Source organism: Candoia aspera, chromosome 6, assembly GCF_035149785.1.
Source record: "Candoia aspera isolate rCanAsp1 chromosome 6, rCanAsp1.hap2, whole genome shotgun sequence".
In the NCBI taxonomy this organism is placed as follows: Eukaryota; Metazoa; Chordata; class Lepidosauria; order Squamata; family Boidae; genus Candoia; species Candoia aspera.
Window position 1 is genome coordinate 58777997 of NC_086158.1, and position 72089 is coordinate 58850085.

At 36.6% G+C, this 72089-nt stretch overlaps 1 protein-coding gene across 3 annotated transcripts; it reads right to left on the reverse strand.

Moving 5' to 3' along the window:
- Positions 1 to 12555: 12555 nt before the first annotated feature.
- RAB11FIP2 (RAB11 family interacting protein 2) lies at positions 12556 to 49086 on the reverse strand. Of its 3 annotated transcripts, XM_063307221.1 has the most exons (7): positions 47959 to 49085; positions 38715 to 39157; positions 36210 to 36675; positions 30947 to 30955; positions 24220 to 24262; positions 21217 to 21219; positions 12556 to 16576 (listed from the first exon to the last, which is right to left on the reverse strand). In XM_063307221.1, the coding sequence occupies exons 1-7, from the start codon at positions 48306 to 48308 to the stop codon at positions 16349 to 16351; spliced, it is 1542 nt and encodes a 513-aa protein (XP_063163291.1). In that variant the 5' UTR covers positions 48309 to 49085; the 3' UTR covers positions 12556 to 16348. The 3 variants fall into 3 exon arrangements, with proteins under 3 accessions (XP_063163291.1, XP_063163289.1, XP_063163290.1); XM_063307219.1 differs by lacking the exons at positions 21217 to 21219; positions 24220 to 24262; positions 30947 to 30955 and having other exon boundaries at positions 16375 to 16576; XM_063307220.1 differs by lacking the exons at positions 12556 to 16576; positions 21217 to 21219; positions 24220 to 24262; positions 30947 to 30955 and adding an exon at positions 27576 to 27749 and having other exon boundaries at positions 47959 to 49086.
- Positions 49087 to 72089: the final 23003 nt, after the last annotated feature.

Consider the following 72089-nt stretch of genomic DNA (forward strand, 5'->3'; position numbering starts at 1 on the left):
TCTGATTATCCAAATGGCAATGAGGTAGACTTAGGTGATGAACATCCAGTAGGGCTGAAAACATGAGTCCCAAGTCCTATATGAAAAAGACATGTCCCAGAGGCTGACGAACTGAACACTTTCAGTCAGAAGTTCACACTGTTTACTACTCAGGACACAAAAACAAAAGGAACAGTGTTGCTTTCATAGTAATATAGTAATGACAGTACTTGTTTACAATGGAGTCAGTGACTGAATAATATCAATTAGACTTCATGGGCAACCCTTTAATAGGATGGATACACAAGTTTATGCTTCAACCATTGGTGCAGAAGAAGAGCAGTTTGATTAATGTTATGGTCATACTCTGAAATCAACAAAGGATTCGAGCAAGATGCATTGCTTATAGATGGAGACTGGAATGGCAAAGCTGGAAATAGTAATAGTCATTTGGGGCCAAGTCAATGATTTCTTCATTGCTAATACTGTTTTCAAGCAACCAAAATGATGCCTATATGCATAGACATAACCAGATAGGACTACACAGAAATAGAATTGACTATACTATTAGTACAAGAAGATAGAAGTGCTCAGTAATAAAAGGAAAGATATAGCCAGGGGCTGACCGTGGAACAGAACATGTGTGAGTTCCAAGTCAAGCTAAAGGGGAAGAACAAGGACGAACAGCTTTCACTATATAATCTTGAGCATATACCCACCATTTTCAAGGAGAACATCAGGAATTTCTTGGAAGTCCTGAACCTCATTTATAGAGAACCAGAGGAATGAAATAATAAAAAAAATGGTTTAAGATGAATATGAAAAGAGACTGTCAAAAACCAAAAAACAGAAGAAAGCAAACTGGATGTCAGAAGAAACAGTAGAAATTGCCAAGAAGGGAAGAGAAGCCATAGCCAAGAAAGACAAAGACTTTAGCAAGGAACCTAACAAAGAAATTCAAAGAGCTGTTAGAAGACACAAAAAGCAGTATTATGATGACATCAGTAAATATATTGAAAATGGAAGAAACATGCAAAAACCAATGAAAGTCTTCCAAAAGAACTCTGAACTCAGAAAGATGTTCCAACCTCAATTTGGTGTTCTAACATATACCAATAGACAGAGAGTAACTGATTCAAAGAAGTTCAAACAATGATGGAGGAGTGTACTGAACTTCTATACATCAGGGATGTCAACATGAAATTTGAGAAGCTATTCCCTATTTACAAGAAGCTGTACTACTAGAAGATGAAATTAGATCAGTATCCTGGTCATTACCAGGTCAGAAGGCCAAGTAATTGATGAAAAAACTACAGTAAACATTCTAAGAAAACTATGCTACCACATCTGGAAAACAACACAGTGGACAATAGATTGGAAGAAGTCAGTCTACATACCAATATCAAAGAAAGGAGACTTAACAGAGTGTGCGAACTAGTGTATAATATCCTTAATTTCACATGCTAGGAAAATAATGCTTAGCATAATCCAACACAGATTAGAACTCTAAATGGAAAGGGAGATGCCAGATGTTCAAGCTGTATTTAGAAAAGATTGAGGAACAAGAGACATAATTAAAACACTATTGATATTAATTGATAAGTATTTTCTACACTGTTTTCATTTCAAACATTTCCAGCTTTCTTCAAGTAATTACTATTTTTTAAACAAAACAAAAAACAGTTGAGCCAGATGATGAATGTATCATTTGAGAAGATACTTTTCTTTGCTGCATTCTGAGTTTTTTCCAGTCACTAATCTTGACTTTGGCTTTGGTAGACGCATGTTTGGATTTGAGCCATATAACTATTTAATTGATCTCTATATATTTAAAATGAATTTTAAATGAGCTGAATATTTTTCTTCAAATGTCTCAAAATGCAATTAGGACCTTTTCTATTTTAGTTTCCTTTTAGCCCATTAGGTTGATCATTTTACATCTGGGCAAGTTCTCTGACCCCAGGATAGCTTGGTCTCTATCATCTTGCCAAGGTATGTAAAGAATGCTATTAAACATCAGAGAAAATGCATGGACAAACTAATGGAAAAATGTCATCTGTGTTGACTCATCCCATTTTTTAAAAAATAGTCTGGAAAGCAGTGAGTTGGAACATGAGTTGGCTTCACCACCTCCAATCAGTGCACGGGACACACGGTCTGAAAGGAGGGCCAAACAAAGAGAGAACCGATTGGCTCTTACTCACCAATGGTACAAAAACCAAACCTATAAAAGTTGAAGAAAGACAGAGTCCCCTTTTCGGGGGAGATGGGTGGTGATGGAAATTTGAAATATAAATAAATAAATAAATATAAATAATAGAGAGACTTGAACACAGTTTTTGAGGTGGAGTCTGATCAACACTGAATAAAATGGAAATATTACTTCCATTGATTTGAGAACTATATGCCTACAGATACAACAATTTTTTATTTGCCCTTTTTTTACAGCCATATGACACTGCTGACTCATATTCATTTTGTAATCAACTATTATTCCAAGATTTTTTCCACAAGTGCTTACCCTGTTCCTAAGTGAAGAACTTTGCATTTGTCTCCACTAAGCTTCATTTTGTTATTTTTAGTTCATTCCTATCAGCTACCAAGACTTATTTCACCTGCACATTTGAGAAGCATTCCCTCCACCTCTTTAATCAAATTGTTAATAAAAAAGAATTGAAGAATATAGTGTGGCCCTCCACTTGATGCATCTACCCAGTTTAATGAGGAACCATTGATGAACATCATCTGAGTACAAATGTTAATTTTAATCATCATTCAGTGCAGCCTATTAAATTTGCTAATCATATGGCATGGGATACTTTGCCAAATTCTTTGCTAAAATCAGGACATTACATTTACATTCCCATACTCTTCTAAGGAAGCTGCCTGATTAGCAAATGAGATAAGGATAATTTGGGATTTGATTTTGACAAATCCATGCAAGCTTCTGGTAATTGTTACTTGTTTTCAAGGTACATACAAATTGAGCTCACCATTATCTGCCCTACAATCTCCCCAAATATCAGTCAGTCTACATAGGTATTCTCTATGTTTTTATCAATCTCAAACTCAATCCTGCCATTCTTCTTCATATGCAGAATGCATACGTTCATGTTAGAGAATCTGAAGATAAAATAGGATTTGAGTCACTCTGCCTTTTCTTTAATACCTGTAATACCACTTTGCTTTCTTCACTGAGCAACAGTTAGTATGCAAATATAGTGTTATAGATTAACTGTTTTCATGTACAGATGGTTCATTTTTATATATTATAACTGAAACAAGCTTCTAGAATAATTGATACTTTGGGTGTAAAATAATATATTATAATAAAATCCAAATGCCAAAAATAAATGGATCCAAGAATCTTGACTGGTGTAAGAACACTCTTGGATTACTGTACTTCCCTCTTCCTAATGTAATACAATTTGTGATACGAATATGTACGTATGTATGTATGATTTAATTTAGGAATATAAAAAAGCATAGTTTTCATTAAGTCCAGCTTGACTTCTGGTGACTTCATGAATATATTCCAACTTCACATAGCCTTTTGGAGCAGCTTTTGTGGTGGGAAGTTTCTGATAACTTTGTAAAATGTTTTTATTGGGAAGAGCATCCTGGACTTCTATGTCTGATGCCTTTTCTGTCTCCCAAGTGGCAGGCTGTCCAGATTGAGACAGAGGTAACATTTGAACTCAAAGTCCAAACCGTAAGAAACTGATCAGTGCTCTTAGGTTTGGTTGTAGGATTGATGATAAAAGACACCTTGAAAATCAAGTAGTAGAATAATTTCTCCATATTATATTGATATGGTTTACTACGTTATATTTATATAAGTTATATTCATTTCCAGACATGAAAAACAAAAGATAAAATGTTGTCTATGCACTGATTATTGGTTAGAAATCTTGGAATATGTATGCATGCTGTTACTTAAATGCCCAACATTTAGATATTAAGGAAACTCAAAGTATAAATCACAATGTTAGATTTCTGTTCTTTCCACTTCTAAACTCTTTTTATATACAGTATATTTCAAAGGAATGAAGTAGGGTTGGGTTTTGAACAGTAGGGTTGGGTTTTGTTTGGATCAGAATGCACTGCTGAAGACAAAACTGGTGACAGTTTTCATCTTTGAGGAATGAAAATGTTTGACACTCACCCTTTCTTTATATCAGCCACAATTATGTCAAATGCACAAGATTAATATCAGCATGTTTGCATTCACACAGAGTGATATCTTTATATGTATAAAACAGGAAGACAGAGCATTGCCTTTAAACAGTTTGAGAGGTTCACCATAGGTGTGGCTTTCTAACCAAAGATACCTTGCATTTTGATTTCTTCCACAAATATCCCAAATAAAAAAGCTGATTGTATAACTGAGCCAAATTACATTTGTATATGTATGGACAGGACATAGCTTTGGATATATTCACTCTTCCCAGACACACTTCTTAAAATATGAATGAGAAAAGACTGATATTTTGTGGAGCATGTTCCACCAGATGACATTGGTATAAAAGACTGCCACAAAGACTTTTATATCAATGTGTCTGAGTTAATGACATTATTCCATTTCAGCAATATCATAGTAACCGTGGAATCTCATTTTTAGAAAATCTCACCCAAAACATTTTACTACAGAACATAGATATGAATTCTCATACAGGCTTTCTAATGCCAAATTCATTAATGCAGATATGGGAGTAAAGTGTATTTACAGTTGGTAAAAGAAGACACTGAATAAAAATGAAATGAACAGTTTTGCCTATGGCAGCCAAAGTGAGCGAAAGACTGGAGCAAAACAATGATTTTATCTGAACTGTTGAAGTCTTGAATCCTGGTCTGTGGAGACTGTTCTTGCAGATATAAGCTGGTGCTTTTTGAACAATGGAGTTCTGACATTAGTTGTAATGTAGACTCTTTTAAGAAGCTGTGTTTGTTTTCTAATGTAAGGGGGATATGATCCGTTGACCTAATCATGGCATTTCTATAGCTTCCTTGAAATGATTGGTCAGCATGTAGCTAAATACAGAATAAAACCAGGAGGAATTGTGTGATTCTTGTATGTAGTGATAGCCCTATTGGCATTTTTCTGGAAGTCAATATCCTTTTTGCTATGATCACTGTTTTCTACCTATATTACTGATCTTTTCATGTTGTTACTAGCAGAACAAAGAATATTAAATAGCTAAACTGCTGTAGACAGTATTTTCCACTATTCTGGAGGAATACATTTTAAAACCATGCTTTAGATTTTTCTTTGAATTTAAAATTGCAGGAATTGGTGTGCTGTAATCCAGTAGCAGTTGAAATGGCACAAATGCACTGAATATACAGTATTTTATGAAAAAGCTTCACTGATAATAATAGTTTTATAAGAAACAATTTTGCTCTTTAAGCCAGTTGTAACTCACCCTGTGCATTGTATCAATGGTTCCCTTTTTAACTGGTTGAAAGTAAGTTTGGTAGTAGTTTTTTTATCAATGGCGGAAGACATATTACGATACAGACAGAACTGCCTGTACTTCTCTCTTTGTGAAAAGCATCCTTCTGTTTACCATATTCAAAACATCATCCAAAAACATTGGAAACTGCCAAACTATAGTCTCAAATTCACACTTCCGAAATCTGAACAAAATTTTAGCACTACATTTTATATGGATATTTATATGTAAACATCAAGATACATGGCATTTAATTAGTTCTATATTTTGTGATAGCATAATGATTAGAGCATAACAAGCCAAGCTACTGAATTCTTCTAGTTTAGTTACATGCTTCTGGAATTAAAATAAACTTAAGATGGAAGTAAATATTGCAAGGCACTTTGCTGGAAAAAATATTAACTCAACAACTACCATTGTTGAGGGGACAGATAGATTGTGCTTGCCATTCATGGGTATCTTCAGATGCTTCCTGTTTTTATCAAAATGATGAAGGCAACATTGCACCATTTTGCCACAAGCTCCCCCATTTTTGGACATGTGTGCAACATCACAATGTACATAAAAATGGGTGGAGCTTGTGGAGAAACACTGTTTTCATCATTCTGTCCCCTTTGACCCCCTCCTGCAGCTGCAACTGTTACATGTTAAGTACATGTGTATTTCCTTGTATGTAGGGATCCCAGAGCAAAAATGTCACCAACATGAAAAGTATAGATATCTGCATGCATTCCCATCCATAATGTGGTTGGTCTAGCCCATGCTGACCTGTAATTTCTTTATTTTTTTTCTTTTAACATAGAGGTATGTTACTAAATGTATGAGGGTATCTCAGTGTTTCTACATCAGTTTTTGTGTATAGAAAAAGAGAGACATAGGCACATTGTGCTCTTCCTTACATACATGCCAACCACTATTAGAAGACAAATCTTGTGGCCCTGTTTGGGCATTTCATACATTTATGATGGGGAAAATGTTCTCTACTCCTGCCATTCACATAAGTTCTTTTGCGCAACCATGAACACCCTGGGGGTAGGCAATTGTTATAGAAGAAAACCTACTATACCTGCATTTATTTCTCCTGTTAATTGAAACTTTACAAATAGGATTCCACATTACAGGGATAGCTTCCATATCCTTCCCATGAATAGGAATTGTATGGCTTTTAAATGTTGCTGAATTACTACTCCTAGCATTCCTATTATGGCAAATAATAGGGAATGCTGGGAGTTGAACACTTGCCATCACTTGCCCTCACTCAATTAACAATTTCATAGTATGTCTATGCCACCCCACTACTCACAAGAAGTGGTCCGCCATGTTCATTGTGTGAAAATGGTATTTCTTTCTTGTGCATTTTGTTCTGTATTAGGTGTATGCAAACTGTTTTCCATTTGGAGTATCCATCAGGTATTTTCTACATACAGAAAATATCTGGAGGATCCATCAATTAATTTATTCTCAATCTTAAAATAGCATTAAAACAGATCATAGGATTTTGATCATAGGTATTCTTGAGGGTGTGGCATTAAAGTGTAGTAAATCTGTATCTATACCTTACAATGGAGGTGCCATTGTCACTCCTTTCTCAACCTTCCGAAGACTGAGAAACTCAGAAGTTGCAGAATAACATTATATTAAATAAAATTTACATTTAGAGATTATATACATCCATGTAAAACCAGATCATAGTTAATTGTCATTTCTCTCCAGTATTTTAGTACTTTTAAGAATCTTTGTGTGTCGGGATAATCAACTGATTACTTTTGCTGTACTTATTTGAATTATTCTTTGTGTTTATAATTTGCCCTGAGAACACTTCTTATAGGCCAGTTTAAAATATAAATAAATATTCCTAAGTAATTGCAACTAAATATTGCAGAAGCAATGCTTTGATTTAACATCCACGAAGAACAGCAGGAAAAATCTGTATTACTTTACTCTTCAGAAGAAAGTTCTGTGTGTTATTTTTCAGGTTCAGACTTACTTTTTCATCTATTTTTCATCATCTATTTATAAACTGAACTTTTCTTAACAGTTCTAAACATTACATAAACTGCAGTATCTTAAAGCTTTAAGAGTAAATGGAGCCCAGCCGGGTATTATATGTTGGAGACAAATTTGTAATATTTTCCCTGAAAGCAAAGCCATAGGTGGCCTGGGTTGCTTTTTATGATCGTTGTTATAGTTGCTTAAAACCCACCAGAGAGAGCATGGATTTCAATTTGGGCAGTGGCTTAATATAGTGATAAGCCTTTTTTTTTTTTTTTGGTAAGTTTCTCTTCTCTTTAAAGCACTGCCATAACCCGAACATGCTATTACCTGAAAAGTGTATAGTGTACGGACAGGAATGAAGGAACTCATACAGTACTGTGCAAATTCTGTATAGGAGACAAGATAGATTTTTTTTTAAAAAAGTTGTAATTCTTCCTCTGCCTAGAATTTAGAGAGCAGCACCAAAGTTTAATGCTCTGCTTGGGGGATTCTAAGAACATTCAATTGGTAGCAGCAAGAAGCAAAATACTCAACTAACTGGATTGTTCCTGTGATCCAGCAGGACTTCTTTTGTCTCTCCTCTATCGGCATGAACAAGCAGGTTTCCAAACAACACATATGTTTCTATAGACTTTTTATAGCTTTTTGCTATGCCATGTAAATATTTTGATAACTATTGTGATGTTCTTATCTAAATATTTAGATAACCATTGTTACATTCTTTTGTATGACTTTTTAAAAATTCTTATTGGCAGAAAAGTTACTAAGAAATAGAGCAGTATTTCAGAAAAATGAAATTATGCAAGATTTTTGCCTCAAGCCACTGGAAACTATTTTGATTGTCTCACAATATAGTGTAGATTAAAGCAAGTGAAATTTCCATATAAATTGTATTGATCATTAGCTTCTTAATTGTGCTGCTTTAGTTATAAAATGAACTAAAGCTACTGCCATTTTAACTAGAATGGCCAAAGTATTGATAGTTAGTCAAGTCCACATCTGGTTGAAGCAGGTTTCTATGTATTTAATGCTGCTCTGGCTAACACATCAATGCCACCATAGAGAAGAAGGGGAATATTGGTTTCTCTAATGCCATAGTTGGGAACATTTATATAATGGCATGATACTCATTAAAATGAGACTCTTTGAAGTTACTTCTAAAGGTGTCCTGGGGAGTTAATTTTCAAGGAATTTCTAATGGAAACCAAAGAGATCTGAAAATGAGGCCCACAACACCTTAACAAGGCCGGCAGGAATCATTTAGGAGGAGGTGACATGACACATTGCAGTGTTTTTCCTTGTTAAAGCTATTGGCACTATGTGGCAGGCACCTACATGGGGCAACAATAGAGGCAATCTGGCCTGCCACATTCAGCCTATGTCACTAGATTTCATAAGATGCTCCCTGCTGATACTGGTGAGTTTAATCCCTAAAGGTTTAGAAAAGTGTCCTAGAAACCTCAAAAATTGAGGTGACAGCAGGCTGAAGCAATGCATTTGCTCCAGGCATATGTCTCACAGGTAGCGCCTTAGTTACTAACCCATCTTCCTCCCATCTTGCATTGAAAATCAGAGAACACTTGTTCTTAATTAAGCAGAACCATAGTTATGGACACACAGGTAGGCATATAAGCTGAGAAAATGAATTCAAACCAATCTCTGCTAAATAAAAGCACCTGTCACAACTGGAAAGTGACTAAATGTTCTCCAAAGTGATATACTCTTCATTTTTTAAAGTGATTAAAGTGAAGACCTTGTGACTATAAGAGTCAGATAACCTGTGTTATGATTACATACACATAAACTTAATTTATTGAGTTCTGTACATTGTGTAAAATTGTGTACATCTTTATATAAAGATTGTGATATGAACAGAATTGTACTTATTTGTTATGAATATATTCTGTTTTCAACATGTTGCTGTTTATTCATTTAGTCGCTTCCGACTCTTCGTGACTTTATGGACCAGCCCACGCCAGAGCTTCCTGTCGGTGTTTTCAACATACATACTCTCAATATAAAGATATATTGGAACCAAGTTATTGTATGCTAGAGAGAAGATAATTATGGCTGGCTCAAAGAAGAGTGCTTTTGCTTGTTTTCCTTTTCCCTTCCCATGTCTTCTTTGCCTATTTTATGTCTCTTCTGACTACAATCCTGAAGATTGAGAATGTCCTGAATTGATTAATCTTAAACCATTCTGGCAGCTTTTCAGGTTGAAGAACAGGGCATAAATTATTCAGTCATGACTACCCTTTCTTCTACTTCCCAAATTAGTATCTATACCAGCTTTTTCAAAACTTTTGTTGTTGTTCAGGCATTAAGTCGTGTCCGACTGCCAAGTGTGTCAGAAGAGAACTTGCAGAATTCCCAGCCAAGAGAGTAAACAGGATTGAAAAGACTGGCTCATGACATTGCTCAGGTTTACTCAAGGAAGAATATGGAATGCAAGGTCCTGAGCAATATGTACTATGCACTTGAGCTTTGCAAATGACTGTGTGTTAGCCTTCCATAGCATCATCGCAGTACAGTATGATAAACCTTTATTTATTGAATTTATAGTCTGCTTCAGTCTCATGACTCCTGGCAGTTTCGAAGAAATACATAAACAAATAAATAAAACAAAGCACAACATACAAAGTATCATTAAAACAAAAATTAAGAAAATCATAAAATACCCACCCATAACAATAATAAATAAAAGATGACACACTAGATAAGCATCACTGGAACACTCTCCAGAAAAGCTCACTTTTGAACAACTTTCTGAGGGCCATCAAGGAAGGAGCTAGTGTGATCTTCACAAGGAGATTGTTCCATATCACTGGTGCTGCTAATGAGCAGAAGCACCTTCTCACTTTGGCTCCCTTTGTCTTCCTGAAGTATGAGATCACAAGGAGTTTCTCCCTCAATACTCTAATATGTTGATTCTTCTACAGGTTGGTGAAAGCAGTCCTGCAGGTGCCATGCCATGAAAGGCTTTATAGGTTAAAATCAGCAGTTTAAATACTGTACCCCAAACCACAGTATTGGTTTTGCATGCTTGCAACATTGGGAGTCTGTTAACATGTGGGCTGCTACTTTTTGGATGAGCTTAGTTTCTAAATAGTTTTAAAAGCAGCCCTATGTAAAGTACATCGCAGAAGTTATCCAGTTGGTTAGGACAGCACAAATTACCGTAGCAAAGTCCTTCTGAACCAGGTAGGGACATACAAGCTAAAGCTGTGCATAGGCCATTCTAGCCACAGCTTCCACTTGCTGTTCAAGCAGGAGCTGTGAGTTTAGAAGGGACCCCAAATTGTGACCCTTCTTTCTCATAGACAGTGCCTGCCCATGCAGAGACAACACTGGTTTGGGAGAACAAGTCCACCTTGCATGGATTCAGCTTCAGCCTGTTCTATCTGTTGGCATTTGATTGTTTTGCAAGGACCAAGCCACTGTATTACTATGGTAACAAATCATTCTGGCAGGGTGAACAGGTCAAACTTAAGTATCCTCAGTTTGGGTGTGAAAAGAATGACCATATAAGGAAATTGCCTGGAAGGAATTTGCCTGGGCTTGTTCCAGTTTGTTTCCTTTCTTTCTGTAGCCTCTCATTCCAGTCCTCTCTGAGCGCATATGAATGCACAAGCTTGTAAATGTTTTTTGTGCTTTCTGTAAATACATTTATTTTTATATAAATGCCTGGTGTGTGTTTTTCTGATCTCTCCAAACGCTTTCCAGCAATCTCTGACGCTATCTCATCCAGACTGTCACAGCCTCCAGGTACTCCAGGCACAGAGAACATCAACAGAATCTTCCCCACAGCCCAGGGAGGTGATGCATATTTGGGTATCATTAGCACACTGATAACACAGCTCAAACTGTTGGGCTTCCCCCCGTGGTTTGATATAAATATTCAAGACCATGGAAGGACCAACCTCTGAGGTAGTCTACAAGGTAAACCAGACCAAGAAACAGCTGCTAGGCATGCCTAAAACTTTATTATTAAGATTGGCTATTGTAACAGAATTTCAGAAGTCTGCATGTGCTTCTCCTCCTATCTTCATGTGAATTTAGGAGGTGTCTGATTGGAATGCTTTTGCCCCTCCCTCCTTGCAATCTGGGCTTCTGCAATGTTTATCTGCTTGTTGCCTCTATCTGTTCATCTCCCTGTCAAGATGGTCTTTACTCTTTACAAGTATTCCATAAATCAGGGGCCACTGGGCTGACCTTTCATTCCCCACCAAAGCAGACCATAACCATTCACTTAGGAAGTAGAACCACTGCAAGACAGTGCTGCCTCTTCCCAATCCCCATATATAGTCCAGTATATTACCACTGTCAATGCTATCAAGAGCCACAAGAGATCTAAACAGAACTGGAGAGGTGCATCATCTTTATCCAGGTCCCCAAAAGAGAAGGTTGGAGGCTGGCCAATAGTAATCTAGGATAAAAGGATCCAGAGATGGCCTCTTCAGAGAATGTATCACAATTTCCTGCTTGACTATTAGCAACTCCCCTCACACAGGGAGGCATTAACAATCTCATGGATTCAAGTAGTCATTTCTCCATTCACTCCTCACACAGCCAGGATGGGTAAGGGTCCAAACTATGTATATGTGGCAGAAGACAGCACCCTCTCCACTTCCTTGGAGTTCACCAAAGAGAATCCCAAGTAATATGGCAAGGCAGTGCCTTAGCCACCACAAAAATTATGACCAGTCAAGATTCTGGCACGTCTGAGCAACTTTGTCAGCAAAGTACTGTGCAAACTGATCTTAGCAGCCAACTAGGAGATGACTCCTCTAAAAGGAGTTATTTATCCTAAACAATGCTGCAGGATAAGGCTGCATCCTTACCACCATGGAGTAGGTTCTGTTGTGAGCACATAACCATGCTCAGATCTCTTTTTTGACTTTTTCTACTGGTACTCCAGGCATCATTTCTGGCACTTCATTTGCCAGAGGCCTTCAGTTAACCATGGTGCCAACTAGGATCCACCTCCAGAAAGGAGCTGCTCAAGAACAGTTGAGTCCAGTGCCCAGCTTGTCCCCTATTGACAGTGGTTTACCAGGCGCTGAACCAATTAATTGGAATTTTAAGATCTTATTGCAGTGAATAAAGTAAAATGACAACACAAGTGACTGAATACACAGTGGCATTTTATTAGTGTTTAACATGCAACAACCACTGGGATGAAATCTAAAATTTAAGATTACAGTTTTGATTTTTAAAAAGTGTTGAAGACTCCAAATGTAACAAAACTGATGGTTCATGCATTTTCACATTCTACATACATAGGTGCAACTTACAACATGACTTTCCATTTTATGGGGAAAAATGGTAGTGAACCAAAATAGTTAAACTTTTCTTTGTGCAAGATCTTTTCTGGGATTTAATATATGGCTATATATGTTTACGCATTTTATTATACTAACACATAAAAACTGGAACCATCCATGCTGAATGAACTGGATACATCATTCATAACAAATTGAACTCTATGTTTAGGAGATATAGTTGGTCTAACAATCCTTTAGCATGTAATAATATACTTAATTTAAATCAATCTGAAAATCATTTTTAAAAGTAAAAAAAAAGATAAAGTGCCATAGCAATTGCTTACTAAATAGTTTTAATAATAGTAACTAAATTTAGAAATATATTGGACATTCACAAAATAGGGAACGCAGGAAGGCAACTCATGGTTTGAATACCTGGGAGGAAAAATAGTTTAATGGAACTAGAACAGCCTTTTTTTTAATCTATCAAGGTCTTTCTTCAGTTGCTTTGCAAGCATGAGGAAATTAACATATTTAAAACTTACTTTCAAATACATGCATTTTCATTTCTAACACTCTACAAATACACAGCTTGTGCACAGACCTTTGGACAGATTACAATTTTTGAATGATACATTTGTTAATAATGTTCCAGTGCAGGAATAATTTTAAGACATACATTTAATTTCTTTTAAGAATCTGAGCAAAAGGTTTAGTGGAGGCAGAAGGGAATAAGTCATTAAAACACTTAACTGAGATTATTACTCCAATTGAAAAAGTCTTCAAAATACAGAGAGGGCAATGTTTTCATAGCTGGACCATTACAAATAGCCCTTGATTTACAGCCAACAACAATAGATTAGCCAACTATAGTCTATGGATAACTCTGTGTTCAATGAAAAGTGGTAATTAAGCTCAAATTAACGTTCATGCAAAGTATCACAAGAGTGTGTGAAATATGTGCTTTCCCAATATTATCCATCTGGTAATTGCAATAGATGTATTTTGATTTTGAACAATGCTTCAAAATCTATTTTGTATGAATATTCTTGGAAGCAGCATTCTATTTTAAATAAATTAATGAATTACATGCTTTGCAGAGAGTAATAGGCTCTGAAAACACATTATTACTGGCTGTGATTTCACCAACACCATATTTAAAGCAAAACTGCCTTATACACTGTTAAAGAGGCACAGACTCAACAATTATGCTTTCAAAGGCAGTCCCTGCTAATTTCTATTACATCTGGTACTCTGTGCTGGCTTCTGTAAAACATTTATAAAAGGACGCTCTGTACCTGATCTGGAGTTTCAGTTATTATGTACCTAAACTAAATGAAGTGACATTTAAGAAGTTGCTCACAAAGCAGCATATAAATTATATTAATAAATATATGAGCCATTTAATGCAGATTATAAACAGTTGCTATTGTTTATATACATTGCATTGTATATATTTTATGATGCCTTTCAATATACCTGCCTTTTTCTGATTTTTACAATTACCTACTGTAAATTTAAAATATCCTTTAATTCAGTTATGTACCAAATAGAAAATAAAAGGACTAGAGAATATATGCAAAAAAACAAACAAACCCTTCATAAAGCTTAACTTCATTTTAATTATGCTATGAATTAAACACTTTACACTCTAGCATGTTGATATTTCCCATTAAGATTAAAAGAGGTAATTTGAAAACTTAAAAAGTTTTTAAAAGTTAAATATTAAAAAGTTCATCATATTCTCTGGTTTACACTCAGCTGGTATATGAGGAAATTTGAGGAAAACTTGTAGAAAGGGCCTAATGAATTTAATATAATAGAATTTCAGATTAAACATCAATGGCCCAAGAATTTAAATAATGTAAGTGGAAATCATTAACTATGTTATGTACAACATCTGTAGGCTTTAAATCACCAATTGTTTTCTAAAATGTATTCTGTATAAACCATGAAAATAAACATCTATTTTAAATGCACAAGTTAATGTTAACAAATAAAGCACAGCTCAGAATTTCTCCTTTATTTAAATTACAAAGGAAAAATGTATGCAAACTACCTCCACCTAATAAGTTTTACTTGTGTATTCCACACCATATAGAAAAATAAACTGAAGCTCAATAATCCAAATGGGATCTCTGTTCATGGCACAATATGCTGCTTAATGTGCATGAGGATATTTAAGAATACAGGGATTCTTGCTCCTCCTTATAATACTGCTAACCTATTCAGTTTTAGTTACAAAAGGGTTTTGATTAATAATACATTATCAAAAACAAAATTTTCTGAATTAAGTTTATTGATCTGAAAAAGGGGAAATATTTTCCCATTCTTCTCCATAGAAATCCTTAATATGTTTGTGAATGAAAAATTTGTATTACACAATCAAGAAAAAATTGAACAAAAAACTCATTCCATTCTTCCCAACATTGCATCCATCTTATGTCTAAGCCTCTTCGCACTTCACACTAGCAACCATTCTGCCTGCAATTTTTATAAAATAAAGCAACAACTTTTTGATTACAGTATAGTAAACAGTATTTTTTTTATGGCAATATTTTCCATTAAAATTGCATTTCCCACTTAGAAATAGATGCACAACAATGTACATAAATATTATCTAGTCAGAGACATGCTCAATCAAATATATCCATCACTCTTTAATGAAGGACAATATTTGACTCCGACACAGAAAACAGTTGTGAAATCATTGCAATCTATTTTAAAAAATAATTTCCTATATTGGCGAATACAAGCAAGTAAATATCAATTTCCTGTCTCAAATATTGCAGAACCCAAATTATGCATGTGTTTATGTATATGTGTGTGTGTGTTTGTACATACACAACACACACACACACATCTCCCCCCCCCACACACACACACACATGTATAGGCTGGCTGACATACTAATTGTTTAGAATGTTACATCCCTGTCAGCTTTTCTCCCCATATTTCTTATAGTCTAAACAAATGAGGTAATATTCATTAGTTTCTTCTGCTTTATTTCTCTTTTTAAATTTACATGTGTGTGCTTAAACCAATGGTATGCTATACCTTTATGTATTAAGCTCTTTTCCATCCATACAGGTTATGGAATTTGCCATTTCAAAAACCTGTATTTCTACAACAGAAGAAATGTAATTGTTTCAAATAAGTTCTATGTTAAGGATCAATACTGCCCACTTCCTTATGCAAAGATGTATTATCCCTTCATGTATTAGTGATTCCTAAAATACAACATTATCACATTTTCCTTCATAGTTAAGAGCTGCAAAACACATTCTGATTATGTACATTCACTCTGACAGCATGCTGTAACTTCAAAGTGATTAATAGAAGTGCAAAATAAATATTCAAGTATGTATATTGGATGACTACTGTACAGTGATATCCAAGCTAGCTATAGTATTTTGAAAATAAAACAGACCTGGATGTACATGTTCAAGGTAAAGGAATGTTTTGCAGCAAAAGGAATTTACTTTTCACCTTATAAAACCTGGAGTTTATATACAGATTTCAAGAACTGACAATACCAACTGAAGTTTGGAGTCAAACACTCTCAGGATAAAGCATGAATATGAAATTTACAATATCAAAACAACTGCACTAAGCAATCCATCCTCTTAATTAATACCAAGGAGTGTTGGCATTGGCTTAGGTTTTTGAAAATTTGCCAGCTCGCCGAGAAGGTTCATATGGCACTCGTAGAATACTTGGAGTTTCTTCCATTACTCGTACTAAAAGATTGTCAATATAATCCTCAAGTTCACGAATGTGGGTATCTTTTTTCTTAAGTTGTTCTTTGTGTTTCATCAACTCCTGTAAGACCTCTTCATATGTAAGATTATGATACCCTGTTGCAGCATCAAAAGGATTTCCATCCTAGAATAAAGATTTTTTTTAAGATGACAGAACTAAAAGCATTGTCTTAACAGAAGTAATGTACCAAGAAGAGAAAGTGTGAATCAGAGCCCTGACATGGCAATTTCTCTCACTGTAGTACAGCATGCATTATATCAGCACATTTAAATAAAGAGGAGCCAAGAAATGCACTTATGGCAAACACCTTTGCATAAATACTGCAAATAGATTTTTATGCTGCCAAGACCTGTTTGTCTTAAAGCTCTAGCACATGAAATTTAAAAATATTATAGCAAACAGCTTATTTAACCCAGCTTTTCCTCCATACCTCTTCATGTAATTTCAACACTGTTCTAACTCAGTCATCATAGCATTTAATGGCAATGTACACAAACTTCATGAATTAATGTATAATCGCTATATCAGAACCCCCATTTCTAAAGAAATGCAGAGAGAGCATCAGATATAGTAACTGTGTCATATACATCATATGGATTGGCATGTAGTTCTTATTACTGATACCAGCATGAACAAATCAGGAAATCTATTTTAAGTGTTCCTCAGTAGAAGTGTAACGTGTATATGTAAAAGCAGGCAACAATTGCTTCACACGTTTTCTCAAATCAGCTACTGAACAATAAGATTTATAAGATTTTGTTATATTTCTACTTTTTCTATCAAAATTGCTATACAAAATGCTTCAGTTTAAGTTAAGTACTGATTTGTATTTACATAGCCATTGCAACTGGTCAATGGTATGGGAAAAAACTGTCCTGGTACAAGAAAAAAAAACAGAAAGAGCATCCTGTGGTTTCTGCTATCAGCTAAGGAGCCCAGAGCCACTCCCATGAATATTAAGGCACTGGAGTAATCAGGCTGACTACATGCACAAGCCAGAAAAAGAGCAGCTGTATCTTTCTATGTAGATAGAAAAACCCTTCGCTGCAAATACCTATAGACTTGGGCCTGCAGAAATAAGGGAAAAAGCCAAAGAAACAGGAATTAATTGTTGTTCAACAAAAAATAAGAGGAAGAAAAGATTAGGCTCTCCCAGCTGCTCACAAATCCTATGTGTAGCTTATCACTTTGTTCCGGCCTTGAAGAACTGATTTCCTCCATTCCCCTTGCCTGTATATCTTGCTTTAAGTTTGTAAACCTGATGACAGGGCCTCTCTCTTTCTTTCTCTCTTTTGTTCTGTTGATGTGAGCAGCTAGTTAATTGAAAATTAGGACACACAGACTAAAAGCAACTAATAAAAAAATAAGCCCAGGTTCTATGAGAATTTTGCAACCATCAGAATGATTCTGCTGATTAATTCTGGCAGAACTTCAATAAGAAAGTTGCAGTAAAATATAAATACTAAGGAATTTGCAGCACACCAATTTTCCCATCTCTCACTGTTGGTCTGCACCAAAAGCAGGAGCAGATTGTAATTGAGATCTAAGGGAAACAGGCCTCCATCTGGGACCCACAGTGCTGTGTTATTAAGTGAACATTTCTCTGGAATATTTCCCACTTTCCTGGCAGATGATGATGCAAGGGAACTAGTCTATATTTGAAAAGAACCCAAAATGATTAAAATGGATAATAGACGTGGTTCAAAAACATTTCTTGGTTGCTTCCCAACAGTGAGATAATTCTACATGCTTGCTTTTTAATGAATTCAGGCTCTATTTTAAGATTTGCTTGTATCTATCACTGTCTATATTTAAACAGCACATTAGGGCTAATTCACACATGCAGAAACCACACTATCATTCAATACCTGAAACTGAATGAATGAAACATGATTATATATTAAAATCTATGATAAAAATGCTCTTGCTTATTTATCTGGGTGACCACTTAATACAATCAAATCATCAACTAATGTTGCAGATCATAAAGTGATGAATATCAATGAATTATGCCTTTTGAAACTGTTCACACTAATACACAGATACAGATGTACAGGTATAGATATAGATATAAAATAGTATTTAAAAGTAAGTGAAATATTTAGATGTACACAATTACTTTCTAACATGCAAAACTGGATGAACATTTGCAAGATTCCAGACTTGTATCTGAAGCATTTAGACTGCTACATGGTGAATAAGAATATGACTGGAAAATCTCTGTGCAGTTTGTAAAACAGAAAACACCTCTGAGCCAAACCACCTCAATATCTGTTCTATATACCTTTATCATCTGACAACATGTTCTAATTCTGTGACCTGAAGGAAGAGCATGCAGATTCTCCCTTGCTCCATTTTGGATGCCTTATCTCTAGTATTTGATACACCAATCTTTGTCTATCATGGTAATGTAGGGAATGGAATTATCCAGTCATATCTAAAAATCAGTGTTTGAACTGCCTTTCTTTAGAACTGAATCTTTAAGAAAGAAGACAAAGACTTATGGTAATTCTAAAGTCTTGTTTGTCTAGTACATTTTCTAGTCCTACCAGAGTTAAGTATAATAGAATAATCAGAATACTTGGAAGATTAATTAGTCCATAGGACTAATTAATCTCTCAACATATATGTTCTTCTTCCAGATTGGCCAAAGTTCATTGCAATAACTAAATTTAAGGACAGTGTGAAATTATTAGAATTGCAATACAGCACTAAGTAGGAAATAGAATCTCTGAAATTTGTCTCATATAGCAGCTGGTATACATACATAATTTAAAGTTAATTTTAAAAAATAGAAGAGTAAAAGATGTGTAGTATAATAAGTTACTGAATATGCATGGATTACTTCATTTACTCTGTGTGTGTGTGTGTGTGTATATATACTGTGTATATGTGTGTGTATGTGTGTATATATATATACACACATATATCCATTCAAAATTAAGCTCCATTGTATCAATATAATTAAATCTGAATAAAGAATCAGTTTATTGGATTAACTAAACCATCACAATGAAAACAAATTAATATAATTTAAATAATAATTTATTTTTGCCATGAATGTGACATATTTAACTACTTATCATTCAGCCTTTAAATCAGATTTTCAACTCTCATAACAAATTGGAAGCTTTTTGTTTATATCTGAAGACTATCATAAAAAAACAAACAAAATCCCACATCAAATACACAATAATTCAGTTTCAATCCCTTTCATTTAAATTACTTCTACTCAAAGTTTGGCACCTATCATATCAGTAAAATGTGCAGGTGGAAAGTTGAAATAAAGCTAATTAAAATGGGTGAGTGAGCAAGGCAACATAAATGCTGCAAATTATGGAATCAGTCAACTGTTAATTTTTTTGAGCTCTTGATCATTAATTGAAAATAAAAGGAGTGCTTTATTTATGTTTGTATCTCTTCTGCTTTTATAATTTACCCCAACTAAAATAGTATCTATATCTTCTGCAACTTTATAAATACATGTGATTGGGAGATGTTTACACTATTATAGGCACAGGTTCTAATGTCTAAAAGTTCATCCATACTTCCCTCCCCCTCTGAATTACAAAAGTAATAATTCTGTGTTTGCATATTCATTCACAAGCACTTTAAAAAAAAATCTGTTCATATTTCAGATAACCAAAATTTGTCATATTTCTAACCTTATAGCAGTTGGCAGAAGATATACTATTTTAATTATATACTCCAGATGGTTGAATATATTAAATTTTGTTCATTTATGATCATTTAGATCAGAACATATGCATAGCTTAAAGTAAAACAACTATGTCTATGCAGCTGATGTAGTGTCTGAGATCAGTATGATTTTACTATCTTAAATGGAAACACATGTTTAATAAATGAGAACAAATTTACTAAAAATAAATATTCTGTTGCCATTCCCCAATAATACTGATATAAAATTCAATAAAGAAAAGGGGAAAAAACTTACGGTTTCAAACTAGCAAGCGTGTAGGGAAAGCCTTGATAATCTAGGATTATTTGGGTACAAACTGATTAACTACCACTGGAAAAAGATAAAATTTGAGCTTGGCATTCTTTGATCATTTGTTTATTCTAATGAGGAACTTTGCTTTGAGAATATAATCTAAACAACTTCCACATCTTTTGTTTTACTTCTTCATTCTCCTTTTGGTTTTTAATTAGGCTTTAAATTGCCCTTTCAACAGGCTAACTTTCATTCAGTCACAGGTGTTGGCACTAACAGAGCACAAAAAATATAAAAGTTATAAAATACTATTTCCCTGAGGAAAATATGATGTAATCCATTGAAAGAACATTATTTAAAGTGCTTCAAACTTTTTTTTTAAGCCTGTAATATTTGAATTCTTATGATAGTTATGTTTCACATTTCCTGTATGAAATGCATTCTAGACATTGTACTCCCCATAATTTGGACTCTTGGTCTAAAAAAACCCACACTATATAGCTTTTTACCTTTTATTTTTGCAAGTGCATCTAACTGCCCATTAATAGAACTATTACTAGAAATTACATAGTTCTGAATAAGAATATAGAGATACAGAAGTAAAAAGCTATGAAATATTGGGTAAATAATGAAATTTGCTATGCACACCTATTGAATATAAATGTGACAGCTCAATGAGTTCAACTGGGTTCTTCCCAAATAAATGGCTCACCAAATCTAATGAATTGATTCTAAAACAGCTTCAGCATAGTCTGGACAAATAGCATTCTCTTTAAACAAAGGACAATCAAATTTTTACTTATTATAGAACAGGCTATATTCTATGTTTGATCTGAAGAGGGATTTTTTTATGGTTGCTGAGTTGATACCACATTTATTCTTCTAACTCTTCAGATGAAATTAATATACTAACAGAAATAGATCTAGCACTTAAGAACTTTTTTATTTTTCAGGAGGATTTATGAAGGTTTATGAAGTTCAGGGGAGTTCATAGATGAAGTGGCTATTCATTCAGAATTCTTCTGATTGTGGGACTATACCATCTTTGACTCCAGATGGGATGTTTCCCCATAAAGAGCATATTCACAATTTGGGGCTCCTCCTAGACTTTTGGTTCCTGCTTGAAAAACAGGGGGAAGCCCTGGCCAGCTGTATCTAGAACATGGACACTAAAGATGGTCACTCATGCCTTGTCACTTCCCTTATTAGTACAGATTGCTTTACATGGGGCTGGTCTTAAAAGAGCACTCAAAAACTTCAACTGGTACAAAATGTAGCAGTCTATACCTTAAAAGACCATCTTGTTACTATCATGTAACAACGTTGCTGCAGGAGCCATATTGGGTACCAGTTTTTTTCTGAGTACAATTCAGGATGCTGATTATTTCCTATAAAATTCTATGTAGCTCAGAGCCTAGGTATCTGTATCACCACCTATTCCAGGTATATGTTGCCTTCCCAATACAAATGAACAGAGAATGCCTACTGAAAGTCCCCACCTACTGAGAAGTATGATTGGAGAGAGCCTGAAAGCAGTTATTCTCTGTGACACCTCCCACCTGTGGAACAGCATGCCCTACAAGGCAAGGGTTGCTCCATCTTGTGACCTTCTGAAGTGTTGAGTCCTGATTGGTAGCACTCATCAAAGGCAGATGTTCTAATGTGTACAGGTAGTTCTCGCTTAATGACCAATGAAGTTACAATGGGGCTGAACAAATGATAGTTATGGCTCGAAGTTACAGCTGTTACAGCACTTCTGTGGTCACTTCATCAAAATTCGGGCACTTGGCAGCCTGCCTTCATTTATGACCACAGGGTGCGCTTCAACTCCCCCCACCCACCTACCTCCCCATCTCTTTTAGCTGCCCTGCACTCCGCTGCCCCTGACGCACTGTGTCCCCACCACCCTGCACTCTGCTGTCTTCTTCCTTCTGATGAGGTACAAAGGGCTAGGTGTATCTTGTTGGCAGCAAGAGGAAGACGGCGAAGGCTGGCAGGAGCGGCAGGCTGCAGGGGGACCAAAAGGACAGAGGTGGGGGGAGACAGGCGGGTGGGATGAGTTGAAGTGGAGGCAAGCACAGCAGGGTAAGAGAAGTGTGAGATCCTTGCCTAACTATGGAGCAGTCCTGGCCTAATGACAGCAACCAGGACTACTGAAACTGTTGTCCCTAAGCAGTGTGGTCACATGATGTTTTGCCTAATGATTGCATCACTTAGAGACAGAAATTCCAGTCCAGTTAGGAACGTTAAGTGAGGATTACCTGTAATTATTAATTTTTTTCAGTAATCCTGAAATTACATTCTCTCTTTTTGTACTGGTTTGTCTCTGTTGCTCTTTGTGCACTACCTGGAGTCTTTTAAGATTGAAAGTGTGTATTTTTAATAAATAAATGTTTCCTGATTACCATCTTGTAATATTTATTAATCAGTCTAGAATTCACACTTGGATTAACTCTCCTAAACTACTTGAAAAGACCTGTAGGGCTTGGATTTAGGAAATAATAATTGAGTATATTGTCTTCGAATAAACAAAAAGTAAAAGGATGAAAAGGAATCAGGGAACTTAGGTTCAAAAGTGTTCATGCATTGTCATCTTCAATAATTCTATTATCTTCCAATATATTTCCTTCTTAAAATATATATTCCAATGAATTGTATGAATAAAAGTTCATTGCAGCATCTAATGTACCACCTGTATCTATCTGTATGAGACTGTTATTATGTATCTAGTTACACAATTAAAAAAATATATCCAAGGTGAAAAACAGCAGGTAATATATTTGAAGAGTATGAATCCATTCAGTATTAATAGACGCTGAGAGGGACTAATCTCTTCAGCTTAGAAAGCAAGAAACTAGGGGGAAATATACAGCAACATAAATAAGGTGATTTTTGTTTAACACAGAGCAAGGATGGGCAGCTGTGACCCTTGAACCTTTTTTTGAAGCTGCCAAAACATCATATACTACAACTGCTGAAAAGTGGCAAGGCAGTTTATTCCCATTTTAAGGCAGGAAGTTATTTTAAAAAGCCTAAAAACAGTCTTAAAAGAAGCTAAACTCTCCCCAAAACAAAGAGGAAAAGCGATAAACCCTGCCCCAGGCCAATTATATGTGGTTATTTCCGCTGTGCATCATTGTTCCATCCACTGTAGCCTTTGTCCCAAGAAAAACATACAGCTTCTAACCACTAAAAGATTGTCCATCCTAATATAAGAGAATAGCACTCTGTCTGTGCAAGTCAGTCATATGACCCACTTACACATTCAGTAAGTGTGAGAAGCGGCCTATATTTATATCAATACAAACTCATACTGTATATCCCTTCTACATTAGGAAGTTTAATCAATCATTATTCCCCTCATACTTAAGAACATTAAGAGAATATGTATGTATGCTTACAGAATCCCTTCTTGTGCATATTAGATGTAGGGTTACCCTGCATGATCCTGCTTTTCACACAAACTTTTAATATGTGGTTTAACCCATGAAACCACTTACCAAAGATTCATGAAGAATAGGTTATTTATAACTTTACACTACTAACCATATATTTTCTGAGGTAATAAATCACTGTATACCACATGTCAGAACAATCAACAAGAAAAGGCAACCTCTGTTTCTGAACTGCCCAGTTTCAACAAAGAGATAAATATGTTGGACTAGATGGGGTTCTGGGTTAATTCAAGAAAGAAAATCTGCACATTTATACTATTAAATTAGTATTAAAACAGGCAGCCCAAGACAACAAAGATTTTAAAAAGGAATATACTCTCTCAAATATCAAATGGAATGTCTATCAAGTAGTTACTTACCACTTTTTGAAATTCTTCCGAGTTTTCAGAATTCACATTAAGACTATGGAAGTAACAAAAATATATATTATATAATAAATATTTAATAGCATGTAATACCTCAAAATATTGGTTGCTCCTTTTTTCATACATTATCCTTCCCCCACCCCCGGATTTTTGAACATCAGACATACAGTAGAAGAAAAATCTTTTCCAAACAGCACCATCTTTTTAAAAGTTAACACATGTTAACATTTAACATATGTAGCCAACATTCAGAAACTTTGGATTTCTTCAAGAAAGAGCTCTGTGTAATAATAGAGATCAAAATCTTACAAGACATTACCAGACCATACGTGAGCTCAACAAAATGGCCATGCATGGTAAAGTTCTATTCATTCTTGCTACAAAACAAACAAGTCAAACCAAAACACAAACACACCCTTCTTGTCTATAAATATATAGTAAGAAGCAGGAAGCCATGCATGCATCACCTGCAAATACATCGTGGCAAATTATTCAGCTATAGCATTTTAAAATTTCTATTAATGTAAGCATATATGCCAACAGTGAATAAGTTAAGGGTTGGCTGACCCTATTCCAACTTTAATGACATCATTAAATGCACTGATTCCTATAGATACGTCTTTATTTGTCACAGATTATCCCTTAGAATAAATGCTAGGTGGAAATTGCTTGAAGCAGCTTATTTTTATACCAGGATTTCAATGAAAGGGAAGCAGTCCTAAAAAAAACAAGGTTGCCCTATTAGGCTTCATGCCCATGTAGCAAGAATATAGCTGTGTTGGGGATGAGGATATTAGTTTTCCTTCTAGAAGAATTTGTTAGGCTGTTGTCAGAGAGGAAAAGAAAGTCAGAAGAAAATTTTAAAAAATCTCTTCATAAGCCTAAAGTTATGAGTTTTGCAATTATCCTATAGGTCCTGATTCACAAATGTGTGATGCAGCTGGCTTTGCAGTTCAAAAGTCTATCCTTTGAAGAAATAACATTGCAATTTGGCCTGTTCTCCAAATGAAAAACGAAAAGTCATTTATCCCTAGCAGCCAGAGTTTATACAGAGTTAACATTTCTAATTTCTGTGAATTCCAATCATCATTAATTCTGAATTACAAGATATAATTTGTTAAAAGTTAGAAAAAGGATAACTTAAATCATTCTTCTTAACTCTATCAAAATAATTATAGGAAAATTCACAGGAATGACTCTAAATATAAAAGCCTTAAGATACGTTTTGGCACTTAAGAAACACCCCTTTGTATAATTACCACTATTTCAGAATTGCAATTAATTGTGCAATTGCAGTAACTGTGAGTGGTGTAAATGCTTTTTTGAAATTTCAAAAATAAAGATATCCTTGTAAAACATATTAATAATAACTTACACATGAAGCACAAATTACCTTGATTAAAGACAAAATTCTAATTTTTTAGTTTTTAAATGTGAAGCACTAGAGCTAAAAGTCCATTTAACAGATTACTGAACATCACTCAAGATTAAAGTGTCTTAATGTATCTATTTCAACTCTTCTCTTACAAAGATCTACATAATTCATATTTATGACATGTACAAAATTAGCTTTGTATTTTACAATTTGAAAACCAGATCTCTTGCCAGACTTATCATTTCTGCAAGAAGAGTATGAAAATAGTTTTAGTACTTGTGTAGTATTAAGGGCAGCTGAGCCAGAAATCACAAGTTGAAATTGATGCAAAACTTGCCTTCCTGCCTACCCTCAACAGGAGCTGGCTTCATTCTCTCTCCAGAGAGAACTCTTGCCTAAGTCCTTCTTTTGGCACCTGAGCTTCAGGCACTTAAGGGAAATGCTGCATCCATAGCTTTGCAGGTTCCTCTCAGTAGTCTGAAAACAGATGCAGGAGTGAAATTGACCAAGTAGTCAATTTTTCACTTATATTTAGCAGAGAAAAGGCTATGTCCAAAGAGCCTACTTTCTCTTTTCTTCTTAACTTCTGTATAAACTTAGGGTGATAGGATTATTTTTGCTGTAGGAGGTGCAACAACTCAGAGATATCTGCTCCTGGTTTACAGTATCTCAAGCTGGGAGAAGTGAAGACAGAAATTAACTTCCTTCTAAGTACTTCTGGGGCTTTGGTGAGTAAAAACAGTGCAGGTATACAGGAAGCAAACCAATGTGGACAATCTTTATATTTTAAGCAAAGCAGGCCACAACAGTAAATTAAATGTAAACTTAATTTAATAGGCTTTGAAACCAAACTATGCTTTTATTAGAAGAGATAATGATCATTACATAAAGAATAAATGCAGCAGTATGCTTTGCTTTTATTTGAGCATTCATTGCCTTACGTTTATACTTTAAGAATATGAATTAATTGCTCCAAAAAGATCAATCTTCCAAAATCAAAGCATTAGGAAAAAATATTACAATTATTTTACATGCCAATATTACCTAAGTGTTATGATTGCCTATATCTGCAAAATGTATTTCTACTTTCTTCCTTCTCTTAAGTAATATGGGGTCCAAAACGCTTATCTTCCCACTTTTTTTTGTTGCCCCTAGAGTTTTTATCAACCACAGTGCTGAGTTCTGGTAAGACTGCTAAAAGGCAATCTCCCATTTCAGGCTTGAAAACCCAAAACTATAACGCAAGCCTGAAATAGGCTTACAAAGTTAAAGACAGCCCCCCCCCCAAAAAAAAACCTGAAAAATTACTAGAAAATCAACAGCAGACGTATGTGTAACTGCCCTCACCTGTTTTACATTCTTAACCTGCCCAATATGACCCTTGGTCTCCCCAAAAGTGTGATCCTGGCCACCAAAAGATTTCCTTTCCCTGCCTTAAAAAGACTATTATAAATAAATCATCAAGATAATTTGCTGCTAAGGTAAACTAAGCTAAACAAATACCATAAAACAGTGTCCATTTTATTCTATCATAAAAATCGCACCGTATTATACAGCACATATTGAAGGTACATTTTATAGAGAAACACTTTATACCAGTATATAAAAACTTCATTTTACATAAATATTTATTAAGAAAACAGGGTGAACAGGAACATGTGTGCTAATATCTAACTAAAGAAGAATTAGCATGTGCTTTTTTGCTACAATCTTGTAATTAATGGACAATTTAAGAAACAGGAAAATATGTAATTATGTAAATATCACTCAAATCATGATTTAATCTAAATCTATTCTACTAAATTTGACGTATATTTTATTACTTACTTTGCTTAAATACAACTTTCCATTATCAGTTCTGTGATTCATTTCAGTGAAGTTCTTATGTAAGTAATATTTACCATAACAAAAATCAAACATTGAATAACATTTTGCAAAAAGTGGCAAGGAACATACCCTGCAAGTGTGGAAAAATAGGTCCAAGACAGTAGGCAATATTAACAGTTTGAAACTTTACAAAGTTTGTTTTATTATGAGCAGGTATTCCAAATTAATGCCTGACATAATGCAGTATGCCTGAATATTAAATCCCATCAGCATTCAGAAGCATGGAAATTCACAGATGAAGAAAATAATGTTGTAGCTGAGACTGCCAGACAAGAAGGAAGCAGAAAGATAAATAAAACAGATGGAAATTATTTAAGACATTTAATTTTTCCTAAGCTATGATTTTTTAAATGTTTGAAGTGGCAAAAGAACATTTCAAAACATAAGCTATCAATACACATTACAAGATACAAGTCAAACCCCTTTACTTCTATTTGCCATAATATAGAACACTGAACAATATTTAATATGCTAAAAATTACTTATTTGATTTTTCAGTAGTGGGAAAAACTTCTGATGTTTTCAAGATTGCATTAGCTGTTCCTCCATCTAGTTCCTTATTCAGGATCTTTCAATAAATAACAGTCTTTCTATAGAATACATTTCATCATCATATCCTTTTTAAAATCTGACAATTATAATCACTTTCAAATAAGATATATAGTGGTGCTTAAACATTCATGTACCCTTTTGGATTTTCAATATTTATACAGAAATATGACCTAACATGTGCTGTTTTAGACACAAGTCCTAAAACTAGATAAAGAGAACCCAATTAAACCAATATTAAAAACATTGTACTTGTTCATTGATTTATTGAGGAAAATGAACAAAAGCTACATATTTGTGTGTGGCAAAAGTATGTGAAACTTTGCTTTCGGTAACTAGTGTGCCCCCCATCAGCAGCAATAACTGCAACTAAAGATTTCCGATAACTGTTGGATGAGTCCTGCACATCAGCACATTCCTCCTTACAGAACAGCTTCAACTTAGGGATGTTGGTGGGATTCCTCACATGAACTGCCCACTTCAGGTCCTTCCACAACAATTCTATAGGATTAAGGTCAGGACGTTGACTTGGCCATTCTAAAACATTAACTTTCTTCTGCTTTAACCATTATGTGGTGGTACAACTTGTGTTCTGGGTTGTTGTCTTGCTGCATGACCCACTTTCTCTTGAGCTTCAGTTCACAGAGAGATACCCTGACATTTTCCTGTAGAATTTACTGGTACAATTCAGAATTCAGAGTTCCATCAATGATGGAAAGCTGGCCTGGTCTAGAGGCAGCAAAGCAGGTCCAAACCATGATACCGCCACCACCACATTTCACAAATGGATAAGGCTCTTATTCTGGAATACAGTGTTTGCTTTTTTTTGCCAAACATGACACTATTCATTCAAGCCAAAATGTTCTATTCTGATCTCTCTCATCCACAGAACATTCTTCCAATAATCTTCTGGCTTCTTCACATGGTATTTTGCAAACTGTAGATGAGCAGCAATGTTCTTTTTGGAGAGTAGTGGTTTTCTCCTTGCAACTCTGCCACGCACACCTTTGTTGTTCAGGGTTCTCCTAATGGTGGTCTTATGAACACTGACATTCACTAGTGCAAGAGAGGCCTTTAGTTCCTTAGACAGTACCCTGGGGGTCTTTGAGATCTCCTGGAGTATTACACATCTTGCTCTTGGTGTGAACTTGGTTGGTCAGCTACTCCTAGGGAGAGTAACAGTGGTGTTGAATTGCCTCCATTTGTACATGATCTGGCTAACAGTGGACTGGTGGAGTCCAAACTGTTTGGAAATAGTTCTGTAACTTTTTCCAGCCTGCTGAGCATCAACAAGTATTTTTTCAGAGATCTTCAGAAACTGTCAGCCTCCCAGGTAGATCAAACAGGAAACACAACAAGATGAGCTAATTCTACTTTATGGTAAGGCTACATTAACAGAATCTTGCAAGTCTGAAAGTACAAATCTCCTGCTGTCTCTTTTTACAGCCTGGTAAGTTAGGGCAGATCCTTCCTAAGTTTCTTTCTGTGCCCATTATGCAGATGTGCACTCCTCCCCTGCTAATTTGATCATTCCCTATGCAGCATCTCTTCCTCTCACCTCTCAAGGTCATCCCCAGTACTATTACAGAAATCTCCTTTATTCGAGCCATGACACACTTCCATATACTATACGTGCATTGTGAAAATCAGTCTTTGATAATTAATACCCAGAATTCTATTCTTTAAATAAGGCAGGACCTCCCACGCTCACACCTGATTATCATCCCATTGCTTGAAACACCTGACTCTAATTTCCCCTTCAAATGAACTGACAGTCCTAGAGGTTCACATACTTTGGCCACACACAAATATGTAGCTTTGGGTCATTTTCCTCACTAAATAAAAGAACAAGTATAATGTTTTTGACTCATTGGTTTAATTGGGTTCTCTTTATCTGGTTTTAGGACTCCATTCCTTACCAGAAAACCTAAATATTTGATTTCTTTATAAGCCAGATGACATTTTGTTGGATTTACTGTAAGACCAGCTTTTTGTTGCTACTTTTTTCAAATTTATTTATTTATTTTATTTATTATTCAAATTTTGTTACCGCCCATCTCCCCCAAAAGAGGGACTCTGGGCGGTTATGCTTTAAATGGTCTTCCCAGCTTTGGCTATAGATAATATCATCCAGGTAAGCATCACACCACTTCACTCATCCAGGTAAGACTTGGTCCATTAACCTTCAGAAGGTGGCAGTCTCTTTCATTCCACAGAACCAGTGAAAGAGACTGCCTCATGAAGTTGTATGCTCTCCTTCACTAAAGATCTTCAAGCTGAGGCTGGACAAACATTTGTCTGATATGCTTTAGCAGAACCTGTACCAAGCAGAAGGTGGAGTAGACTATCTCCTGATATCTTCCAATTCTATGAAATACATAGCTAGAAATTATAAGCAACATTGGGCAAGGGTCAAAAGAAGAAATGATGGAACCATTCTAAATGACCTTCTTTAATATTTTACTAAAAATTTACACAAAAGCTATGCTGTTGTGAGAGTCCTTGTAGTGAGTGGTGGTTTGTATGATAAGTAGAAACAATCAAAAGTACCAAATAACTGTACAACCTACTGTGAATTAAGATGAAAGAAAGACAATAGAGCAGGGGATATTTCACATAATAATCCATATAAATTGATCAGATATAATTACTGAATGCACAGACTTTTAAAAAAAATGGATTAGAAGAATGTAAGACAAAATGGTCAGGGGTTGCTCCCAGATAAAACAGTGCTCTCCACAAATGAACCAACACTTCATTTCTGTTTGCCTAGCACAGGGAAGGTTACTAATAGTCAGGACTTTCATACATATTGTCGAAATATTGAACATATGGTCAGGACTTTCATCAGGCAACAGAATTCAGCAGAATGTGAACTTCATCAATATGATAGGTGATCTGTGACAGTACTGGAAATTGCTCTCTCATGACCAAAATAGTTCGATATTTAAAATGTTCTACTTTTGTCACGTTAAAATTTTCTATTTGGTGGCAATTTCTGAAGGAATTCTAGGCCTAGTCAATATTTTACTATTTCATTTAAGTTATTTGTATTCCTCTAATCCCCAACCACTGTAGTAAGAGTGGCCACTAGTTTGACAATGGCAACAACAACAACAACAACAACAAAAGGCAACTGTGTTAGTCTTGGTTAAAAAGCTCTTCACTCAAATTCTAGAGGAAGGATCAGGGTGCAGATGAATGGATTACAATAGAAAAATAAGACTTTATAAAAGGTAATTAGAATAAAGTTTAGTTGGAAGACTGGTAGTCCTTGACTTACAACCATCCTTTTAGCGACCGTTCGAAGTTATGGCAGCACGGAAAAAAGTGACTTACGACCAGTCCTCACACTTACAACCATTGCAGCATCTCCATGGTCAGGTGATCAAAATTTGGGTGCTTAGCAACTGGCATGTATTTACATCAGTTGCAGCGTCCTAGGGTCACGTGAACACCATTTGCGATCTTCCCAGCTGGCTTATGACAAGCGAAATCAATGGGGAACCATGTGATTCACTTAATGACCACATGATTCGCTTAACCACCACAAAAAAGTAGTAAAATCAGGTGTGGTCATGTGATGCTCGCTTAATGACTGCACTACTTAGCAACAAATTTTCTGGCCCCTATTGTGGTTGTAAGTGGAGGACTACCTGTACATCCAAACCATATAAAAGCCCCAAACAGAAAAATACACAGCTCTTCAAATGTTCTTGCTCAGATACAACAGAAGAAAAAGCAGAAACAAACTTGATCACTATATAAAGCTCAACTTCCCTCAGTCAAAATAGTGACATTGGGAAGCACTGATAAACCATGCCTTGTGATTAAAAAAAAAAACCCTTACAAGATTATCCTCCTTTGCCTCTGAGTCACAGATCTCTCTGAAGCAGCCTGATTTGATTTGATATGAAATTCAAGCAAATCCAAAGTTCACCTGCAATTATTACATATATTAACTATTATTTTCAATTTCTATGAAAAGAAGAGGCAGGAGGCAGCTCATCCGGTTCTAGCTACCTTTTTATTATCACTTGCTAACTCCAAAAAACAAACAGAACAAAATACTTTTTATCCATCCCCATTCTGTTTAAAAAGACAAGCCCTACTTAGTTGATCTTGCCACTGACATTCAACTTAAGTCTAGTCAAACTGTGGCACAACTGGGTGAGACTAGATCTTTCCTCTAGATATAATTTATCTTACTAAAGTATGATTTTCCATTGTCATTGTTTTCCCTTTTTTCTTCAGTGATCTTGGTAAAATACAATTCAGATTTGTCCATTTCAAATGAAATCTCAAATGGAAAGAGGTTTCACAGGGAGAGTGTTTTTCTTCCAATGACTATTATAACAGAGAAATATATTCCAAAGCAGCAGCAGCAGCAGCATCTAATTAGACACTTCATTGAGACACCTATCTATTCACATTCCCAAACTTGGCATTCAATCATGCTAGTAACAACCTGTCGCCTTTAACTACTGGACTATTTGTTACCCTGTGTCCAGTGCCTAAGAGCTTGTTAATTACCCAAATTCTCTTTCTGTAGGTCTTGTTAATTACCCGTCTCCTGTCTCAAAGGACCTTGTTAATAACTTATACAAGCTCTCTAAAGAGGGCCTAACAACACATTAAAATTAAAGATGCTTTTCTTTTAGCACCTGTCAAGTGCTGTAAATTGAGAAATTTTCACATTAGTGTATTAGCCTACTATATTGTAGCATAAAAACAAACATTTTATAGAAATGTTGCACACAGAGCTATCTATATTAATGGAAAACCAGTATTTTAGTTGACATTTGTTCTTAAGTATGTTCAGTGCACAGGACTGCTATGAGAGATATGCATTAGCACCTGGAGAGCTACTATGATGAATAGTGCCATTAGACTAATGAGAGTGATCAAGTAAGTTTAAAGAGAAAACTTTGAAAAGTGTAATTAGGACTATAAAACGTTAACTCTGTTGTTGCTAAAGGACAATATATGACCTCATATAGGTTTGTCATTAACAAAGAATTAGTCAGTTGAACTATAGATTCTATAGCAGTATGCACAAAAAGTCCATTACTCTGAAGCTATTTTTAATCACCAAGACTTTCTTTTAAGGAGGTGTGCAAAATATCTTTATCTATCTACAGCAGTAAACTGACTTCAGGTATAAATAATATGTTACTCTTCAAAATAATAGACAGCTTTCTTTTAAGACAATCTGGAAATTTCATTAGGTATACAGCTAAAAATGCTAATTTTACTTTGGAGGTAAAAGCACATGACACAGGTTATATGCCCATTTTACGGCTCTCAGTGCATTTCTTGATGGCTGAAAGCGAAGAGGAACTGAGGAGCCTTATGATGAAGGTGAAAGAAGAAAGTGCAAAAGCTGGCTTGCAGCTAAACCTCAAAAAAACCAAGATTATGGCAACCAGCTTGATTGATAACTGGCAAATAGAGGGAGAAAATGTAGAAGCAGTGAAAGACTTTGTGTTTCTAGGTGCAAAGATTACTGCAGATGCTGACTGCAGTCAGGAAATCAGAAGACGCTTAATCCTTGGGAGAAGAGCAATGACAAATCTCAATAAAATAGTTAAGAGCAGAGACATCACAGTAACAACAAAGGCCCGCATAGTTAAAGCAATGGTGTTCCCTGTAGTAACATATGGCTGCAAGAGCTGGACCATAAGGAAGGCTGAGAGAAGGAAGATAGATGCTTTGGAACTATGGTGTTGGAGGAAAATTCTGAGAGTGCCTTGGACCAGTCCATCCTCCAGGAAATCAAGCCAGACTGCTCACTTGAGGGAATGATATTAAAGGCAAAACTGAAATACTTTGGCCACATAATGAGAAGACAGGACAGCCTGGAGAAGATGCTGATGCTAGGGAGAGTGGAGGGCAAAAGGAAGAGGGGTCGACTAAGGGCAAGGTGGATGGATGACATTCTAGAGGTGACGGACTTGTCCCTGGGGGAGCTGGGGGTGTTGACGACCGACAGGAAGCTCTGGCGTGGGCTGGTCCATGAAGTCACGAAGAGTCGGAAGTGACTAAACAAATAAACAACAACAGTGCATTTCTAATCTCTACTTAAAGTGTCTATTTTTTTTTTTTAAAAAGGCTCTATTACAGTTTGGCATCAAGGTATCTGAAAGACAGACTGTGTCAATGCAATGCTTCAGAATCACTTCCAAAAAGGTGAATTAGAGCATGTGGAAACATGAATTTTCTGACTTATTAAAACAACTGCACTTGTTTCAAGGATTACAAGTCCAAAGCACTTCACTGCTGTAAGCTCCATATATTCATACCCAAATCTTAAGATACTCCTCTGAAGCTTCTAGAAGTTTCATTGGGTAAGCTAAAGTATATGACTACTAAAGAAAGTGTATTTCCTAAAAAAAAATTTTTTTCCTACTAATGTTAATATTTCCTACAAAAAAATCAACCCCAAACAGGTCATTTTATTGACATGAGAAGATCTTGATATTTTCTATAGTCTTTAATTTTTTTTGCTTTATGTTTATTTTGTCCATATTTTTATTTCTATTTATTTTTATTATGACCTGAACATGACAATAGAGCCACATAGACACATTTGAAATAAATGTATTAGGTTTGAGCAAGATCTTTTGAGGAAGAAGTATGACTTAAAACCATCCTTTTGTTTTTGTTTTTAAATCAGTTCTTGGTGGGAAAGAAATGACAAATTCTTTCTTTCTTTTAAAAACACTTTAAACATTGTACAAAGTTGGAGAAAACCAATTTTAAAAATGTCTGTAAGCAAACACAGAATGTAAGCCAATAGCTTTTGTCAGTTTACTCTCTAGGCTGAATTAACTCAAGAATGACTTCAAGAGACCAGAAAAGACAAAGCTGTTACAGGTAGTCCTCAACTTACAACCACAATTGGGACTGGAACTTCCTTCACTAAGCAGTGTGGTTGTTAAGTGAGTCATCTCTGATTTTACCACCTTTTTTTGCCACAGTCGTTAAACAAATCTGCCTTCCCCCATTGACTTTGCTTGTCAGAAGCTAGCTGGGAAGGTCGCAAAATGGCGATCAACCACCCTGGAATGCTGCAACTGTCATAAATACTTACCAGATGCCAAGCACCCAAATTTTGATCATGTGACCTCAGGGATGCTACAATGATCATAAGTGCAAGGACTGGTCATAAGTCACATTTTTCAGTGCCTTCATTACTTCAAACGGTCATTAAATGAATGGTCTAATATATCCTTAGTACCTGGATTTACTGATTATGCTAATAATTCTCCACCATTTAACAAGGGCAATGGAATGTACTAACTAGACATATTACCCACATTCACTGTTACACATTTTAATACCATTGATGCAAAGGTCTAATGTTTATAGAATTTACTTCTTTCTTACTCTGCTCATACATTCCCTTTGCTTTTCCCTTTCAATTTTGTGGCAAATCAGTCTGCTCAATTATGAAGCAACATCAAGTTATGTTTGCTGATAAACTGGATGTGAGAAGACCAAGTACATGAGCAAAGCAAGAATAAGTACAAGTTCAAGATCCATTCACACAGTGTTGATAAATGGGCTTGGTGTTACTGACAAAGAAATCTTCAGACTTTACTGCTCTTAGAGATATTTGACCCACAGAGCCAAAGGAATCAAAACAAAGGCATAAGAGTTAAATCCATAGTTTTAATAATAATGTTAAAAACCCCTTTAAAGTAATTTGTTCAGTAACACAAGTATCAAAGAAAGTGAGATGCATTCTGAAGAAGTAGGTGCATCTCAATCATTTAAAAAACTGGGAAAAAGTAGGTGCCCAAGCACACATATTTGTGATTAGCTGCATAGACACTATTCAGCCTTTAATGGACATACAGAGGCTTTGCTTGATGATTTAAAGTACAAGGGGTCCTTAATTCTTTGTCAGGTAATTCTGCAACTTAACGGTACATTGGCTTTGATATAATAGAATTGCAAAACTGCTTGTTAGAGACAGAATAATTATTGTTCCACAATGCCAACTAGGCTAGCTCCTTCACAGCACTGACGTATCTATTCAGAACTGTAATATTTTTGATTTTTTTAAAATTAAATAATGATCTCCCAGAACAATATAACAAATACATTATAATAAAAGAGGAAAAAAAAAGAAAACACCAACTTAAAGACATCTAAATAAGGAACTTACCTAGATGGCAGCACATTTTTTGGCTTGAAATTCGTTGTAAAAGGATTAGTGGAATCAAAATCAAAGCTGTCCTGATGACTTTCAGCAAAAGCACTGGGTGATTTTAAGTCAGAGGAGCCTTCGGATCCTCCATTACAAAGTCTATCTGATCGTTTACCATCTTTCTTTCCAGTCACTCTTTCAAAGAGACTAACCTTCTCCTTTTTTTCTTTCTTAGTGTCTTTTTTTATTTCAGGTGGTTTTGAAAACAGGCCCATATTTTGTTCCCATGATAAAGGATTTTCTTCAAATGGATTCTTCTGTCTTGGCAATGTGGCAAACTTTTGAGGCAACGAAGCACTCACATTTGTAAAAGGGTCATTTTGAGCTACAAAAGCTGAGTCATTGTCATCAATTGTGCTGTCTAGCTGATTCACTTTAGTGGTATCTGCACTTAATGTCCGCCTATGTGGAGATTTTAGATTTCCTGAAAACAATGTTGTTATTAGTATGCAACTAGACTCAAATGTACCAATATAAAATACACACATATATACAAAATATTATATAACTATTTTATAAGTTATAATAGCAAATTTATTCAAACAGCTGTTAAATTATTTTACAAATATAGACCATGAAAATGACTAGCTTTGGCTAAATGAAGTCCAACAGTTTCAACAAGTATCTGACCATACAGTGAATTCTTCCATAAAAGTATCATGTTAGTGCTATGGGCTTCTTATAACATTCCATATGCACTGCAATCTCCTTAAGAACTTCTATGGATAGCAAAAGTGCAGTACTGCACTAAAAGTTTTACTACACATGGATGGTGATCACAATGAGGGGAGGAAAGGGAAAAATAGCATACTCATTTATTTTGGCAATTTAGAGCCTGCCTTTACACCCAAAACCTACTTCAAGGCAGCTAACAGTACAAAGCAATTAACAATTACAACGAAATTAATGTATTTTATGACTACCCTTTCTCCAGTTGATTTTCAATGCTTTAATAATTCCTGCATGAGATCAAATGCTCAGAATACTACAATGTATTTTGCTATAGCAACATCATAAATTCTACAATGATCTGAACAAGTTGTGATCATTACTTCACTAGCAAGAGCCAATATTAACAAGCTAATAGGCTTACCACACACTACACCATTTTGTTTAGCCCAGGCCTTTCCAGTCAATTCAAATGTTTAAAATGTTGCCATTTTTTTCTGTGTTATTGTTTTTGTATTTTAATGACATGTGTGGCCCAATCTGAAAATTTCCAGTTTAAGGATGGTGTATAGTATGGATATACACAGTATGGAAAACAGATTTTGTTTCAAGCTTGGAACAAAACAGTCTAAATAGAAACATTCCAACTGAGTTGACTGTGTTCCACTAGGATAAAGCTTAAACTATTTAGAGGGTTTAATCAAAGAAAGAAATGGGAATTCAGCTGAACTCCCTTGCTCCTTTCTTTTCCTCCCAGGGCCATAGGAGTAGTTGAAATATTAGCCTATACTGATTGCTGCCTACCATTCAACCTGCAGTAAAATTGGCCACAGTAATTTCTTTTTAAAAAATTCAGTATTAAAAAATCCCCATAGAAATACTATTGGGATCTGAAGAATTTTTTAAAAAAATCAGTTTCAAGCACAAGTCCAGTTTAACTCTGTTTTGTTTCTACTCTATTAACAAATTCAAATACAAGTTTTGCACAACTCCAGGAAAAAGCAATTATGCATTGTAGGAACAAAGTGCTTCTCCTAATTTTTGCATGAATAAAAGTAAATCAAACAGCAAAAACACAACAGCATAAAATAAATACACCACCACTACTACCAGATTCTACAATCAGTAAAAGTTGTATTGAAATATATTCTAAAGCACAGATCACAAGATCATATATACATACTGCACACAAAAGGTAACACAATCAAAACATAAAAAGTATTTTCAGTTTTAAATGCACCCTGTACCTCAGTATCAACTGGACTCAGGACTATGTACATTCTGCGCCCCTCCCCACAAAAGCTCAGTCCTGTAAATCAGTCTCACCTCCTGTACTGGCTACACTGGAAACATCTGGAAAAAGTCAACCCAACTGTAAGATAATGTGTCCCACCACAGCACTCAGAACAGCACAAAACACTCAAAACTATCAAGGTTTGTCCCAAGCTCGAAACAAAACTCTCATTTCAATAATTGAAGATGTAGAATGCCTGTTTCAAGGTAAAAACATTTGAAATTTGGAACTTTGGATCTTTGTATACTCAAACTGTATTTTAAAAATAAATTACAGTGATAGGGAAGTAAAACTGAATACAGTATTAAGAATTACAAGCTGTTAAACAGAATTATTGGTGATATATTCTATTAAACTTCTCCATTTGATTTCCATTGTATTTCTAATTTTTAGCAACTATATTTTTCTTAGGAATAAGAGCATAAAGATATGGGGTTTGTAGTAATCCTACTAGAATGCCTTGTCAAATAAAGCTTATTTCTTAAGAAATCTTTACTTACCACTTTCATCCTCAGAACCAACAGACTCAAGCTGACGTCTGAAGAGGTATGTGTTGCCAACTGTGCCTGATTTAATTTTTTCTGAAGTTGTCTGAGGTCCAGTTAGATCAGACATTGAGTGAGCCAAAGAGAGGCGCTGAGGTCCCAAAAGAAAAGGCTTTTTTGGCTTTGATTTTAACTGTAATTCATTGAGGGAACTTATATTGTTAGTTTCTGGCATATGAGTACTTGGAATGATTGCCGAGGATGTATCCAAAAATGTTCCATCTGTCTTACGACCCTTCATTTTGTCCTTTAATTTAGCAAAAGGAGATTTCGTTTTGTCCTTAATTGACAGGTCAAACATACTTGCCGTCATGTTGTTTCTCATAAACTGAATGTTGACTTTTATCTCACCTCTGTCTTTAGTTCGTTTCCCTTGCTTGGACTCTAGAATAAACCATCTTAAAGAAAAGATAGTATGCTGTTAGTTGCATAAGCACACCTCTAATCCTATTATGGTTCCATTTTATCTTATTTTGTCTGCACTTATATAAGATTACAAAAAGTAAATATATCATATACACATATTGAGCAGTTTGGAGTACAATTTTAAAATATATTTATTTCAAAAAGCATTCCTTGGCCAAATTTTAGCACAAGCATCTTAGAAGAATAAAATTGCAGGCGCTAAAATAAAAATCGTAATATACAATAAAACATAAACATATTAATAAAACTTCAAGAAACTGCAGCAGTTAAAATTGTATTAAAATGAATTTCAAAGCTTAAAACTCACGAGTAGAGAAACAAAATGCCATTTGGAAGATTTAAGATAAACAGATTTATACAACTTACTCAAAACTGACAATGATGGTCTAATGGGAATTCTGTTGATAAGGCATTCTACAGGTGGAAAGGACATTGCAGAAAAGACTCTCCTGATAGCCAATTTAATGGCTGCCAAAGTAAGGCAACAGAGAAGGTCCTCCATTCCAGATCACTTAGTAAAAGTGCTTTGAATGGGGCTCAGAAATGCACCAGTAGCCAATGCAGTTGATGCAATATGAGTATATGTTTCAATCACCTTGTTCCTTCCATCACACAGCTGGATTTTGAGCCAGCCGTTGTTTCTCGACCTAATTCAAGGTCAGACCCCATAGATTTCATATATAAGTTCTTAATATACAATATTCAATTTTTAAAAAAATAAATTTCCACTGCTTCCATAATAATCAACTTAAATATTATTCCTGTATTTTATTTGGGGAGTAGAGTCTAAGCTGAAAGAATAGCAACCCAGAATGTCCTTCTTGGTTGACATGCTTGAAACAAAAATTGCAGTTTATAGACTTAATCACCACACACAATAGCTCTTGTAAAAGTACAAAAAAAAATTCCCTACATTAAATAACAATTTTGAGGCTGAGTATATTATTATCTTTTATAAAGTACACTACAGTATTACAAATAACTAGCTTCAATAAGTAAATTTGAGATACATTCTTGCATGAATTAAGCACAGACTATACTATCTCTTTCAAAACTACTCAGCAAGTATGTTTATTTTTCTTCTAATTTTCACTATCCTATTCAATTTCAGCATTCTATTATTATTGGTATGATAAATTTTCATTCATTTCTATATATGTCATGTCAAAAGCATGTAGTGTTTGGATACGCTGAGCTACTTCACACTGTTCTTGAGCTGTGGTTGTACTCTTTCTTTTTCTCCTTGAGTAGGAATGGAAACTCAGCCAAACAGCTTGGAGGTTGCAGGTGCAGTTATGGAAAAAGTACAATTATCATTGGAAGGCATATGGGACTGAATTTCCTTTTGATTTGTTAAGTATGGGAATCAAAAGAATGAGGTCCCAAACACCAACAGAAATTGGCAGCACTATTTCCTCATACAGGTTTGCTTCCTAGCGGGCTGCTCCATTCCCATCCTTATTTCTAAATAGAAGAAAAATCATGCCACCAAAACCTGGCCATTTTGCCACTGAATTTTCAAGGGGCACGAAACCCATAATTTGCCTACTATCTCCAGGACTCTCCCCAGTATTTTATTCTATTGAGATCTCTCAATATGGCTAGGAAGAGAGTCCCAAGGTCTGTAAACTCATTTAAAACAACCTGGCTATCATTTGTTCACTAGTGTCTTGTTAAGCAACATCCCATATTTGACTGGTTGCACATAACATGATAAATCTTAACTCATTGTTTACAATACATTAAGCCAAAATCAAACCATAATATGGCTTAGCACAGTATTATGAACTCTATCACTGTTTTCAAACCAAACTGTTTAAGATTGTAATCATTTTTATTAGCACCTTGAATTAAAGCCAGAAGCAAATTAAAACACAGGAGTTATTTTAAAACTAGTGTTATACATATTCTACATGCCATTCCTTTCTGCAATCTAGTTGGTGTATTCCACACCAACTGTAGCCAACATGTCTTCCTTTAAAGCAGTCCCATAGGGAATGCCTTGCAATAAAAGTATGGCAAGTTACAAGACTGAATGCTTAGCCCTCTTCGGACATTCAAAATCCTACAGGAAAAAACCCTTTGTGTGAACTTAGCTATATGAATGTAGGGTTTTTTATATGTAATATCCAATGATATATAGACATGCGTTTTTTGCATCATACTATAGCTTTCTGTATTGTTATAAGATAAAAACAAATCCCATGAATAATAATAAAACTCATAAATAATATCATTTTGGTTTCATTATTCTGGGGATGGACGTGGTATTTCCAGTTTTCCCACCTGATTTGCCTGTCAACCCCCATACTGTCGTTATTGAAGTTTCTATTAATCTGTCCCATCCAAGGGAATAACCTTCTTTGGGGGGGAAGGGGTAATATAGCAAAACATTAGCATTTTGTATTATGTGTAGTTTGTTAAAAATGTTTGTGCAATTGGATAATGCAGTGAATGAAGAATATGAGAGAATATACAATTATATTTTTATTGTGAAGGATAGAAGTAATAAAAAATTATGCTTCCATTCTGGAAGCATTCCTTTGTATAGAAGCATAAAAAAGTAATATGAGATTAGATATTAATTAAAGATTTGAGACTATTCCAAAATCATGGATTAGAAAACATATCAAGAAGCAACTAAAACTATAGTGATTTAATATTTTTGCTTATTCTTCCTGTGGTGCTGTTATAAACTAAAATAGTGAAAGTTTCAATATTGTTTCGAATGGCAAAGGTTACTTTGCAATAATAAATACATGTAATGAAAAATGCCCATCTTTGGACAAAAACAATAATGGAACTTTTTATATTTACTAATTTATTTACAAATTACATTACTAATTTATTTACATGTGTAAGCATTTGGACCACCACCCTCACCCCACCCCAAATCCTCCATTATTTCTGAAATCAGCTTAATAGTGCAGCTAAATCCCTCTCTACTTAGAAATAAATCCTATTAATGGAAGTTCTACTGAGACAGAATTGCAGTCTTAATGTTTTATTTTTTGACCATCTAAACAAAAATGATATATCCATTCTTTAATTTACTCTGTGCTGAGCGGAAGAAGAAGTACACCAAAGGCTTAAAGCAGATCAGAGCTTGTCTTCAGGAATTAGCTAACTAATGAACAGGCCTTAGGTCATTCTATATCAGGGTTTCTCAATCTGGGCCACTTTAACATGTGTGGACTGCAACTCCCAGAATTCCGCAGCCAGCAATGCCTCTGGGAGTTGAAGTCCACACGTCGTAAGGTGGTCCAGATTGAGAAACCCTGCCCTATATTGTCATGCTCTGCAATTTCAGATAGTCATTAAGGAAGCAATAAGACTATTTCAGTGTTCTTGGTTTAACAACTCAAGGACTGTAAATGACCACCACTTGTTCCAAATCTGAAGTAGGAATTCCAATAACCTTTTCCCGAACAGCTGAAGTTTATTCATGCTCATAAAAGAAACCACCAAAAAAAAAAAATCCTTAAGTCTTGAGCCAGAGTAAAGATATTAAATTTTGCAATAGAGAAGGCTCTTCACAGCTTCAATTTCACCACTCATGTTATTTTTAAAGAAATGTGCTTAAGCAATAACTAACAGCAACTTACTGTAAATAGTGTTAATATTCAGGCCATTGATCTGTTCCCTGATACATCTTTAAAGTCACAATGCCTGGCGAACACGTCTTTCCCTGATAAAGAGAAAATTCAGCACATTGCATGCTCTGCAGTCTTCCTAGAATTCTAGATTAGCTGTTATCCTTCATTTTCCAAAAGGAAACACACAGGGGAATTGCTTACAAGTTTCAGCATTATGCAGAATATTAAAATATCTCTTTTTGTAATACTCTAGTGATTCTGAAGTCTGTCTTTTAGAGAACCATACGTACAGCTGTGTTGGAAACAGGAAGCTATTAAATATATTAAAAACTAAAAGTATTACTAATAAAAATATTTCATCAAATACTTGGATCTCATTTATTGCCAAACTAAGTAATGTTAAGATTACATCAACACTGAAGAGTCATTCTGGTTAAAATGCTCCAAGCCTGTTCAAGGTATCTAAATGCAAGGAAACATTTTTTAATACATGAAAATTTATATTTATTCTCCACCTTGAATAAATAATTATTTATTCTCCACCTTGAAAGAAAGGTGGAGCATTATATTATTAGATATCATAGCTCACTTTTCAGAACTGATTGGTGTCTGTATTTTCCCTTTAAAGAGCTAGACAAGAAGACAGCTTATTTGCAAAACTATTATATTTCTTCACATAAAGAGGACAATCGTATCTTGTAAATGCTTGGAAAAACACGATCCCCCTTCTAGCCTCTCAAATCCCTAAACAGAATAATGATGAAATTTCTGTGATAACCTGATTTCCTCTGCAATGGATTTTGGGTGGTAATATATAACTGCACAAAACTGTCATGTTCTCCTACATCACAATTATAGAGTCACAATGTAGTGAAGATTGATTACTTCTAACAACACAAACATTGAATATATAATGGAACAACTGTGCCTGTGCAAAACATCTAAAATACAAAGGATAGGGAGTTTATAGAAAGTAACAATAATCGTGATAATACACACAAACACCACCCACTTATATTACACTAGCACTAGCCCAGTACCTGTGCTAGCAACGCAGAAAGGTAACTTCCACTGCTTTAATATATACAGGTAGTCCGCGACTCACGACGACATTCGGGACTGGAATTTCCATTGCTAAGCAATGCGGTCATAAATTGCAACCACATCATTGTCACTAAATCCTGGTTGCCATCGTTAACTGAATCCCACAGTCATTAGATGAGGCAACTTCCTGCCGGCTTCCCACAACCAACTCAGCGGGGAAGCCGACAGGAAGTTGCAAGTCCCAGGTGGCTTGCAAGCAGTCTGGCAGGCAGGTAAATGGCTGCTGCCGGGTTGGGGAGGGTGCATAAAGATGCGTGGGGGTGTGAGGAAGGTGCAGCAAGGGTCGGGGAGAGTGCGTGCAGGTGCGCAGGTGGGGGAGACTTTGCCAGTGACTTGTGACATTCCCTGCTGGCTTCCCCATTGAATTTCTGGGGAAGCTGGCAGGGAAGGTTGCAAATGGTGATCGTGTGATTGCAGGGCACTGCAACCTGTCATAAGTACAAGCCAGTTGCCAAGAGCCCAGATTATGATCACGTGATCACAGGGGTTCTGGGACAGCCGGAACTCCAAGGATCGGTCATAAGCACCATTCGTTCAGCGCCATCGTAACTTCGGTCACTGAACAGATGGTTATAAGTCAAGGACTACCTGTACAAAGTAAAACATCTGGACTGACCCACTGCACTGTATGTGTTGGATACTGTGTATAGAGAGTATACTGAGAAGGCCTATAGGCCAAAACAGTATAGGATCTACACTCCAAAAGCAAATAAGCTTTCTCACTTCAAGAAATTTGGATCTGACATAAAACTCCAACCCCTACTATCTGTATGTTCCAAATGTCTACACTGGGTTAACTTAGTATCTTAGCCCAGACCAACAGATGGAAGAGGTACTCTTTCAGAAAAAGGAACAGACTGTTTGCTATTTTTTCATTTTTCTTTCTCTATCTTTTCATCTGTTTCACTTTGTGTTACGAGTTCTAGAGAACTGAAGTACAACCTTAAGAATGTAGATTTTTATTTTTAAGGATGAGAATATCACAAACAACAGGGAATGATAAGGTGGTAAGTGGCCTTGTCCAGCTTCACTAAATGAGTGGAAAAAGTGTTACTATGGAATGTATACCAAAATATAATTTGAAACTATATAAAAATATAAAAACTGAGTAAGTGTTAAGGTAAAACTGAAATGAACGGTCTGTCACTGGCCAAACATAATAGCACATACAGTATACAAGAAATACTTCTTACATTCAATTGCAGTGAATATACTATATATTGGCACTTTTTCTGTCTAGCAAAATATGCCCTTTCACTTTAATAGATGTGCTGCCTAAAGTAAAAATATGTTTGCATCAATTTACAAATGTTAGAGGGAAAATCCATTGTTCCATATAATAAACATTTACCAGAAAGTCTCATGACCATAACAGTCAGGCTGCATGTTTAGACTGCTGTCCTATATTCATATTTGAGAGTTAAATCTCACTTAAGTGAATACACCTATTTCTGACTAACTTAAAATTGTTAGAAGTCTGTGGCTTTCTCTGCTAATACTAAAGAAGGCAACGTGTGCAAACAGAAAATAATTCACATGCTATACTTAGCCCCTGTGTATTATTTCAAACCACACAAATATTGCATATGATGATGCTAATAGATTTATGGGAGAAAACACAACTGAATCAATATGTTTGCTTTCTTGAGTGAACATGCTAAATAGAATCTGTCTGTGGTTGAGGCCCTGTGTATCTGCCACTACAGTCCAACTGTGACATACATGGCACAATCACACAGGTGATTAGAAATACTCTTTCTATGTCTTATCATACCTAATATTCACCAATGGCTGCACAATGCAGTAAATTATTTGGGAGAACACTCCCTCATTGTTGCCTCCAGAAACTTCCAAAGAAGGATCCCAAATATATGAAATACCAACACTATGATTTCAAAAATGTGATCTTCCCCACTCCCTGGTTATGGTAAAATACTACCTGATCAAGAGTTTGGAACCGCCTGAAACCTTAATACTTTTGTGCAATTTTGGTAGGCCTTAATAAAGACACTGATCCGGCATGTTGATCCTAATAGAGGTATTACCCAATTCTGGACTAACCTGGCATAATTTTTTCAGCTTATTGATATACATGATTGAATAAGGCAAAAAATATTCAAAACTTGACATAAATGTTGTATACAAAAAAAATTTAACTGATCAGTTAGGCCATAAACACAACAGTCTCTCTGCTTAATAGGCCAAGATACAAACACACTGCAGAAGCAATAAACATACTGTATGTACAAGTAAAATTTATTTATATTACCTATTATTAAAATGAGTAATGATTGACCAAATAACATTATCCCTCCTGAATATTAAGGTGAAATTCAGGGCTTCTTTTTAAGACACAATTGTTTAAATTCTGTTTCTTGTCATGAAGATGTAAGACCTGAACTGAGTACATAAATATCAAAATCAGGATATACAAGTATTGTGCAGTTCACCACTTAAAATTCTAATACCAGTTTGACCTTAATCTTGACTTCAAAATGGTGGGGAAGAAGGGAGAAGATGCGATACAATAAGGTTTGCCAAAAATCTTGCTTTAATTGTCAAATGAAGACATTTATAAAATATTTCTGAAAATATGCTACCTTTCCTCAATATGTAAATCCATTGTTCCTCTATAACAAAATCCTCTATAACAATCTTAAAACCATGACAAAACTGAAAAATTAACTGCAATATACCTCATTTTAGAGTTTAAATATTTACCATAAGATATTAAACATAAATTAAAATTGTTTATGACAAAATACTTGAAACCTCTGTGCTTCTTTCCCAAGGTATCAATTAGTTCACTTTTTTCCAAGGCCCAATACTCTACTTCAGTTCCGCAGCTGAAAACCCAGATACAACACACTGCTTCCCAACTAACCATGGCCTTTTATGAGAATAATGATGGATACTAACAATAAAGTAATGCTTCCAAGTGTCGCTTGCAAGGCTACCACACTCTGAAAAAAGAGATAGTTCACGGTATTATCCCAATTCAATAAAATAAAAGCTATTTGGATGGATCAGACAATTGCCACATCTGTACTGTACTTATTTAGTACTGTTAATTAAAACATTGAGTTAAAAACGATGTAACATAGGAGTTAAAATGCTGGTTTTAAACTGGAGACTCCCATTCAACCAAGGAGCTCACTGTGCAATTTTAAGGCAGTCACTCTAAGCTAAACCTCTCAGACAGATTGTTGTTATGGGTATAAAACTGCCTTACATTCTTACAGAAAATGTGGAAACATAAATAAAGGAAAATAAAATATTAAATGATAATGAAATGTATTTCCCAAATTATCACATCCAAAAACACTGTCCTTATATATATTCATATTTTACTGTTATGGAATAACAGGATATCATGTAACATGATTAGAAAAAAAGGAAGAACTTATCCTCCAGAGATGCAGCCTATTCTCAGAATCATGAATGATATGCTATGGAGTGTAAGTGGAAATTCATATGCTCTGATTTTAAGTCATACATCTCAGCTCCAACCAATAAATCAGACATCTCATACTTATTGTGTATCATCCAAATATAAGCTCTTGTTCCCAGATTATTCTACCAGTTTATTTTCACTATATTTTTAACACAGAACATTAAGCCATAAGCCATGATTTGCAAGCTACTGACTAGATTCAAATATAATAATCCAAAAAATAAACTACATTGATTTATCTCTGTTGCAAAGTTACTAGTTACTACAATTCATGGCTTATCCCATCAAATGTTTGCTAATAACCATTCCCAACTACATTTCAGCAATGAACTATGGCCTTTATGAGCAAGCCTATAAAATCTCAGAGGCTCTAAATTCATATTGTGCTTATAAGCTAGTTATGTGAACAATTTGTGGAGATTTAAAGATAGCCCTTTAAAACATGATTGGAGAACATGTGACCTCTAAAGTTGGTACTCATTAATACCCATTAGCCCCAGTCAACGGGAGTACTGGGAGATTATGGAAGCCAAGGTTCAGCTGTATCTCCTAAAACCAAAGATTTACGACATATGCAAAAGATTAAATTTCCAACATAGACATATAAGATAACACTTACTCTGTTTTCCTTCTCAGTTTGTCCTCAAAAATATCATTTAGATTAATTGCCACTTGTCCCAGAAACTTATCAAGCCCAACAAGAGACCTGTGCATGACTATCAGGTAGAGGATGTATTTTTCAGAGTTCCCTTCCATCAGCAATCCAGGCAACTCAAATGAAGCTTCTTCTTTCCATATTGGATCAAGGGTCTTCTCTGCCACTGAAGTGGAGTACTTCTCTTTTCCCAGTTGTATGATAGTGTATGTATCATTAGTGCCACTTTTGCCCTTTGGCTTGAGACCTCTGGCCTGAAGGACTGTGACCTGCACATGAGTTGGGAACCACTTTTGGGCTTGCTCTGCCAACATAGTAATGAAGGGGGATTTTCGAGTAGCAATAGCCACAAAAACAAACTACTGTGTCAGAAGGTACATTTAATAGCGGGGAAGCCTAACAGAGCCTTCCAGATAACTAGGCAAATCTCAAGTTATTCGTCGACCAGCGTTAACCAAGTGGGCGAAGTTTCCTAGCCTAGCTGACCGTCCCCTCAAACTCTTTTCCTCCGAGGTTAATTTCCAGCATTCCTCTGTAATCTTAGATAGTTCTGCTCCTCCATACTTCTCTATTAAGGAGAGTATTTGATTTTATCCTTTACCCACCCGATTTTCACCCACACCCAAAGCCGACCGGAGAGTACGGGCTTTAAATAAAAAGACACACACACACACCCGTGCAATTTCGCATTTTCCCTGACTAACACCCGTCAAGATTGCTCTGCAACCTCTCCGGCAACCTCCACCTCGCCTCTTACAATGCGAGCAGGGGTGTGGGTGTCAGGCAAGAGCTAGCTGCGAAGACACGGAACAAGCTTCTGCTGAGGTAAACTCGACCCACCCCACCGGGGCTCTGCCAGGCCGTCCTTTCCCGGTATATTTCTGGTTGCCCCTCGGGAGCCCTGGGGGAGAAAAACGGCTGGCGAGAGAAAGACGCCGCGGGAAGGACAAGCCGCTCGGAGGCTCAGCGCTGCGGTCGCCCAGCCACCTCCCTTCCTTCGGCCGAGACGCTCCAGCCGCCGAGCCGAGGCCCCACTTCCGCCTTCCCCATGTTCCCTAAACCGGCGCCGCTGAGTGGGAGCGAGTGAGCGGCGCCGCCTCTTTCCTTGGGCGGTCAGAGGGCGAAGGGTAGGGTTCACGCGGGCCAGCCGCTTCCCCTGCCCTGCCCTGCCCTGCCCAGCCCAGCCCAGCCCAGCCTAGCCTAGCCTCCGCCGAGAGCTTCGCCGGCTTCCAGCGGGGCCCGTCGGGACAGAGGAAGGGCCGGGATCCCAAAGGATGGCGGTCACCCACAGCTCGCGCAGCCCAGCGGCCACGCAAGCCGCATCTCAGGTCATAGGCACGGTTTGGGCCGCGGTTAGACTGCGTCCCTTTTCGGAGGATGAACCATCTGCATAAGGACCGCTTCCAGGCTGTAGTGTACTTGGAGACTTCGCTTCTAGGTTGAGTCCTCTTTTCGCCTGACACGGCTTGGTTGCAATACAGTAAACGTTCACGGGGCTTGCGATCGACTCGGTTTTAAAGATATTCCTGATTGGTTAGTAAAAACGCCTTTTTTTGTTGTTTGTTTCGGTCACGCTGAAGTGCCAAAGAAACTACAGAACACAATGCGGGTGAAGCTGTGAATTGCTCAAGAAGGTCGGGCAAATTACAGTGAGAATGGAAACTAAATCGGTTAGGAAAAGCACAGAAAATTAAGGAGGAAAAAAAGAGCTAATGATATATACTGACCATAATGGAATATATAATGAAGAATATTATTGAGTAGTTAAGGTATTCAATGAGAACCAAATTCAGGTTACCATCTGTCCTTAGAAAACACTAGGTGTCTTGGGGCTAGTCACTACCTTTCAGCCCAATCTGTCCAACAGAATGGATGGGGGATTAAATGAGAGATCCAAGTATGACAATTTGTGCCCCAGAGGAAATATAAGACGATGATGATCCAGAGAAGTGGAGTGAGTGTACAGTTCCCAAGCAACATTAGGAAAAAAAAGCCATGATTGGCATAATAATAGTGACAGATGCTGGATTCATACTTGAATATATGGATGATGATAAATACCAGTATACCAAGTAAGAAAACAAAAAGAATTTAAAACTAAAGGCATGTTCATTTAACTACTCTAAGAAAATAGATTTCAAAACATAAAATCAATAAAAGCACATGCATTCTGCAAGTACCTCCTAGATGGTGGGATACAGGCAACAATATGTTTATCTGCAGGGTAGTCTGTAGATTAGAGGTTCTAGCTTGTATAGAATACTGTAGTGTAACTATGCTTGGGGTAAAATTGGACTTTGATTTTGCTTGTGATATACTGGCCAAAATCTGTTAGGATTGACTGGTACTGTTCTTGCCATTAGCTGGGAATACTGTATGTAGCATGAGTGTGATTAAGGGTGGTACACCTTTTCTACGCCTTTTCTGTCTTACCGAAACTGTTACGTGAAAAGCCTTAATTAACCCTAATGGGCATCAGCGGTCAATATTTATGGCCCCATCATTGTGCTGGGGTACTACTGAATGTTCCCAGGTTCCCAGCAGTTCACGATTAAAAGATAATTCAATAGAAATTAAAATGTCCACAGTAGAAAATAAGTAGCATGGAGTATCCTTCAACAAAATAAACATATAAATATAGATCAGAATTTAATACAACAATATCAACCAGAAGAGTGCCTCTTTGACCAACTTTCACAAGGTCATCACTGGAAGGGAGGCTGTTCTTAAGTGTAGGTGGTATGTCTGAGACACTATCTTTACTGGCCTCAGGTCCTCTTCTAGAAAAAGGGGTACTGCCATTAGCTTCTCCTGGGAGGACTGCATTGGACAAGTTGATTTTTTTGGTCCTGTATGTACCTAGGCACCAAGCCATTTAGGCTTTGTAAGTTAAAACTATCTCCTTGAATTGCATGTGGAAACTATTGGCAACGAATTTAGGGACTGTTGAATAGGTGTAATATGTCTATGGCAAATGAATAAAGAAGTCATTACATTTTTGAACCAACTAGTTTCTGAGTGGTCTTCAAGGCAGCCTCATATCGAATACACTGCCAAACTATAGCTAAATGGTGATAATATCATGATTTATTTATTTATTTGTCAAATTTCTCTACCACCCATCTCACAACGACTCCGGGTGGCTTACAGATAATAAAATGACAAATCACGAAAAACTACAGTGTAATATAAATATAAATATTTTTGTTGTTCAGTCACTAAGTCATGTCTGACTCTTCGTGACCCCATGGACCATAGCACGCTAGGCTTTCCTGTCCTCCACTGTCTTCTGGAGTTTACTCAAATTCATGTTCATTGCATCAGTGATGCTTCTAACCATCTCATCCTCTGCTGTCCCCTTCTCCTTTTGCCTTCAGTCTTTCCTATAAATACCCGTAAATACAAACACAAATATAAAATACAGAAAATATAAAATATAAAAGATGCCAATAAGATCTTATCCTTGGCACCATCACACAATTATCATACACAGGTCCTCTTTTCCAAGTAGGGCTGCAGCCTTCCCAGTCACAGCTTCCATCCCCAACAGCAGCTCTATCTTGGCTTGGGCTCAATTGTAGTCTCATTCATCCTATCAAAACCCCTGTTGCCTCCAGACACTGAGACAAGACTGAACTCCAGCTGGCCCAGGGTAGCAATAAATGCATGCATTCATCATATTGCACCATCAACCAGTGGATGACCTCTTCTAGCATCCAGTGCCATCTCCATTCCACATCCAGCCTGAACATAGATGGAAAAAAGTGCAGATACAGGCAGTCCTCAAATTACGACTATTCGTTTAGCGCCCAAAGTTACGACAGCACTGAAAAAAGTGACTTGTGACTGGTCCTCGCGCTTACGACCATTGCAGGGTTCCTGCTGTCATATGATTGTGATTCTGGCACTTGGCACCTGGCATGTATTTACGATGGTTGCAGTGTCCTGGGGCCACGTGATCTCCATTTGTGACCTTCCCAGCCAGCTTCCAACAAGCAAATTCAATGGGGAAGCTAGATTCACTTAACCACGGTGATTTGCTTAACAACCACAGCAAAAGGTCGTAAAATCGGATGCAGTCACATGATGCCTTACTTAGCAACCGCACCGTTTAACGATGAGTTTTCCAGCCCCAATTGTGGCCATAAGTCGAGGAGTACCTGTAAGCTACTTATTCTAGGGCACTTTGCAGATGAATTCCCACTACATATTCAATAACCTTCCCCCTCAAAAGTTGGAGCCTAGATGAACATTATTAAGCACAGCCATAACAAGGCAATCAACAAAACTCCTAGGTCTTTAGCGAAGTCCCCAGATGCCCTCTGAAAACCCTCCAGATTGACTGAATGCCTGGACAGACCCTCCTAATGGGTCCCCCAACTCTACAGGTGGCAGTTAGTCTTAATTGGACTAGGAAGTGATTGGACCACAGCAAAGGATTAGATGTAATGCCATCCATATCCAAATTGCAGCATAATTTTTCTGGGATGAAAATGAGATCCAGTATACATCTACATCAAGCCAGGACAAGTCTATGGTCACTTTGGAGGCCATGAACTCTTTGGCTTTTCCTGAGCAACAGGACATGGAGGTTGAAGTAACTGAACACCAAAAGGTAAGGAGACAAACACCAACCTAGAGACTAGGTCAGGAAGAACAAAGAGGGAGGCAACGGGGCAACAGAGTATCTGGTATACCAATAAGGTCACAGCTTGTCTCTGTGGCCCAACATAGGCATTCAGACCTGGTCGTCTCAGGAACAAGGTCCTGGAACACAAAGTGTCCTGTAAGATCAATATAATTCATCCAAACAACCTTGGCCTCAAGGTTGCTGCAGGACCAAAAGCCCAGAAATGCAGAAAAATAAATATATTGTGTATAAACCAGGAGAAAGGGAAGGATTTAATAGGTCTGAATGAAGGTGTTTTGATATTATGGGTGGAGTGAACAAAATAAAAACAATCTGGGCCTCTAAGACCTGCTTAGAAAAACATGTTTTAAACATAAATTGATTCATGCATGAGATGGAAAAGAAATGAATCAAAAAGCTTGACTAATTTTAATTTTTTATGATGCAAGATTAAGACAATTAGTGAAGGATGCATGGGTGATGAGAGGTTCCAAATGTGGGGCAGAACATTTTTGATAGCATTAAGAATGGACCTTTTGAAAAAAAGGATGTTAAAAAAAAGATAGAAGTGAAAGAAAAGAGAGTGAAATGGCAACTACTGTGGGAAGAGAAAGTAGTGGAAGATAGATTAATTTCCCAACAGAATGAATGGAAAGTGGATGCAGGGAAAGAGGATGTAGAAGAGGCATGAAATAGAATGAAGAGTTACGTTGCAGAGTGCCACAGAAGTGTGTGGAATTAACACTAATAGGAAGTATTGTATGAAAAAGGATGTTTGGTGGAGTAATAAAAAAGGATAAGAAAAATGCACATAAAAGGATGATATTACGGTATTAACTAATGTGCATAGAAGGTATTGAATAATCTGTATAGAAAAATTAACCTAAAAGTGGGGGGAGAATGCAGAGCAATTTTTCTGGAATAAAAAATTGTTCTTGGCATTGGTGAAGAAGGCTATACATGCCTCCAGAAGAATGAATGGATGTAAGAACAAAAGTGAAGTTATTTGGAATGAATGGAATAAAAGAAATGCTAGAAGGAATATTTTGTGATGATTGAAGGTTGCTTCACTTATGGTCTGATGATGAGATTAGAACAATGTCACGCAACCAAGGGGAAAGATTAGCATCATGACATGATCACTGCAAGTTTGAGTGGGTAGATAAAATAATTTGCATATGTGCCTTACTATTAACTGTGTTACAGCTTTTTAGTTTGAGTATCTTTATTTCCATTAACAAGACTAGTGTTTCTACAATCTTTAAACCTCTTAATTGGGAAAAAAATCATTGTTTTCTGTAAAATAAACCTTGAGTTTATGGTTTCAGGATTGCTGGTTCACTCTCCTCAAATTAAAAAGGCAAAATGTATGTGTGATAACCACAAATGAATCTAATAATTATCCAGTGCACAATTAGATGATGTAATGGGATTTAACTCAATAGACCATAAAACCACAATGTTAGCCTGCAGAACTTCTGAAAAAAGAGCTCACATCATCAGTCCTTGCTAAGCATATATTCCTGGCTATAAACTCAGGTAAATGGGGTCCTGAAATATTTGAAAGGTAAAATAAAATGAAACCAATGAAAAGTCTGTATTGTTTCAATGGTGGGGAGAATATATCAGCATATTTCCTGTGTGTGTGTGTGTGTGTGTGTGTTTTTATATGGGATTTACATTCAGGAAAAGAATTGCCAAATTGAACAAATCTACACTGTTAAGACCCAGTTACAATGGTGCTGAGTGCACTTTTAGAAGACCTGAAAGACAAGGTTAAGGGCAGATCATCATGGAGAGAATCCAGCCGTGTGGTTGCTAAAGTCAACAATGACTTGATGACATATCATCACACTTTATGAAAATATTTTGGTTGTTTAAAAACTATTATCCAGCATATAAAAATATATATCTACTGGATACAATCACATTTTCCCTTAACTGAGCAATATTAGATCTCTGATAATGGATATATCCAAAAAGTCCTTCTAGAGAATCTTTGGAAAGGTACAACTCGGCTAATCACCATTAACAAATTCATGGGCACTTGTGAAATCAAATGGTAGTTTGCTTGTTTATGCTTCAACGTGTTGTATAAACCCAATCATTAAAATTAGTAAACCTTATTGAATAAATAAGGTTAAAGAAATGTTAATGTCATTAATTCTGATGGATTAAAGGAAGGAGAGGGATGCGGTGGCGCTGCAGGTTAAACTGCTGAGCTGCTGATTGGTTCGAATCCACGTGACGGGGTGAGCTCCCATTGCTAGTCCCAGCTCTTGCCAACCTAGCAGTTCAAAAACAAGCAAATGTGAGTAGATTAATAGGCACCGCTTTGGCGGGCAGGTAACGGTGTTCCGTTTAGTCATGCTAGCCACATGACCACGGAAGTTTCTATGGACAAACACCTGCTCTTCGGCTTTGAAATGGAGGTGAGCACCGCCCCCTAGAGTCGGACACGACTGGACTTAATGTCCAGGGAAACCTTTACCTTTACCTTAAGGGAGGGAGGGAGAAAGGAATTGGAACTATATATATCATTTTCAGGTAGGATTTCGTTTCCAAGAAATCCATATAATTATACCTAAAATTTGGAATGTGAAAAATAATGTAACATTTGAAAGAAAGGGGAAGAAGAGAGCAGTTGCTTCTGTACGTTGAATGATGCATATAATCTCACTGTGTGCAAGGACTCTCGCGTTGTATCCCAGATAAGGATACTTCAGTGCTTTGTACATTGAAAGTAGATTGTTAAGCACCTTCTTTCTGATCCCCCAAATTAAAAAGATTTCTAAAGGCCATGGGAATTGTCTTGAAGTTACTTTGGCACTTACAAGGGTTATAAGAATATTGGAAAGTAGACTTTGATATTTTCTAATAGTATGGATATAAATTAGATGGAGACTAAACGGGCAACTCTAATTGAGGCCTTAGTCCAACAAATTGCTATATTATGGCCAAATCCACTTGACACTCACATTACTGTAAAATCACAAAGTTTTGCACTGAAATCCAATGATGGAGTTAACATGGATTTGGACCAGGAAGTCTAATGGGAAAAAAATAAATCTTTGATTAATATATGTAGTCCTAGAAGGCAATATCAGACATCCATTAATACTTACTACCTTAGCCTGAGACATAATAAAGTTAGGTTCAATACAGACATTATCAGCATGATTCCCTAAACAAGGCTAAAATTAAGGTAAATGAAATTGATGTTTTCTGGCTAGTCCCATAGAGAAGTATCTAGTGTTCCAAGTTGATAACAACAACTCTTTCCTAATATTTTATGAAATGGGTCATAGAACTGTATTTGGCAGGTGAATTAAACAAACAATAACAAATCTATTAATCCCAAAGGCATTTAAATATTGCATCCTGATACCAATAAAAGATTTCTAGAGGAGCTAGGAACCCAAACTTTACTTGAAGCTATCTCCATAACGTGACTATGTAGAACCTGCTCAAATTCTCTTAAGAGTGGCAAAATATATTGATTGTCTAAGGATGGAGAGAGGATTGACATTCTTCTCCTCAAATCCCATTTTGAACTTTTCACTGTCCAAATATCCATTATCTTGTTGTCTTCCAGGCTACATTCCAACTTTTAGAGAAGATCTGGTACAACGCACCAAAGGCTTTGTTGTATTCTTTATTTTTCTTTCCAACCATTTGTTCAGGCCAACTCCACAGAATTCCCAAAGCTCTCCATAATAACCACAAAATGACTGAGATCTATTCCTGCTCCTGTCCCTGTCTTTTCTCAGTCTTTCTAGATGGCCAAAGAGAATAATTTCTTTCTACCAACCTGATACTGCCATCTGGCCAATTTGTGATAAGGGAGACTGATGGTAGCCATTTTGGCCATTTTGACTTGAGGACGGATGTCATCTTCCTAATCACTGTGTTTTATGCAAGTACTAAAAGCCCGATCACCCTCCTGAATGGCTATTGTGGCATCCAAGTTTGTAACACCCAGAGTTCTGAAATGAGATATCATGATCAGAGATTTGTGGATTATCTTCTAGTGATTCTGAGCAAAATGCTTGCTTTTCACACAGTTGGATGACAGTGATATCAACTCTATCTTGACCTGATGGCTATCTATTGCTTCCCTAGAAAAACCAGTGTGCCTTAACCAGTGAAAGAAGAGTACAATGCTCATATATTGCTTCTGAGCTTTCCCAGATGCATCTGATCATCTACTTTTGATACTGTGGCTTCTTTCTGACCTACTGAAATACAGACTTGTGTCATGCACTCTGCTAATTCAGCTCTGCAAACCTTGATGTTAAAAAAGAGTCCTCAAACTCAAAAAGTTTGGTACTCACTAGTCCAGAGAAGTTAGATGAAAAGTGTATCAGAGCAGTGAAAGCAGTTTTGCCTAAAATGAACATTTAATGGATTCTTTGTTCAGCATAACTAATAATATTTATTTATTTATTTATTTACTTAGTTACTATCCTGCCTTTATTATTTTTATAAATAACTCAAGGCAGCAAACATGCAACCCACCCCAAATGAATTTGATGTGGAATTTGTGGAGTCCTTCTGTTTGTCATGCAAATTCTTAGTTCTGTTCATTTTATGATAATGTAAACTAACATCTAAAGAAATATTATAAATCATTCTCTATTACACATAGCTGATTTTGTTGTATTGATGACTTTGTGTGGGTGCATACTTGCTATGCCTTTTAAAGGCATTCTTTTCATATGGTATACATGCAATCGATGTTTGTTCAAATGTAAGAAGATATAGAAGGGTAATTTATTTTAATATATTAGCATGTTTCCCCAAGTGCACCTACCATTTAAAACATTTCTGTTTACAAATGACCTCTCTTTTCTTCAGTGACCTCTGTAGACAGAGTTTTCAGCTTACTAAAGATCCAGGAAGAAAATTACAACTGGCCAGTGCAATTATATGAGTTTAACTTACTCAAAATAACAAGACAAACAGTAAGAATTTTAAAACCCCAGAAATTATTTGGGACCATTTGGTTTATATTAGAATTAAACTTTTCATTACTGGCCATTGTTTCAAAATGATCACTTTATTTTTTGATGTTCTTCCTTTTGATCTAATAAAATCATATGCTTCTAGTTTAATGTATAATTAAATGAGAATATATATTTTAAAATTATTATAATTCTATGCCTTAAATAATTTCTCACTTCAATTTTTGAGGTTTCAGCAAAGAGCAGTACTGTTTCAACTGGAAAAAAAAATCTAGTATTAAAAGAAATATTTTCCTTTGTTATTGGCACACATCAATTTTACACCTTGAAAAGACTCTTAATGCATATACCCAATAAATTCTGCCTGCTTCTAGGACTTAGATGAGGTGAAAATTAAAAAAGGAAATAGAAATTTTCACCATATCAACATATTATTTTGCTTTATGAACTATTTAAATAAATGTTAAATATTTTTTAAAAAGTAGGTCAATTCACACACACACACACACACACACACACACACAAATACTTTATGATGTGGAGAACCTAGACTGACTCAAGTTTAGGATGGTTTGTGAAGAATAGCAGATGCTGCATTCCAAACATAATAGCACAAGGTCCACAGCCAAATGCTGCTTGAAACATCCATCTCTCATTTCTCTGAATTGTGATATAAGATGATCTGCAAATCTTAGAGTAATAACACATCAGAACTTCCTTGACTGGGCAAAAAGGCCTAGTCAGAGCCCAACTCCAAGAGAATCCAAGCAACGTTATCCACCAGATAGCAAGAATATTTTTCACTACAGCCTGTGGATCACCCTCCCTGCCCCCAACAGGGAATAGGTCACTCTAAACTGGGCTGCTGGTGGCTGTTGGACAGCTACTAGGCAGACGCAATACGGGTGAAATAACTATATTTTACCACCCTTATCAGAAGGGACGCGGTGGCGCTGCGGGTTAAACCACTGAGCTGCTGAGCTTGCCGACCAGAAGGTCGGCAGTTCGAATCCGCGTGACGGGGTGAGCTCCCGTTGCCAGTCCCAGCTCCTGCCAACCTAGCAGTTCAAAAACATGCAAATGTGAGTAGGTTAATAGGTACCGCTTCGGCGGGCAGGTAACAGCGTTCCATGTAGTCATGCCGACCACATGACCACGGAAGTGTCTACAGACAAATGCCGGCTCTTCGGCTTTGAAACGGAGATGAGCACCGCCCCCTAGAGTCGGACATGACTGGACTTAATGTCAAGGGAAACCTTTTTACCACCCTTATCGCCATGATGGAGGCCTGAATATGGGTTCTAACTTATGTCAGATTGGATTCACTGTCTTTTTCCAGGTGTTTATCAGAGTCAAGCCTGCCTCTGACTTGGAAAGTGAAGCTTTCCGAGTCAGGGGAGGAATTGGAAACTTACCGGGCTGAAACCAGGAAAACGAAACTCCAGCATGAGTCAGCAGCGTGGGAAGAGTCCAAGGCACTGATTGGCCAAGATTCAGGGGAGGATTTGAATCCTCCAATCAGCGTGCGCCAGTGACGGGCTGAAAAGCACGCAAAGGAAAAGGCAGCCTGATTGGCTGCAGGAGGATCCAAGTGTGCCAAGGATCAGGATAAAAGGCAGCCACGCAAAGAGCGAGCTGCTGGAGACAACTGATCCTTGAAGCCTCCAGCATCCATGGAAGAGTCCTTACCTGCATCGGAGACAGTGTCTGTGGCCAAAGAGGAATCAGCGCCTTCACTCTGCTCTGAAGAGGACTTGAATCCTGCTGCTGCTGCCATCGAGGATCCTTTGCTTGCTGCACCCAGTAGTCTCAATTTTGCTTCCAGTCTTGAAACTCTGCGGTCTTCCAAGCAGTTTCTTCATACCTTGAAACTCCAGTGCCGCCACATGCCTTCGGTTCTGTCCAACTGTGCTTCGTGTGCTCAGCCGTGTTCAGGTACTGCAATCCTATCTTGTTCTGGATTTGGAATCCAGCCTTGCCCCAAGTTCAGAGAATCCAGTCTAGTCCAGGGCTTTCAGCCGAATCCAGTCTTGTTCCTAGTTTCCAGCCTTGCTCCAAGTCTCCAGTCCAGAGAATCCAGCCTAGTCCAGGCCTCTCAACCAAGTCTAGTCTTGCTCCGAGTTCCAGTCTTGCTTCAAGTCTTCAACCCAGTCCAGAGTTTCTAGTCAAGTCCAGCCTTGTTCCTAGTTCCTAGTCCTGCTTTGGGGCCCCAGTTACTGCTTCTACAGTAGTCCAACGCAAGTCTCCAGTGATCCAGTGATCCAGCACCAGAGGAGCTCTGGTATTGTTCCAATTTGAGACCTGTTGCCTTCAGCTTCATCAACACATTGCATTCCAGTCTCATCCAGCCTACAGTTCCAGTTAGAAGTCCTGTTCCACTGCCTTGTTGTGGCCCAGTTGGGCTCGTTGAATCCAAGTCTTCATATATTAAGGACTTACTTATTGTAAATAGTTACTTAATAAAGAGTACTTTTGATATTACTCTGCCTGGTTGCATAGTCTGAACAGGACAGTGTTGCTTTTGGCACTCCTGAAACTCCTTGGGATCAATGCACAGAAAGAGGCTACACAGAAGCAAATTAATCCAGGGCTTCAGTCACCCATCTATTCCAAGCTGCAACCAAGGCCTGGTAGATCCTCATGGAAAACTCCAAGGTCCTTCTGGAAGACAACAGGGTCCATTAGTCATCTGGGGTGGGCCAACCTAATAGGCCCTGTCTCTTTGTGGAGATGGGTGGTCCTGGTGAGCCAGAGGAAAACCAAAGAGTGGTTTGTCTGTGGCAACAGACTGATGGTAGTATCCTCCAATCCCAAATCACATTGCAACTGCCCCAAGACAAAAACCAGATCTAATATGTGACCCCTGGTATGCGTTGGGTCATTTATTATTTGGAACACATCCATGGTTGCCATGGAGGTCATGAACTCCTAAGCCACCCCAGACTCAACATTACCAGGTGGCAGGTTAAAGCCTCCAAGGACCAGTAGTCTTGGTGACTCCAGTACCAACTTGGCAATGGAAACCAGCATTTTAAGCTGGGATGATGCTCAGCAGGGAGGGTGGTACACCAGCAACAATCCCAACTATTTCCCGGAGATCTAACTTTAGCCACAGGATCTCATAACCAGTTATCTGCAGAGCAGAGCCTCTAAGAACCCCCAACAACTCATAGATGACATTATCCATACTCCCTCCCCTGCGGTTTTGGCTGATGCCAAATCTAAAACCCAAGTGGGCATATCTCCAAGAGGGGAACCCTCCCCCCCATACACACTAGGGCTCACCCACATCTCAGGTACACATGCCAGGTCAGCACCCTCATCCACAGTTATATTGTGGACAAGGACAGATTTATTACATACTAACCTGGCATTTAGAAGCAGCAACTGAAACCCAGGGACACTAAGGATTTGTCTAGGGTGAATATTGAAGGCAAGTCTTCAGGACTGCTCCCAATGAGATGTGGAAGCTGCTTGGAACAGATTAACAGTGCTACAGAAATGCATGGTGTTATACTAACATGAAGTATGAAAGAGATGGTTGGAGGAATGATTAAATGAAAGAAACTGTGGATGAAGTTCTAAGAGAATTATCAGTGGCATTTGCAGGATCTCTCTCTTTTCATCAGACTGCCGAAAGCAGCATTACAGTGTTGTGCTGTAAAACCCTCCCCCTTCCCACATGTGTCATGATATCAAACACCCACTCCAAAGGGGTGGAGCTTGAAGTGTGACAAATTTGAAAAAGGAGAGGGTTTACATTATGGTGCTATAATGTTGCTTCCATCGTTCTGACACACACACCCCTCAGTGCCCTCATTAATTGATGTACAAAATGAAGATAAGAGAACTATTGTATAACATATATAGAGAGAAAAAGATAGTTATGAAGAATGTGGAGAAAGAGAGCAAGTTACAGAAAATACAGAGTGATTTTGATGGAAATAAAAAGCTTTGGAAATGCTCACATAACAAAATGCAAAAACTGAAGAAAATGTTGGAATCTTGTGAAAATAGTTTTTGGAGAAAACAGAAGAAGCATGTACCAAGAAGTTGGATCCAAGTCCATTTATGTACAGTAGAAGGAGACTCAGAATATTAAATGTTTCGTATATAGCCAAACAAAATGAGCTCCTGGTTGTCTTTATGAAGAAATGTCTCTGTGACCTTTTTTTTTTCTTTAAACAATGATAATCCATTAGAATTGAATTAGCCTCTGTGGTTGCTTCAAGATTTCAGCAACACAAGATAACATTTTTTTTAGAAAACTTTATTAAAGCATTTTCAAAATATACATAAAAACTAAAAAGATTGAAACAAAAGCCTACAGAGAGAAAGAAACAGAACTAAAAAGGTGTGAAAAAAAACAAAACAAACTACTACAAAGTGACTTTCAACTTTCTATAACAAAAATATACATAAATCAATATCAATCTCTTACTCCAATATATATTATAGTAAACATTATTTCTGTAAAGCATTTAAATCCTCATTATTACATTCCCTTCTAAAACAAAGTTACCCTCCCAATTAAAAAAAAACATATAAAACCCTTCAAACATAATTTGGAACCTAATACAGTAACAAACACTACCCTTCTTCACTCTAATTTGCTCCTATTTCCCAACTAAACTAACATTAACCAAAAATATAAAAATTATCCAAACAGCATAAACATTTACCTAAACGCTTAAAAAACCATTTAAACAATAACCTAGGCATTTACCAAAAATGTAAGAATTTTCAGAACAGCATAACCATTTATCTGAACCTTTATGAAACCATCCTGATAAACACATTTAGACAATTATCCCACCAAGTAAACCAAGGCATTTACATGTCTCAGTATTATGTACAGAGCTTTCTTCTTAACAATTTCAAATTCTACAACCTGCTTTAAAAAGCCCAAATATTTGTCCCAAATCTTCCAGCTTCTAGAGTTTAATTCTCTTTCTTGATCATGGTGTGGTGGCAAACTTCTTATCTTCAACTTTCAACAACTCAGCTTTCCTTTGACTATTTAAACATAAGTCACCAATTCTCATCTTTTTCTTTGGAGAAACCACTTTACTCTTATGCTAGTTTTCAGCCTTTTCAGTTTCTCTCAATTCTTGTGACAATTTGGACTCCATAAATTCTGAGAAATGCTTCAAGAATAACAGCATTGTAGATATCTTTAAATATCAAATTAATTTCCTCCATATTTCTTAACAGTAAGGTAGATTATGGCACCCTCTAGTGCCTCAGGAAGGTAAAGTCATTAACGCTGTAACTGAACTCTCTCTCCAGCCTTTTTATCTCTGGTGTGGAGATAAAATGAGAGTCACCAAGATATTCTACATTTCTTTGTTGTAGAAAGCCTCTCTTTGGTAAAATTCAAACAAAAAAGGCTTAGTGCTGTAGAAATGGGGTGGGCAGCTTTAAGGTCTGTTTTGGCTTCAGAGTGGCTTGGGAAGAAGATGATGGCCCTGCCTCCCAGCTGATTGCCTACCAGTCAATCACAAAATTCTGTTTTGCCATCTTCTGGCTGTGACCAGCCGTCTGGAGAACACATGGGGTGATTCCTGGGGGTCTCCTTAATCCGGAGAACACTTCTGGGCTCCAACGAAGCCTGCCTGAGGCCAAGAAAAAAAGCCAGTCTGACAGGTCAGTCCATGGACAGTAGAAAAAAACCCAGCTCAAGCCACCATTGTTCCCACTGGAAGTCCACAAGATAACATTCTTCAGCTCTCTCAATAAGCAATTTCTTTGGACTGTGTTGATAAGAAGCTAATGAGTTTCTCAATTCTAAGATTGTTCATAAATATAAAGAGTTTAATCAAGTTCAGTTGATAGCAAGACAACATGACCTTTCTCTCTATGCTACAATCATTTGTCTGTCCCTACAGGTGGGAATAAAAAAAAACATATGATCAGAAGTTGCTACCAAATATTTGAAAATAAGATCTGAGTACATTGAGAGCCAAAAAAGAAACAGCAGTACTTTCAGTGAAATATGACTTTTTTTCAAATAAAAAATAAAAAATTTAAATGATAATTTCTTTAGTACTGAGGGAGGGAATTTAATATGCAGTTTTCACATGGCTGTGCTGGAGGTCTGTGTATATGTGTATATACATGCATATATATATATGTGTGTATATATGTGCAGGAGCATGTGTATATGTGTGTGTGCAGATGGTAAACTGATCAAATACAGAAACTAAACATAATGGCAGACAACTTGTCATTAATATGTTTAATATTCATTACGTTTATTAGGGAGATTTGAATGTATATTCCATTTCATGGCAGTAAAATGGCTTTATCTGTCTAGTGGCCTGAAACAACATTATCTTCTTGAATTATTTCCCTCCAAGTACTTAGGTTTTGCTGCTCAAACCCCTCTGATCCCATTCCATTTTCAAAGGATGGAACACAAGTCCATATCATAGCTCTCCACTACTTAGGGAGCATGTTGAAAGTCAGTGCCTTAACTCTTCATTGAAACATGAGCCACATGGTTACATTTGCAATGAATATGAGAAACATTAATTTATGATGTATATAGTATTAAAAATATTTTGGCAAAAACTACCTAAAAACAAACAAATGCAATAAAATAGTAGCCAGAACTTATTCCTTTACAACCCTACTTCGGCTCTAAAGAGATTTTTATTCAGAAGACATAACCAGATGCTTTGTTGACTGTATACCAGTAATCCACAGAGAACAAGCAAAAGTCAGTACAAATCGTGTACATATACAAGATTAATCTGCTATCAGTCGTGAGCTGATGGAGGATCATTATCAGTCCCATTTACAATCTGCAGAGCAGAAACCATGTTTGGAACTACACCAGCAGGAGGAGGCACGGCCTATGACCTGTGGAGCAGATCAGTCCAGTAGATCAAATAGATTAACACTGTGAGTTATTAGCCTTAAAAGCCAGGCCTGCAGAAAAATAGAATCTTAAAATAAATGTCTCTTCTGATTAGGCAGAGGGTCCTAATCACATGTGGTTTCTTTTATCTGTTAACAGCTACACTGGTATTCACAGAGTGCTTCTAAAAACCCCACTTTTGTACTGATGTGTTAATCTGCAAGAACTGTGATTATGGATTACATATATGTAGCCTTAAAGTAATGTTTGCTGTTTCCATTCCTCCAATTCCTGCAAGTGTCTGGCTTGTATCTCCCAAGTGACTTGCCATCCACATGTGGCCAAGGGAGGAGCAACAAGACATTTCAAGTAATTGTTTTTTCAACTTTTTTTTGCTAGATCCAACTTTTTAAAAATGTATATTTTCTCTACCATTACCCACCAACATGTGTGTGTTTGTGTGTGTGTGTGTGTGTGTGCAGGTGGGGAATAGCCATCCTTCCCTTTTCACTTGGATCTCAGGGATAACCTGAAAAAGAAACAGGTTATGGATTAGAATAAAATAAATCAAAAGCTGGAAAGCTGGAAAACCAGCCTCTAGCATCATCTGAATATAAAATAAACTATGTATAGCCTGAACAACCATTCACTGAAATTTTTAAAAGTATCTAAAACAAACCCATCTCATTCTCAACAGAATGTATAAAATATAAATTTAGGCTAGCTGACTGTGTGTACTAAAATACTCAGACAAATAAAAGTATCTCCCAAGTGTACAAATTGTGTCAAAGTTGGCCCCAGCAAGCCTTTTTGGGGAAAGAACATGCCACAGTTATATATGTAGGCAGATCATTCGTTCATTCATTCATTCATTCATTCATTCATTCATTCATTCATTCATTCATTCATTTTACTGGACTTAAAGGCCTCTCAGTCATGAATTCTCTGAGCACCTTATATCCAGTGGTGTGCTAAATGTTTAAGAACTGTTCAGCCAGCTCCATGGCTGTTGCCATGCCACAGCTGATTGGCATGCTAGGAATTGTGGCTCAACTCTGCTCTCAACCAGCTTGCAAAATTCTAAAAAATTTAACAATCAGCTCTCATGAGTCGATGCAAGCTGGCTCCAGCACACCACTGCTTATATCCTAACTTATTTAAGTCAGGTTAGAAAGCAATAAAAAAATAAAAAAACTGTAGCAATAACAATAAATATATCATTGGGAACATCAATCAGTCATTTAATTATACCAACCTCTGCCCACCTGGGGCAGTGGGACTTTCCATTGCCAGAGGAAATTAGATCACAACATTCTAGTTCCCAAGACTACTAGAAAAGCCGTGTTTTAATGGTGCTCTTGAAAAGGGCCTGAAGAAATGCTTTCATTGCTCTGAGAATTCTGTATTTGTTGCATATCAAAATAGATTCACTTTCTAGTACAATAGCAAAGAGACAGTATCAAAAATATAGTAAATAAAAAAAATATTTTATGCATCTGTAATCATTGAAAGCCAATTATAAAGCAAACCTGAAAGACAGAATCTACTCAGAATCTACTCCTTGGCATACACCACCTGACTATTTTTAGATTCCCTGAATTAAATATAAAAACACTGAAACTGTCAGCTGCAAAGCCAGTATCAGCCTCTAGCATCATCTCTGTTTAATTTTCATAGGTACATTTGGGCTCTATGTACCTCCAGTAGGCATTCATAGAACATAACATGCCAAAGTGTTTCATCCCATTGCTCTGTTTGGAAGTGAGCCACTTGCAAAAAGACAAAAGAAAGCTAGGGATGGTGGGGAGCAATCTCACCAGGTTGTTTCCTGGAAAATTGATTGTTTTGTCCATGCCATTCTTGTAAATGTACAAGTTCTACCCTATAGCAAAGTTTGTAAAAATGCCCATATCTTGTTCTCCATATTTTACAGTCTTACCTCTCTGTATGTGCAGATGGCTTCAAAATTTCCACATTCAGAATGAACTATGTAGCAATGCATCAAACAACTATAATCAACATATACAATTCATCATATAATGAAGGTCCAAAATTCAAGGCAGAGCTGGCTTTTTTCAGCAGTATAGCCATTATGATTTCATATGAGTGAGTAAACTGAGCAGCAGAAGGATAAAGCCAGATTTGTGTGTTGTACACTGTTATGCAGGTTCATCTTTATGTACTATTGCTCTGAAGTTAATGTACGGTGGTTTCTGAAAAGTTACTGGATTAGAAAAATCACCTTCAGTGAAGCAACACTGTTAGAGATGATAATGGCGATAATTTATTAAATTTGTTTATCCCCTTCACTTTTAAAAGACAAAGAGAGGACAAGGGATAGAAAAAATGATAGAAAACTGCATTCTCAGAATGATGCTAGAAAAGGTGAAAATCTCTTGAAGAAAATGATTACCAAAGTATATTAGGCTATTGATATTTGTATTAAAATCCTTAAATACTTTGATTCTAATTTCACTTTAATTTTGAGCCTTGAGCTATTATTATTACTATTTTCGTTATTATTTATTATTATTACTTCTATTTTTTCACTCTTTAAAAGGCTACATCCTGTAAAAAGATCTCAGTGTATTTACCATTTGATAGCTTTTCAAAAGTAGCAGGATTTAAAAGGAGACCTCTTACGAAATCACAAATATTCATCATTTCTAAAATAAAGAATTAATTCACTAAAACCCCAAAAGCATTTCAGGAAACAGAATTTGGCATATCACTTTTTAAAACTTTATTGTTTTATCTCTAGAAATATCTTATATGTCTTAATGAGGGTTTGATGTGATGAATAATCAGAAATGCAGATTAATATTTCACACTACACTCAGCATGACTAACCTATATGTGTCATTACTGTAATAAAAAGATGTTCTAAAAGTTTGCTGCTCAAGGTCTTTTTCTTGAACTTACACATAAGTTATCTAAACAGTTGAAAAAAGATTTATAGTTATGAAGAGGCCTTTATGTCAAAGAAAGGTTTATTATATGCTCTACAATAAATTAACGATAAATGGATGCAGGTGACTATGGAATTTATAGCCTTTAATGTTTTAGCACTTCGCTAAAGGGGGAAAAACTCTATTGTTAAGGTTTGAGAAGGTAATACTAGAATACCATCTACAAATTGTCAAATCCTTGTTAGGCAATTGAACTTCAAATCTGACTAATAGCAGGGGAAAATGAACAAAATGTATTGAAAGCATCGGGCTACTAAAGTTGAAATAAAATTACAAATCATAACTCCTGTCCTATTGGTATGGCAACCTGTCAAATCTGGTCATGGATTTCAGTTTTGCTGCTAAAGAGGAAGAATGCTAAAACTTTTGTTTTCTGAATAGTGAGATAAAAGTCCAGGTGATGAAGGGATGACTGTCTTTTAAATTGTAAGTGTGCATGAGCATATTTGAAGACAAGAGGAATGAAACAGGGGTGTTCTTTAAATTAGACAACAACAGATTCCTGAACAGATAAGGGGCAGGCCAAGCCAGGCAGTCTGATGGAACCTATGGGCTCTGAGATGGCTTCTTGCTGTAAGGGGGGAGGTGTGGGAGGGGTCATGCCTTTACCCACTCAGCTCTCAAGCTTTCCCTTTGTGCCATTGCCACGTTACCCTTCTAAGCATGCTGCTCACAAAAGCCAAGTGGTGACTTCTTCTTCTCTCCTTTTCAGGGTTTGAATTCAATTTGTTCCCGTTTGCTGGTCCATGAAGAACCCCAGATCATTGTCCTCCTTTGCTTAACAACCAATTCACCAAAAATGGTCTGAATAAGATAGATAACATCCCTGCAAGAGTGAACCTTCCCTTGATATGTTGGTCAGACTGCAGCAAAACGGTATTCCAGTACATATCCCACTTCCAACATTCTGAAGTGGTAGAGTGTCATCCAACAAAAGCTTCAGGACATCATATTACTGACTCCTCAAAATATCTGCTGACCAGTAGATTGCCACAGAAACCTTTAAGAGCAGTGAGTTGGGTTTCAACAGTATGATTCCTGTGGGCATCATGTTAGCTATGACCTCTCCCAGATGGCATTTGCAGGATCCCAAAATTAACTTACAAGATTTTAGTCTTCCTGCCTGAAACTGTGCAAGATTGTTAGTGAGGTGTTGACATTTTGCAATATTTGGTGTTCTCATGACTTTTGGGTCACTTTTTAAAAAAATTATCAAGTTATTTTTTTAAAATGTTAGCCAAAGGCAGCTAAAATTAAGGGTAGCTAAGAACTGATTAGCTAATAGTAGGTTCTCTGTAATTATATCTCTTTCAGGGTTGCTTTCTAATTGAGTTAGAAAGATTGGGTTTCAGCAGGTGGCAGCACCTAGCCACCTTGGCAAGGTCAAAAGATAAGCAAGATTGCCCATGGTTAGTACTTGGATGGGGTGTCACTTGGTATTTTAGGCTGTTATAAGACCACAAAGTCTCTCTTTCACACATACAGTACACACATATCGGCAGTGCAGCAAACCACTTCCATATTGCTGCCAAGAAATGCAGTCATCAGGAGTTGAGTTCCATTCATGGACAATTTTATGTTAACTGTAAAGATTATAGGTGCACAAAAGATTTTTTAAAAAAAGATAATATAATTTTATAAGTCTCTTTCCCATTACAATGGATGAGTTTCCTCATATCCAACACATAATCCATACATACATTTTTAACTGTGGAGTGTTTTCCCCCAAAAGGCTTCCCTGGTGCTATTTGAACACTTAAGAGAACTTTTTATTTACCTGAATATTTCAGCATATACAGTCAGCTAGTTATAATTCAGGTTTTTTTAACGTTCTTATGAAACTTGGTTTATGTGCTGATTCAGCTTCTCTCCCCTCCTCCTCCTCATTTGTATGTTTTAATGTTTAAAACTACTTTTAGTTCCATCAAGATCTCTTTTTTTTCATTGAAGCAAACCATGAAACTTTTCTTTTAAAAAAATCCTGCCTGTTACTCTAATTTCCAAGGTGTCAGGGAAAAAAAATATATTTCCAACTTCAGGGTCAGCTTGTTCACAAAGTGACTGCTCCCTCTAGTGACTGTCCCTAGTGCAAAAGGATGCACTTTTTTCTGCATCAAAATACTCCCCTGAAGTCCACTTTGCATATCTTCATTGCAACTCTTTAATCATAGATATTCTCTGAGAAATAGTCAAGAGCTTAATTATGAGAATAATTTGTGATACTGACTTGATCAAAAACAGAAGCATTATACATCTGGATAAAATACTATAGGATCCGGGTGGGCGTGGCTTTAAACCACACACAGCTACCATATTCTCATAGGAAATCACTCTTACTAAGAATGGTGCCATTCTTATCAATGATGTATAATTTTTGCCAATTAGATGCTAATGCAGCCAACAATTTGCTTAGGCCTTTTTAAAGAAAAAAGATTGTGTTTAATTTTGTCCATTGACTAACAATGGAGTAGAGCTTATGGATAGATAACTTCAACTCCCATCAGGTCTAACCAACATGGCCAATGGCAGGGGATTGTGGTAGTTGTCTAAATAATCTGTAGTACACCATGTGGTCTGCTTGAGCTTGTTTAAAATACCCTCTTCCTCTTCCAACTGATTAGCTGTGTCTTTATGGAAAACCTGCATCATTTCAGCAAGATTTTGAAAGGGAAGAGGACATAACTTCTTCATTACTCATGGCTTACAACCTGCATGCAGCCCTCAAGCATTCCTGAGATAGATGACTGCATGAGTACCACACTGCCAAAATGTCCAAGATCTGCAAGATTCTTCATTCATATTAGTTTAGTGTGATTTCCCACTGATCTTTGCAGGTAGTAAAAGAAAATAGGTGACTTGTGCTCCAGACAGGTGCTTATTAACATTAAATGTATTTCCCAATCTCTCCAGGTGAAAAAAGGTCAACAGTCAGATATTCCACATCTTCCTCCCCGCTGCTGATGTTATCATGTCACCACCATGACCCCTGCCACAGGGGAAAAAGGTTATTTTAAAAAGTGCACCTTGTACCAGAAAGGTTCCTGTCTCCATGTTTCCAAGTCAGCAGGAGGAACTAATTAAAAAGGCAGAAGAAGGCTCTAATTGTGTCATTAAGAGACTGTCCATAAGATAAATGTTTTGCTGACTCCCAATAGACCTCTGTCCATGGTTTCTATTCCACAATATCACCCACCTGAGTTGTCTTCTCTTTTTCCTCCTTCGGAATCAAAATGAAAACACAAAATTCAAACTCACATCTTTCCAGTATGGATGTACCCTAAACTGCATTATACCTCAAATTATAAGGCCAGCACACATTTCAAATTATGATATCAAAGTTCCTCCTTCTTTAGCACTGTGCCTCCTTTCTCTGATTTGTCCCACATAAATGCCTGGAAAAACATGGCTAAAGGTGGGTGTCCATAGGGCATGGTTAAAAGGGTCAAGATGGTAGCCATGACTGTGTGACACAAGCTCTGCCCATTTTTCATGTGCATCATGTCACACAAAAATGGGTGGAACTTTGATTGCATCATTATGACAACCAACTTGACCTTTTTTTACCATGTCTTGTGGACACCCCTGTTGCTGAAACTATGGTTTGCTGACTACCACCACAATTTAAAGTAGTATGTTCAATCGTGTCATGAATTCCAAAGGAAGGTCCCACTGGCCCCTTCTCTAGCTCCCCCCCCCCCAAACAGACATTTAATGTGCTCTTGATTTACTTTGTTGTTACCTAATTTATGGTTTAATCTGTTCCACTGTGCTTGAATGCTCCTTTTAAGTGTTTACATAATTTGGTTCTTTTTAAATTGTTTTGTGGAATCTCTTCTTTTAAGTCAAGGAGTGAGATAGCATATAAATGTTTCTACAAATGTACAAGTAAATAAGAGGTAAATACATATGGACTTACAGGGTAAGAAATGCATTGCTTTTCTAGTGAATTGGTCTAGTCTGAAAACAGGTTATAGCACATTTTGGTTTTGTTCAGTTATATTTGAAGTATACTCTTTGAAGTAGTTGAGTATTTTGTTGAGTAGAAAGGCAGAAAATAAATAAATAAATAAATAGAATATCTATCTATCTATCTATCTATCTATCTATCTATCTATCTATCTATCTATCTATCTATCTATCTGTCTAAGCAAACCCCAATAAATACAATGGGTTTTATTTCATGGTCTATACAAAAGGATTCGGCAGTTTTTCTCTTTCTGTTCAGGGCCACATTTCTTTGCATAATCTGTAGGTGGCACTTGCCAATAATGGGTGGAGTTTGAGCATATAGTGAATGGAGCCACTCTGCCTTTTGGGCTTCCTGTTTCTATATGTCTGTGACAGTCTATTTTCACAGCAGCAGCAGATTTCTCTTCCCAGAAATCTGAAAAACTTTTTGCTCAAGAACTATAGGTTGTCCATCCCAATAAATAAGATGACTGAATGACTTCTGGGTCAACAAACATAAAATTACAGAGTTGAAATACACTCAGAGGTCATATAGTCCAACAACCATTCAATGCATGATCTGCTAAACCTTTTCAGAGATATGGTTCCCCAGTCCCTGTTTGAAGATCTCCAATGAGAGAGAACATGCCACTTAATAAAGCAACCTATTTCACTGACACAGCTTTTAGCATGTAGGTCCAGACACACACTTCTGTGTTCAT

Bases quoted from the DNA above. Each gene is read 5' to 3' on its own strand.
- RAB11FIP2 (XM_063307221.1), bottom strand. From the start codon at position 48,308: ATGTTGGCAGAGCAAGCCCAAAAGTGGTTCCCAACTCATGTGCAGGTC. The intron at 39,158-47,958 runs GTAAGTGTTATC...CTTTTCTTTAAG, and splicing joins AAACTGAGAAGGAAAACAGA to ATGGTTTATTCTAGAGTCCA. The intron at 36,676-38,714 runs GTAAGTAAAGAT...CATTGTTTTCAG, and splicing joins TGGTTCTGAGGATGAAAGTG to GAAATCTAAAATCTCCACAT.